The sequence below is a fragment of the Aythya marila genome (assembly GCF_965140915.1).
Source record: "Aythya marila genome assembly, chromosome: 1".
In the NCBI taxonomy this organism is placed as follows: domain Eukaryota; kingdom Metazoa; phylum Chordata; class Aves; order Anseriformes; family Anatidae; genus Aythya; species Aythya marila.
In genome coordinates, this window is record NC_139042.1 from 103125541 (window position 1) to 103197629 (window position 72089).

The 72089-nt window shown below is 39.1% G+C and overlaps 1 protein-coding gene across 5 annotated transcripts; it reads left to right on the plus strand.

Moving 5' to 3' along the window:
* The first annotated feature begins 17442 nt into the window (after positions 1 to 17442).
* Positions 17443 to 44043, plus strand: BACH1 (BTB domain and CNC homolog 1). 5 transcript variants are annotated; one of them, XM_082760278.1, is made up of 6 exons: positions 17443 to 17566; positions 27600 to 27761; positions 28323 to 28620; positions 32460 to 33851; positions 35470 to 35676; positions 40514 to 44043. In XM_082760278.1, exons 3-6 carry the CDS (start codon positions 28381 to 28383, stop codon positions 40973 to 40975), a joined length of 2301 nt encoding a protein of 766 aa, XP_082616404.1. In that variant the 5' UTR covers positions 17443 to 17566; positions 27600 to 27761; positions 28323 to 28380; the 3' UTR covers positions 40976 to 44043. The 5 variants fall into 5 exon arrangements, with proteins under 5 accessions (XP_082616404.1, XP_082616405.1, XP_082616403.1 ...); XM_082760279.1 differs by lacking the exon at positions 27600 to 27761 and having other exon boundaries at positions 17443 to 17576; XM_082760277.1 differs by lacking the exon at positions 27600 to 27761.
* The last annotated feature ends 28046 nt before the right edge of the window (positions 44044 to 72089 follow it).

Genomic DNA, 72089 nt, shown 5'->3' on the forward strand with positions numbered 1-72089 from the left:
GCATGATCTTAAGCATTTGGAGCTTTTTGTCTGATGACACACTTTCCTATTGCAAGAGTAAGAATTACTTAATCAGTGTCTGAAGTAAGCAGAGGATTTATGAAACACACCATCTTCAGCTAGTCTCAGCCTTACTGGAGCATATTGAGGATTTTTATTCAAAAACAATAAGTAAAAACTTTCAACCCCATTTAATTAGCCATGCTTTTATAAATACCATTTTCGTTACAAGAGTCAATACCAACTGAAGGACAAGGTTAGAAGAGGAGGACTAGTCCACAGTGGGCCCAGATTGCTCACTACACAATTTAAGTCAAGTTCTCAAAATTAACTAGTGTTTAGGTAAGCAGCATGCAGCAGTCTTTCAGGGCTTCATTATCAGGAACTGGGCAATAGGACTTCTCAAATGTCAGATTTCTTTAAATAAATCAAAATTGACACATCACAGCAAGCCAGACTTCACCTTTGACAATTAAGGCTGTATTAAGACCTCTGCTAACATCTGACAAAGCTTTGTACAGCAGAGATAGCGCCCCAGTTCAAAAACGATGTGAACAATTCATATTGTATGTTATCTAAGGCTGGTGTTATTCTGGGAATGCAGTCAATAGCAAGGAGTAGGCATTTATCCAGAGCATAAGTGCCTCCTGTAGCAATCTTTTTCTTTTCCACTGACTGTATAGGGACCTCGGAGTCCAGTCACCCACCAGCTGGGTCTCCAAGGGGCTCTTATTGCATCTTGACCCCGTATGAAAGAACCATTCATTCACTTAAAACTTGGCTCTCACCACTTAAGACTTCTGGGAATATTGTTGAGAATGAGACTTTTGGTACTCTGAGTCATGCTACGTGGACGTAAAAAGTACCTAAAACTCAGATTCTGAGTAGCCTCAGTGCCTAATTATTTTGTCTTCACTTGAAAACCCCCTCTCAGAAACCAGACACTTGCAAAAGAAGCTATTCTGCTAGCCCCACAGTGTCAGGTATGTCATGGCTACAAACTGAGCTCACGCAAAAGGGAGCTTGAAATTCTTCTGGCTTGTCTCTGCAGCTATAGTCATTGATCTCTTGAATTTAGTGGGTCTGACATAAAGCCCTGTTGTGTGCCATGTACACTGCATCCATTTGGTGTGACTCCTTCCTTGTGGAGCCACCTCCAAGTTTTACAGGGGAAGGGAGGGCCAAAGGAGCTGCTCTACTTCTTGCCTGGCTCATTCCAGCTGCTGCTCTTCATGCGACTGGCAAAAGGCAGAGAAGCACCATCAGGTAGTAAAGAAGCAGCCAAAAAGTCTTCAGACCTGTAGATCAGATGCGCCTGCATCTCCGTAGAGGCTCTAGAGCACTCTGAGAGGAGATAAAGCAGATGAGACAATGGAAACTGTACTGTTATAAAGTAGTTTTAAAAAATAACACTCTGTTGCTGTAAGGAAGGTATGAGATACAAATGGACTATTGAGAGCAGGAGTTGGTATGGACAACTATATACTCAAGAAGAAGCTGAGCATTTTCAAGGTTCATCCTGAAGATTTTTTTAAGTGGAACAAGATTAACTAACAAGATTAATTAGTACTTATGTAGTCTGTGAAAGAAAAAGAAGAAAAAAAAAGAGATAGATGGGTAGATGTTGCCTCTGTAATGCTCCTGGTCTGAAGCCTATAAAAAGTGGAAATCCTGGAAGCAGACAGCTGGCAAGTGGTATCAGACACTGCTTTTTTAACATACTGAAAGAAGAAATTTCTAGCTGATTTGAGATAAGAAATACAGGAAATATTACCTAAGGCCTTTACTCATCTGCACTCTTTGACCTTCTGAGGGTTTTGATGACAGTTTAAAAATAGACTTTTTATTGTGTCTTATTAGAGTAATAAAGCTCTGGAAAGAAGGCCAATTTTCACTGCAAGCCTTGTGGCAGTGTATGTGGGTCTTCTGGGGCTGCCTTGGAAAGCCCTCCGGGACTGCTTCCTTCATGTGTGGAGGACACGGGGAGAACAGCATGCAGTGATGTCTTAACACCTCACCCTAGGTCTGTGGGACCTAAAAGCCCAGGATATACCTCACCTTGCCCCCTCCTACAGCCCACTTTGTCCATTCACTCTCAACAGCTGATGTGCTGATCTGGATTGCTCTTTTTTCAGTTCCTATTCCAGATTATTCCTTCCTAGATCTCATTATGAAATTTCTTTAAAGCTGGGCTACGCATTCTGTGAATTCAGCTCCAATTTTGTCCTTCCTTCTGCCTATTTCTGGAAAGTCTGTGTGCAATTTATCCACGTATTGGTGGTATGAATTAGCAAACTGTTTGAATTAAATGAATGAATGTTAAACCGTACTGGTGTTTGTAAGCATTCTTGTAAGCATTCTTGTGACTTCTATCACCTGTTCATTTTGCTAGAAGTCTGTCCCTTGTTTCCTTTTGAGAACTGAACCAATTCACTGTATTTTTTGTTAGAAATGCTCCAACTTGCTGTCAGATGGCTTTTTTTACAAGACTTTCTTCCTCTCTTTAGAAAAACTAATTTGATGTCCAGACCAAAACTGTTAGAAAACCAGAACTTATTTGTAGCAACATAATAAGAGGCGATTAACTTTTTTGGTTGGTGGCTTTTCCCGATTGTAAGAGTCTAGTTCTTTTATGAATATACTAGCATTTATATATGTATATATGCTAGTTGCACAACTAGTGTTATGACATACGTTAGCTGTTTTATGAATAATTCTGCTCTCCAAATTAAAGTGCTTCCCTTCAAGACTCGTCGATTTCTTTTTCCTCATTGCTCTTTTGAGCCCTTTCTGTACTTCTTTATTCCTTTGAAACAACAGCAACAACCTTTATCCCAAGTTTGTTCTTATTTCTCTCTCATTGCCTGTCAGGTAGCATGGCTGCTTCGGCACTGATAGTCAAAGGCACCTTTCCTACCTGGAACCCATTTTCCTAGAAGTTTGCTTCCTGCCCTTATCTGAAAACATAAATGTCTTGCTTTAACAGAAGTTGTTTGCCATGCTCCAGTAAAATCCTAACACAAACACATGGCTGCAGTTACTAACGTGTATCTTACATATTGAAATCATATTGAAAATACATTAAAAACACAGTCCTAATATGCAAAATACTTTAGCAGTTTCTATTAGCAAGATGTCTTTAAATTCAGCAGGCAGCAAGACAAGTTTTCTCAGCACTTCTGATTTGTTTTCCAGAAGGTTTGTTGGTTAACTAATTCTACTTAATTCTATCAATGATTAAATTTTATGCTTTCATTATAAGGGTTTCCCAGGGCATTATCTACCTAAACAACTTTTTTTTTTTTTTTTTTTCCTAATGGATGAAGCTTTGTTTTTAATATATGTATCCCATAATACTCAACTATGGTGGTTGTCTAGCCAATAAATGAAGTACATCTCATTCCCAGAAGTTAGTTAGCATATTTGGCAATGTGTCTTATATTGCTGTTTGAAACCTCAACAGCATCTGAACAAGCTCAGTTTAGTGCAAGCTAATTTTCACATTTTTAATGGCCTGCTGCCTATTTTAATAACCCATCAATTGCTCGCTTAAAGCACTGCACATGGATTAAAACAGAATTATTGGGATGTGTTCAGAGAGAAGCTGCTGGAACACAAAGAGGCTGATGTCTTGAGAACTAATGAAAAGAGGATTTCCTGAAAACTGGTGAGGGCACAGTTTTGTTATCCATGACTCTAGTAATTTTTGCCAAAGCCATTCTAAAAGCACTCAGAAGAAAGAATTGAGAAACTTTGGCAGCTTCCAGGCAGCGTCCCCATTGGCTATGTGGGAGCTGGAGGTCCAGGCAGGGACGAGGCACCACCTTACTCAGGTGCTTGAAAAGTGCAGCCAGAGGCACTGAGAGGATGCCCCGGTCAAACAGGGATGCTGGGAGCAAACAGAGCCACGTTCAGGAGGTGAAGCAAGGAGCATTTGGCTTGGTTCAACATTTTGGATGCAAGTGGACTTGAGTTTTCAATACCTAGGTATATTTACATACCTTGATATACCCAGCTGTATTTCCAAACATTTCCCACACTCCAGTATCTGCAATTGCAAGCTCATGATTGCTGTTTTAGCTGCTACACCAAATGCAGTGTGTTTAAAGCACGTTAGCTATTTGCTTTGCGAAGCTGCCTCTGTCCCCTCATTCTCCAGTTAATATTTTACATCTTTGAGCCCTCCAGGAGAAACACTAAAGAGCAATGCTTGCAAACAGAACACAGTTCTTTCATTTTTAGCATTATGCTTTGCCTGCCAGGGAGCCCCACTGCAGGCCTCACGTGGTGAAGATGCAATCCTTCTTGATGAAGAGATGCATCATCTTTATCACTGTGTGTGTCTGGCCACCTGGCACGGGGCAAGCTGATGTGTAACCCCGGGAGGGTTATGCCCCAGCACACATCAACATGCACATGTCCTGCTAGGGGTTGCCCTGCCCCTGTAAATCCCAGCGGTCCGCAGCAGTGGGTGGCTGCTCTGCAGAACTCGCTATGAAACTTTATGCAAGAGTGTAACACACAATGTCATTTAAGGAATGCTATCACAAATCAGATGAATCATTTAATTTAAGCATTGTTCTAAATTTAATACTGAAAATACCAAGGTACAACTTAGAAAGTAGCTCCCAAGGTAGCTTTCTCTATTCTTAGAAGCATCGGCCGTGAAAAAACTTGGCAGAAGCTGCATTCAAACAACTGCAGCACTCTAGTTTTGTTTCAAAACCAGAAAGTACCTAGAAAATACAACAGACTCTTCAGTCAGCAGTTTTTTGTGCTGCATCATTTCCACTGCAATTGGCAAATAACGAAAAAAACAAGCAAGCTGCTCACGTCCGGACAGAAACGAGGCCTCTGTGGCACTGTACAACTGAGAACTTTTAAAACAAAACCTACAGAGCAGTGTGCAGCTGAGAAGTTTCTCGCGATTTAGAAGTAGTTATCTGTCAGTATTTCTTGCTCTATGAATCAGTAAGTATGGATAACAGGGACAGGCAACTCTGTGTTAATAGAAATGTGAAGCTTAGTCCTTCTGCCCTAACCAATACAGCTGCCAACAGCACAAAAGCAGTTCTACACTTCTGGTTGGTACAAGGACGGACACTAATCCAAATAAACACAGTTATGCTGGCACACGACCTCTCTCCATTTGCACAATTAGAGACAGAGCTGCTGCAAACACAAACAGTATTTTATGTATATATCAGTTTATATTTTAGCTGATCTGAAGTAACTTTGGCAGGCAGGTTTAGAAGCCTTATGTAGGGACCTGCTGGGAAAAAAGCAGTCTTTCAAAGACTGTAAAATTGGTCAATATTGATTATTGCACAAGAGCATTTTCTCAAAACATCTAGGTCAGTGTCTGGAAGTTTTCTTCCCATTCTGCTGCATCAATTCAGTCTTCTAAAGTACAATGTCCTGCCAGTGAAATTGCCAGGCAGTACTGAAATAACACAAATGAAAATGATGGAGAAAAAACAACAACAAAAAAACTCTTACATTTCTTGATATGTAACGTAGCAGTATATGTTTCAAACAGATTTTTAAAGGCTTGCTCATTCAGAGTCTACTCATCTGCCTAATGACATGGACTCTGTTAAATGTCTTATCAGATGTGCAGGACTCTATGTGCACTATATTCTGTTTTGCTCTCTTGGGATTATTTCACATACCACCCTAAACTTGAGCAATTTTTCATAAACAGTCACACATGCTATACCTTCCAATCCCAAAGCCTATGTCCTTACCAAGAGTGGCACTTCATCTGTCATCCTGAATGCTCCTGTTTCATTTATTACTTTGTTCCAGAAACATTTTTAAAAATACTCCTGAACTGTTCATTCTTACCTACACCCGACAGTCTAATATTAAAGCAACAGCAACTACCGTGCATTTACATGCAACTTCTGCATGTGCTTATTAAGTTCACAGAAAAAAATATCTGGAGTGTATTCTACTTTGCCTGAAAAAATGCTTGTTTTTGTTACTTAAACTATTATGTTTAGATTTCTCCTCCAAGCACTTTCTCAGCTCTGTAGCTTCTGCTCCACTTCTCTGGATGAAAGGAAAGTGCAGTATGATATAGCCCACGGTGTCATACAGTGATCGCTGAACAACGCTGTTGCTGAGTGCCTCATTCAGCACGTCCTCCCCATTTTCTGAGAGCTCGGATGAGACGCGACAGGTGGTGTCATTTTTTACGAGGCAGTGATTCAGGAGCATTTCCCTGGAACCTTAGCATTGTGTTCCTTCTTAGAAGGACTTAGCGCGAGGTAATTACAATGATTTCTGATTTGCAATATTTGTCATGGAGTGTAAGGCATTTGCATTTTCTTAGGTGAGAACTTGCTTTCATGTGGCGGGAGTGCTTGCAAACAAGCACCAGGAGCCGCAGGCTCCTATCTTATCAGTACCAAACACTGCTCTGCTCTGCCGGGGCTGCACATGGAGATTCAAGCAGCTTGACTGTGACTTGCAAAACTCATCTGAACCCCAGGATCCCAAATTTTTCCAGGTGATTCCTCAGCAGAGGGAGGTGAATAGTAGGTACTACACACCCCAGAGAACATGGCTCCTGCGAACAACACACAGACCTCAACCTGAGCCTGGGTGTCTTGAGAGGTCGGTCAACAGGAGGCTGCTTTGCCAGGTGCTCCCTCTGGAAAGCCCAGCAGTAGCAGCAGGCTTGGTAAAAACAGGTAGAGAAGGTATGGCTACAGAGTTGCTATAAGCTGTCACAGCCCTTAGAAAGGCTGTATGAGTCATGACATTCATTGGAGTACCACAGACAAGAGTCTTGCAGAAAGCCCTAGTACAGTCAGCTACATCGCCTCTCAGATAATATAGCCAGAATTTGCTAGACAGACAAAAAGATCAGGATTTTGTGTAGAAGAAAAAAAAAAATTACTGTGGTGTATGAAACAATATCAGAAAATCTCCTAAGCTAAATGACAAACAGAAAACGCCATACAAGGAAATTTAAGGTTGTGTTTACAATCCTCCTTGTCAGGAAGTAAGTCTATGCAAATAAAAACCTGCAGGAATTTGATTTTCTCCTGCCTATCTGGTCGAATGGCAACTTCTTCCCTCCGTCCTTTTCCTTACCCCTCCAAATGCCTGTGGACTCTTCAGGGGACTGAAGACCCTATGTGAGGGGGGTCCTCTCCTTAGACAGGAGATGGGGGCTTGTTTCAGGAAAGACACAACATATACAAAAGAACCCACCACCAACATACTCATGTGCTGCTTTTCACAACCGTGCCCAAGCCTCAGATACAGTTGTACAGCTTGGATTTTGAAGAAGGCCCAAGGCATATGGGAATGGTAGGCTGCCGTGTGGTCTGGGATGTCTAAATAAGAATTCACTGACTTTTTCAGGTGTTTTTGCAGAGTGTTTTGAAAACTGGCTGGGACAGTGTCCAGACTCAACCCAACGCCCAAGATCTGCACTGTCATGAAGTGCAACATTTACACACTCAGCTGAGAAAAAGCGTGTCTGAAAAAGTGCTGTAATCATTAGAAAGTAGCAGGAACAGCACCGGGGGTTTTTGCTGAGTAGATATTTCAGCTTAGCCAGTGACCAGGCAGCGTATTTCAGCCCCTACTTTAATGCTTCATCCCAGACAAGAAGAGACCTGGGCGGGAATCTCCTCAACATACACAAATACCCAAAGAGAGGGTGCAGAGAGGACAGAGCCAGGCTCTTTTCTGTGGTGCCCAGTGCCAGGACAAGAGGCCGTGGGCACAAATTGGAGCACAGGAGGCTCCATCTGAATCTCAGGCAGCATTTCTGTGCTGTGTGGGTGACCGAGCACTGGCACAGGTCACCCAGAGAGGCTGTTGAGTCTCCTCTCCATAGAGATACACAAAAGCTGCCTTGGACATGGCCCTGGGCAGCCTGCTCGTGGTGTCCCTGCTTGAGCAGGGACCAGAGGTTAGACCAGATGACCTCCAGAGGTCCCTTCCAGTCTCAGCCATGCTGTGATTCTGTGAAGGAAAAGGGGAAAAGAAGCAGTGTGGTCCCAAGACAAATTATTTTTGAAAGTGCGTTCAAGAAGCGCCTACTTTCCAGTGTGAGAAATCCAGCCCCAAAGTGTTTCTGGAAAAAGTTGTGGATCACCAGCTTTCCAAGGAAGGGAGAGGAAAAGCAGAAACAACAGGAAACTATCAAGCAGATTACTGTATCCTAGGCAATACCTCAAAAGACAAAAGACTAACGCAGAGCTGAGTTATCAGGAAGTGACACTACATAATCAATCCCATCATTTCTATAACCAGTTCCAGGTTTGCAAGTACACTTTCCAATCTAAACCTGCTGTTTTCAGCAACCTTCATCCTCCAACAGGAGACGACCGCTACTTTGTGCACCATCTAATATTTGTGCACCATCTGACATTCTAGTTTTGGAGAAGAGACTCCATCCCAGCCAGACCCAACACAGAGACTTGCAGGTACAATTCTCTCTGTATATATATCTTCTTTTTTTTTCTTTTTTTTTTTTTTTCTTTTTTTTTCCCTCCACATGTTGATGGTGATGCCTCTTTCTGTATCTTTTATGCATTGGGTTACCTTTTGCTGCATGTAGCTGTTCTGGACCCTTTGTGACTTTTACAGAATTAACTAAGCTAGACATAAAATTAAAAGCAGAGTTAAAATTGGCCTCCTTTTCCTTTCAGTATGAGTTGTTCACTTGAACCATGACTCATCATGGCTTGCCGTCACACCCAAGCAAACGATGAACGGACTGGCCAATCGGTGGGGAACAGGAGGAAATCCAGATAGGCACGGCAGATGGGCTAAGACTGGCTGCCTCCTCTTGCTGGATCGCCGCAGTGACATACATGTTTGTAATCACTCCAGCTTCTCGACTGAGGCTCCAGCTTGGTAATCAGTAGCAGAAACTGAACAGCTTCTGTTGTGGGGCATTTAATTTGCAGTTCTAAACAGAAGCAGGCTCTGAATCAATTTTTCTTCTGTTATGACAAACGGGAAAGCACACAACCTCAGAAAAATAAATCCTTTTTTTTTTTTTTTTTTTTTTTTTTTCAGAAAGCTGTAGTAACAGTACAGTTAACATGCTGAACAGTCAAACTCTTTTTCCTGGCAAGTCATTCTAGGATCAATATAGAAGCCGTAGGTTACAACAAGAACCTTATGTTGTGAAATTAAAACCTAGCCAACTATTTGAATGTATGGTATTCTTTCCTAATTTTGGTATGCTTTCCAGTCTTAGCCAAGTCTTCAAATGCATCACTCACTTTTGCAATCATCCTCTGTAACAAAAGCAAGCTGGGTGATCATAATGAAGAACTTATTTAAGCAAAACTGTACTTAGGTACCTAAAAAGCATATGTTATACCATACTGCACAAGATCATATGCTTCCAAGTCTTTTTGCCAGTTAGACATCTCCAAAAGCAAATGCAATTTCATTGTTTGCTGTTCTGCTCCTGATATATGTATGATAGCCTTCAGATAGCCTAAGTATAAGTCCTTCAGAAGTCTTCCATCAAATAATTTTAAAATTAATCCTTCTTTAGGCATTAGACTCAAAAGGCAAATATGTTCAGATAGACTGGAATGACAATTCATTTTCATATTTTCTTTCAGAGTCCTTGAAATGTTTCTGTCTGATGCCAGAAAACTTAGCCTTTTGAATCATTTAACCAGTGTTTTTGTTGTTCATCTGTCTGTCTTGGTTGTGTCTGACCTCTGTAATGATTGTAATAGAAAAAACATTCAGCTTTTCTTTCCTTTCTTCACTATGACTCAACATCCTTCTCCTCTCAGGGGTATGACTACAATTTTTAGGGAATCGGTCCAAAGTTTTAATGTTTCGAGTATGGCAGAGATTTTTGAATCTGCTGTGAGAGAGAAGCCATTTCTTTCCTACCTTCAAGGATCTCACCCACAAGTATTTTTGTTAAGAACACTCAGGGTACCTCCTTCCACAGATACAGCGAATGTTTCACAGGTTTTCCTCTGTGGGAGAGAGTTTGCATTTCTCCAGAAGAGCAGCAAACCAGTGCTCCAGATATCACTGATAATCTAGCACTAATGAACAGACTCCTCAGTTAGAGCAGTTTAGAGTGAGAGCAACAGAAGAACCCCAAGCTTGATACAGATGGGGAGAGTGATCTACCAGCTCTTAGCCCCCCCCTAAAGTAGGAGTGTGTGGAGGGGCCATCAAAGTTGCTAATTTGGGAGACTATCGATAGACTGTACTATGTGCTAAAGGAAGCAGATGGGCTCTTGGGCTGTTTGAGGAAAGGTTGGACGTGGTGCTTAGGGACATGGTTTAGTGGGTGACATTGTTGATAGGGTGATGTATGGACCAGATGATCTTGAAGGTCTCTTCCAACCCTAATGATTCGGTGATTCTATGATTCTTCTTTCCCTAGTACCACTAAGGGTATTTTTTAAGGTGGTGGCTACCTTTCCCAGCACAATCTTTTTATATAAAAGGGAACACATAAGCGACGCAGTGTGTTATGCATTTAGTTTGTGAAGGAGCACCCCACCACGAGTTGTTTCACCAGGTCTCCCTACATCTTCCCAAATACTCAGCACTTCCACGAATCTGTTAGCAAATCCGTATCTGGCTGAAAACAGCTTTTGCTGTTTTCGGGCTTCGTGGTTTTCTGCTGCATTGAACTAATTCATTTAAAATCCACACAGCTGCTATCCCACAGCATTACTTGAGACTGAAAACGCTCATCAAGCTCCGGACAGCATACACTGGCTTTCCCACAAACACTGAAGTTTCCTCCCATGCTTCAAAAGAGCCACTGTGTGATAATGCATGGCCTGGACAGTCTGACTGCAGCAATCTCACCTCACTTCCCAGGCGTTACTGGTCTTTTCACAGATCCCTCAGATCAACCATTTCTGCCAGAAAAAAAAAAAAAAAAATTACAACTTTTACCATTTTGTTCTCCAGGTTTCCAGGAAATAAAAGCCATTTTTTAATGAATAAATCAATTGTTTTCCTCTTTCAAGCAAAGTACCTGGATCGGTCTTTTTAGTTGTCCTGCTGCGTTTCTCATTTGTTGGTCTCTTCATACACCTCCTTCAGCCTATCTAAGCAGACCTCTGGTGTCCCACAAGTAGAAACTTTTAAATATGTTTCCCATCTTTTTTGCCATTGCTTACATGTGGTTTATAACTCCTTTCACAGAATCCTCTCCCTCCTCCCCAAGTCATTCTTTTCAATCAAAACAAAACAACCCCCCCCCCCATTTTTTTTCCCTGTGGAAATATTACTGTTTAGTTTAATGATGCTGTTTTTAAAAACAATATCTGAAAAAGGAAGGAAGGAAGGAAGGAAGGAAGGAAGGAAGGAAGGAAGGAAGGAAGGAAGGAAGGAAGGAAGGAAGGAAGGAAGGAAGGAAGGAAGGAAGGAAGGAAGGAAGGAAGGAGAGAAAGAGAGAAAGAAAGAGAGAAAGAAAGAGAGAAAGAAAGAGAGAAAGAGAGAAAGAGAGAAAGAGAGAAAGAGAGAAAGAGAGAAAGAGAGAAAGAGAGAAAGAAAGAAAGAAAGAAAGAAAGAAAGAAAGAAAGAAAGAAAGAAAGAAAGAAAGAAAAAGAGAGAAAGAGAGAAAGAGAGAAAGAAAGAAAGAAAGAAAGAAAGAAAGAAAGAAAGAAAGAAAAAGAAAGAAAGAAAAAGAGAGAAAGAGAGAAAGAGAGAAAGAGAGAAAGAGAGAAAGAGAGAAAGAGAGAAAGAAAGAAAGAAAGAAAGAAAGAAAGAAAGAAAGAAAGAAAGAAAGAAAGAAAGAAAGAAAGAAAGAAAGAAAAAGAAAGATAGAAAGATAGAAAGAAAGATAGAAAGAAAGAAAGAAAGAAAGAAAGAAAGAAAGAAAGAAAGAAAGAAAGAAAGAAAGAAAGAAAGAAAGAAAGAAAGAAAGAAAGAAAGAAAGAAAAAGAAAGAAAGAAAGAAAGAGAGAGAGAGAAAGAAAGTTAGTTTAAACTGAGAGACTAGTTTTCACTTCAAGGAGCTTTGACAAGATTCTGGACCAAATTAACTTTGAAATAATCACTTTTATAACTGCATTTTTAAAGGACAGTCTAATAGAATAGTATTCACTTTAGATGAAAAACATTTTCCTCTCTCTCTCTCTCTTTTTTTTTTTTTTTATAAAGAGGGAATTTAAAAATATTTTCCTGTGAGTAATAGTATGCTTTCCCAGAATGAACAAAAGACTTTTGTAACCAAGAAAACCATGAAAAATAAGCATGTGTGTTCTTAAGAATGAGAACAGTACCTCACACATACAGCAAAAGACAGTATGGAAATAAATTTGCTTTGCTCCTTCACTTACGTACTTGTAAGAAAATGTAGAAAGTCTTCAAAGGCTTTCTAGAAGAATTTGTTTGAAGACTTTAAAAATAATTTTAAAGTAAGAGGCAGATATTCAGCTTATACATATTGACATAGCACTGTGGTTTAAGTCACTTAAATACATTACATACTACTTAGCTACTTGATAGCTAGATCTGCAGTAAGAAAACACAATCTAAGTGTAGATAAAAAAACAGCTTTTGCGTTTGCAAGTCCACAGGAGGGAGCGGTTTGGTTTTCATTTACCAGAGTGCCAATGGACTGGTCTGCTGCATGATGACGTGGATGTGTGCGCAGCAGGGTCCCCAGGCTCTGGCCCATGAGGGCCAGGTGGCAGCCTCCTGCAGGAGATACTGGAATTGCTGTGCCTGCATCCATTTGTTTTACTGCTTATGACAGCATGGTGAATGCTTCCAGGAAAGCCTGCCCCGATGTAGCGCATTCAATCTATGGATATGAAACTGGTGTGTCTAGGACAAGTCTCTTACACCTGGTTTACTGTATGCTCATTTGGCTTGTGGCCAGAAGTGCCAGATTCATTGCGTATGTCTCATCAGTCTGCTACAGTGTAGGTACGGGCCCAAAGGCAGAAACCCTATTCTGAAAGCATCCTGCTCAGCCAGAAAAAGCAGGGCACAGAAGGAAGGAGATGGGGCCTTGGTGTTTACTTTTCTCAACAACTTTTGCTGATGTTTTTGATATCTTCTGATCCCAGCATCCTGCAGAAAGTGCAGATTCAACTCATCCACAGTCCTCTGAGAGTTATCCACCTAGCCTAACCCAGTTATCTGTGTTCCCACCACAGACATAGGAGTGAGACAGGCATCTCCAAAAGGAGTTTCATCACACCTGTCTCAGACACCTACCATAGGAAGGGGAAAATTACCCTGTGGAGATGCCTATCTGGTTCCATTGACTGCACAGGAGCCTAAATAAGTAGCTTAGACTAGACAGCTAATATTTAGATGGGTAAAGATAGGTGGGTTGAGTCTCACCTTTAGCATTGGAATATGTTGCAATTCAGCTCTGGAGAATTTATTAGCCAAGTTTCTGCTGTATGAAACCAGCTTCAGCATAGGAACTAAGGGCAAGGGCAGAAAAGATCAAACACAGTATTATAGATGTTTCAAATGTGCCTTGGCTTAGGCTGTTCCTGTTTAACACAAAAACTCTAAACTACACCACATTCATATGTCTGGGTCATTATCCTCATGCAGACTAGCTGGAGCTCAGTGAAATCCAGCCACAAATTAGTATGAGCTGAGACCGAGCTGAGACTGGTGCACCCAGTGTGTCTGATGCAGTAAATGACACTCAGAAAAAGATAGCGATATTCACACTTCTTAGGGAAATAAAAGCATATTATATAATGGGACTTAAAATCCCATTGTCTTCAATGTATCAGAAAAAAAAATCTATTGCAGAAAAGGGCATTATTCTTCATTTTCTTCTAATTGCATTCTTTTATTATCATTTCTTCTCATTAATTCTGTAAGCATTTATAATTCCAGTTTAAAAACTGTTTAATCTTTAAAACATTCATTATTCATCTGCAGGAAGATCTACTTCCTTATTTTTCAGCTTAGCTCCCAGATCTCCTTTTTGCTGGTTTTACTTCTCCTTTTTAGGAAAAAAAAATGGACTAACATTTTTTTTATTTTATTTTTTTTTAATTTTTCCCCTCTCCAGTTGTGTCTAATTTCAATGAGGAAAGTACTTACTCAGTTCTTCAGTCTGACTATGAGTGAGAAACAAGCTATTACACCATAATTTCTTTCTCTATTGTGTGGGAAGTCAGCATTGCATCATCCCTAGGACTGAGAACAAGAGATGAAGATCCCTTCTTGGTGGGTGCGGTCCAAGGTTTGGTAGCCAATCTTCAAGCCAAAGTAAGAGTTCTTTTTGTTTTGATTTATTTCTTCTCCCTTCATTCCCTTGCTTCCCCTACAAAAATCTTAAGAGTAAGATCAGAAAAGAAAAAAAAAAAAAGAAAAAGAAAAAGAAAAAAGAAAAACAAACAAACAAACAAACCACCCTAGTGGTATTTTAAATTTTCTGCTTATGCTTAAAAACTGAACTCATTCTCTATTTCTGTAACTCTACTTTTACCATTTAAACATTTTTTTTTTAAGCTGCTTGTTTCACATCTGAGTACTTGGGCATTGGGAATTGTCAACATGGGTAAAGGCAGGAGGTGGTACAAAACATACAGAACATCTATAAAAACTGAGATTTGGAATACGTTATTATTAAAAATGTAAGAACAAGCGTTACCCAAATCTCAAACATAAAGATACTTTTTGGATATCACAACCAAATAGTTGTTCTTAAAGATATTTGCCAATAAATTGCTTATGCTATTTTGTAATGAAACCCTGGTTGTGTTAGTGGAATATATTGGGCAACTAATTAAGAGCTAAAATAACGACTGAAAATAACTGAATGCCCTCTTAAGGAGGTGAAAAGTAGTTATCAAACAGTCAAAGAGGGAAAATTGGTATTAGCCTCTAGCAAAACTGAAAGTCTCAGAATTTTGCTCTATACGCTCTTTGCATGAATGGCAAGGAGAACCACACCCTCCCTTCACCTTGTGTGATTTTGCTAAATCCCACATGAGATCACAAACATTGCATGTCTTCATGTTACAATACAGTTGCATTTAGCAAATTGGGGCCACCACCAAATTCTTGCTTACTCAAAATACAGGAGCTATATAAGCACAGGATTAACAGTTCTGTTACATGTGAAGGGAACTGTTAGAGGAGTTCTTTCTGTTTACAAAGTATTGGATATAACTTGTTCCTTTAGCAGAAATGCATGTGAGCAAACTTGTCAAGAGAAATTCCAGGGGAAAGTAGTGAGTGGAGAGGCAATCCTTCCTCCGATAGGAAGATTTTTCTCAGCTAAAAGGTATTGTTCCTCCTTCACAGAATACTCACAAAGTCAATTTGTAAAACAAACAAACTAAGGCTGTAATTATGTATGTGTACATATATACATTATATTAGCAATTGAATATCCAATTTGCTTTTCAGTCAGCAAGTACTTTCATGTCTTCCGCTCGTGGCCCAGTACCATACTTTGTACTGCTGCAGTTCTCTACCGTCCTTCAGCCATCTCTTTTGACCTGATACCCTCTGCTTCATTAGCTCTGGTGTAACACACGTGCAGCATTTTCATCTTGTCTGTTAGTGTGGACTAACACACGGGTATATAATTCTGTTTGCTCCAGGCCTTTCAGAGAAAGCCTTGCTAGACTAAATCTCATGTACAGACAACATAGTAGGCTGTTTATTCATGTTCTTTTATTTGTTCTGCATAATTGTCAGTTACAAATGACAACTGTTACCCATCCCACATTAAAGACTCTTAAAGAATCCAGGAACTTGTAAAAGTAGAATGAAAGGTGTGTCGCTCTGAAAGATGTTTAAAGTTTATGTGCCTACAGCAGGCATAACAAAAAGCCAAACCAACTTTCACCTGGTGGAAACCTAGACAAGGTGTTAACACCTATCTGAAATGTTGTCAACTGAGGAAAAGACAGCTTTCATTTGGCAGACTTTTCCACCTGAATGCAGAGATTACAAAGTAAGTACGTCAGTTCCTCAGGGGCTGGGGCAATCAGGAACCCTTGAATAAACAACCTGGAACTGCTACTCAGGGTCTGGTTGCAGATCTGCTTTCACAGTGCTTCAGGTTGTTATTTTTATTTTGGGTGGTGTTGAAGATGTCTGACCAAAGAAATGCTAAAAAAACACACCTTTCAAAACGGAGACTGAAGGAACTTAGAGAAATGATCCAAGGAAACATAAGGCCTGCCTGTGAAATACAGCCACTCCTCACCTTAAAAAAAAAAAAAAAAAAAAAAAAAAAAGTCCCATTCAAAAGCTAACAAAAACAACAAAAAAGTCAATAAACCAGCAGGGATTTCCTGTCTGTTATCAGTTTTAATTTGGTATAATGACTATTGAAGAAAGCTATTGAAAAATTCCTTTCTAGGTTGCAGTGGAAATGAAACCGTTTGGTGTAGAAGGGCTCCCCAGTTCACTGGGTGGGGGCTGGCATCAGCTGTAGATCCTTCAGACCTCTGATCTGTGTGATTTCTAGCTGCTTTGTCACTGAAAATAAAGAAGAGTTTCATTATCAACCTGATGGTAACTGAAGAACGAGAGTATTAATACTTGTCGGAGTGAAGTAATATACAAAAATATGTTTTTGACACTGAGGACTTTTCAGTAAGCCTTTTTCCCCACGGTTTCATATGTTTCTGAATTATGCAAGGTCAGTCGCTCTGCGCAGACACGAGGGGAACTCCCTGCCCGCTCATACACACCTATCACTACTGAGCATTACCAGTAAGATTTTCACTCACACCTTCCCCCAAAATTCCCACGAAGGCCAGAAAGAGGTGCAGAGCTTCTGCTGTAGAAGCAGCTTGGGAAAGTTACAGGGCACTTAAATACAGGGTAAGAGCGCGTATTTCATTTTGTTGTTTTTAATGTAGTTTCTATGGAGCATAAATGGAATTCCATAACTCGTTGGTAAAGAAAATTGTTAACTTTATTAGAATTTCGTAACAATGACGTTCCTATTAGTTGGTACTAGTGACAGTGAGGCTTTCACAGCTGCCGTCATTGGTGTTTTTTGTTTTATTCAGGATATGCAGCTTCTGGAAGGACATTACCCTCCGTGGCATCCTTGAACGGACAAGCAGATGGAGCTCACCCCCCTCCCAAGCGGCCAACAGGATTTCCCCCCCATTTTAATGCACAACAGAGGTGAGTTCTTTCTGTGTGACGCCAAGTTCCCCTCAGCAGTGCCTTCAGGCTGATAATTGCTGAGATAACGAGCAGCCTTTGGCTATTTATTGGCAGAGGGAAGCTTTAACCCGCGCCACAGCCGCCTGACGGGGGGGTCCCCTCAGAGCCCGGGGCGCCCGCAACAGACACCGCCTGCGGCGGCGGCGGCGGCCGCGCGCATGCGCCGTGCGCGGGCGGTCGGCGGGGAGCGCGGCGCCCAATGGGCGGGCGGGGTGTGCGCGCGGGGGCGGCCCGTGCTGCCGGGGGTCACCTGACCGCCGCCAAGCCGCCGCAGTCGGGCCGCAGCCGCCGGGGCAGGAGCAGTGGCAGGAGTAAAGCAGGGAAGGAGGGAAGGGTGCGAGCAGGCAGGCGGTGGCCGCGCTGCTGCTCCTGCTGCTGCTGCCCCCGCCGCGGCGGCGGCGGCAGGCGCTGAGGTGAGGCGAGGTGCGCTGCGCGCGCGCGGAGCGGCCGTTGGGTGCCCGTTGGGCGCCCGTTGGGCTGGGGGCGGGGGGGGGCGCGAGGGCAGCACCACTTCAGTGCCGGGGGGAGGTGGGGGGGGTGAGGCTGAGGCGCGCTGACCGCGCTGCGCCCGGGCAGCCGCAACCCCCCTCGGTCCCCCCCCGCCGCCCCGCGCGGTCTGGGTGCCCGGCAGGGGAGGGGGGGGGGGGGGGGGGCGGCAGCGGGCCGTAAACAAGGAGCCGCAGCGCCCGCCCGGAGCCTCTGCGTTGTCGCTGAGATTAAAAGGAGTTCAGAGCGGTGTTGTGGGGGTAGAGGTAGCGCTCTGCGTGCGGCTCCGTCACGCCGTGACTTCTGACAGACGCGTTGATCTGAGGCGCTTTCGGGAAGGTGTGTGGGAAAACGTGCTTAGCTGTAGTAATGACGAGTTGCCGTCTGGAAAGAAATGCCGTAAGTTAGTTACACAGCTCCACAAATCCTTTACAGCCCTATAAACTGAGGGAGCAAACAAATGGGAATCTCCTTACCAAGCAGGAGTGAGTAAAGCTGTTAAGCTATGATGTCGTATTTTGTGGGTCGAGTTTCCCCTTTAAAGGTGACTTGCATGGCATGATTCCTCCTGCGTGTCCTGACACCTGTGAGTAAGCGGCGTGCACGTTTCCAGGTGGTGAGGCCCAAAGGTGGCAGATGTGCAGAGAGAAACAGTTGCTGAAAGCAGAGTATCCATGCTGCATGCCTTTCATAAGGATCATTCTGAGATGATTCTGCTAAATCCCTTAGTATTTGGGCTTCTTTTGGTGTACTTCTAGACTATATCTTAATACAGATGGAATCTACAAGACGTTTAGATGTTGAGCTTAGTGATATGGGTTAGTGGAGGACTGCTAGTATTAGGTCAGAGGTTGGACTTGGTGATCCTGGAGGTCTCTTCCAACCTAGATGATTCTGTGATTCTGTACAAATCCACTTTTGTAGGCTGGATCTGTTTTGTGAGGTGAATGGAGGCACAGTAGGTGAGACGTTTGGGAATTCTGCTTCACTGGCATGTGAAGTAACCAAAATGGATGTTTTAACTTGTATCTGCTGAGTTATTGTCTTATACTCAAAAACATCCAAGACCTTAGTTTAATAGGATCTTAGTACCTTAAGGGTATTTAAGCAATAGCAATTTGATGTTAATGTTAGAATTGTCTGGTATTAGAAGCCATGCTCTTCACCTGATCATTTTGATCAGGTAGCACTACCATTGGACATAGAAAAAAGGTACTGTTGGGGGTAGAATAGAGACATTTTTGTACTTGAGTAGTAATTTGAGTCCCAAATAACTGCCCAGTGGTTTTGGCCCAAGTATTTTTGCCCTGATACTTCTTCCACTCTTCCCCCACCTGATCAGGTGAGAAAAGGTGTTCAGATAAATTTCTCATGTTTCCATTCAGCCATCAACCCAGCTTTCTCCCTGCTCTGGGCAGACTGGTGTGAAGGGAGGGATTGGTAGGCCAGTTGAAGGACTTGTCTCTGAGTGCTGGTGTTTTAATTGCCCCTTTGTGTTTTGCCACTGCAAGTTTCAAGAGGGAGGTTTTAGGAGCTGAAGAAAACTTGGGGGTATTTATAGCATAAGTCCTGTTTGTATGCAGCCCATAGTTAAACAGTGGTAACATGTTGGTTAATGCAAATGTGAGTAGGAACAAAACCGTAAGTGAGCAAAAAATAACTGCTGAAGCAGCCATGAAGTTGTGTGAATTCAGCCAAGTATGCCCAAACTGGGGATAATTTGTGAGGACTTCCTGCAGCTTTCCCTGTCTTCGTTTCAGAAGTTAACAATGGGGTGGTGTTGGGAGGGGGTGCTCACTGTGCTGAAACAAATCATAGGCTGTGTTGCAAAAGTAACTTCATCTCCAGCAGCATGCTATATTTTTCAGTTAAGGACCTTTTTGTGGTGGAGAGAGGTTTTGTTCTTTGGTAATGTGAAGGGAAGTCAGTGTTCTTCAGTGTTTTGCGTAAATGTGAGGTAGCAGGTCAGAGTAAAGCTCAACTGACCTGTCGGCTACTGAAACTTTACAAAGAAGAGGGAAGTGTGTTATGGAAAATTGGCTTTAGAAGCATTAGTGAAACACAAATTCAGTTTAACCATTAGATGTATGCTGAAGAGTGGAAGACCCTAGCATAGGGTCTGCTAAAATGCCTTCAGATTGACTGCGTCTTAAACAACATCCAAGTAGTCTTCAGGATTGTGTTGAGATAGTGTTTGTGAGTGACTTAATTTTAACTGTCAAGATAACATTTGTATTCCAGTCTTGGCCCATTAGCTAATACTTTCATAAGGAATTAAATAGCACTTGCTATTCCCATTACCATTTGAAGTCTGGTACATTCTGTCTTCTAAACAGAAATATATAAATATTGCGAATTCTGATCAAACTTCCATATGCTTTTCTGTTTCCATAGAAGTGTGTCCAAAATTCTTCCTGATTCATGCCTAAAATCTTCTTAAAATTCTGTTTGTTTCATGTGCTGTGAAGAAAGGTTGTGGAAGCAAATCAGAAGAGCTAAAAAGCTAACACCACAAACAATGTTACTTTCAAAAAAGAAATAGTTACTTTGAATTGCCAATATATTTGCTTCTCAGTTCTTTCTGGGTTGTTTCATGCATTAGAACTAATGATGGTTAATTTACTATTTATTGTAAATATTTTGACATTCATACTTATGAATGGATTCTGACTGTTGTTTATACACAATTCATTTAACTGTGGCAAGGAGTAGAATATGTAGATATAAATGCAAAGGTATTTGTCCTTTAAGGCAAGAGTTGACTGTAAGTACTTGTTGAGCAAGCTTTGTTATTCATTTTACCTTTCATCCTAAATGAATATTTTCAGTCAGGGCATAGCCACCTTCCCAAAGTAACTGTTGAATACCAGCAGAGAAGACGGGTTGTAAATGGTGGGATTTTGCTGCAAAAGAGTCTCTGAAATCCCTGCAGTCCTGTTTGTTTCTAGCACTGGAACAAACCAAATCCCACAAAGTGATTTTTCTTTTATTTTTTTTAATGCCTCATACAAAATTTTAGTGGTGTAAGTTAATATTAAACTACAAATCAAAACACTTTTTCTGGCTTTGATATGGACTGCTTTATGTCACCTTCTCAGGGAAAGTGTTCAAACCTTTACTCTGGTGAAAGTTCTGTGTTTTTACAATATCCTAGTCTTCTGTTTGTTTGTTTGTTTTTTTTCTTTAAAATCCAATCCTATGCAGTCTAATGTCTACTAGGATTCTCAATTCTCTTTCATTTTTTCCTCTCTGAGTTCTTATACAGATGGCAGATATTTTAAAAAAGTGAATCTCTAGGCTTAAAACCTGGAAAACAAATGGTGACTGTGAGACTTGTCAGTGGCCTGACTTTCCATGAGTCTTTAATTCTCACTTGTGACTTGACAAGAGTCCAAATGCTGTGGTAAGAATTACGCAGAAATGCAGCCTAATCATTTTTAAAAGCTCATTTTGTAATTAAGCTGTGAACAATACCATCCAGGTGTTTAGACTAATAAAGAATAGCTTAGAGTTTTAATTATGAATGTGCTAATCATCTGAAGAGGAGACCTACTTTCTTTGTAGGAGAAAGCATTGTTTTTATGAACAATGCCAATTGCAGTAATCAAAAGTTTTTTTTGAATCACTTTGTTCTTTTTAAAGTATTGTCTGGCTGATGATGGAGAAGCAGTAAACATGAACACTAAAATGCTTGTTCATCCCTTGTCAGCATAACGTGAATCAGCAGCTATTAACCGCTGTAGGCACTCATCTGTAACATAACTTCATTTCCTTAAAAGGCGAGGAAGTTGGGGGCAAGGACAGCTACAAAGCCTTAGAAAAAAGCATTTGCCATGCATTTCAAATAAGCAGTCTCTTACCCAAGCAATCTCGTTTTAGCAGTAGTAAACAATAGTTGTCCCTTTGTGCTTTACATTTGTGGATGAGAGTTTTATTTTTGTAGAATGAAATAAATGTGTCTAAGGGAACTGAGAGGGAGATAAGTGACATGCTTAAAGTTACTTGATACATCAGCATCGGAGGCAGGAATAGCACTCGGGTTTTGCTTTTCAAGTTATTTTCTTGTCTATAATACCTTTTCCCAATTGCTCAGGTACTTAAGGGGTTCTAAGAGTACAGATAAGTTATGAGCATTGTCATTGCTGAGCAGATGTTTACTGGCTGCTGCATGAGAAATTAATCTTGCCAGTTTGGTTTGATGATGATCACAGCAGAAAGTGCATCTGGATGTCCAAGTTAGGTGGTGGATTCAGGAGAGGTGACCTGCCTGAGCTTTGGAGCTGCTGAGGATGAACTGCACTCACTGCTTCCTTGTATTTCAGGAACTCTACCTGTGAAATACTGGAAATTACTGTGATTACTACTGGAGATTGATATGCAGCATGCCTTAGGAGGATGGCTGTTCACTAAGTAAAGAATAAGGAACAGGTTTTTGTTTACTTTTTCAGTAAATTGAGTAACTCTTGGGTTGGATAATTTACAGGAAATGTATTGTAGCGGAAGGTCTGGGGGGGGGCGGAAAAACAAAACAAAACCCTGTGGTTGTAGACAGACTGGTGGTAGAGCAACATAACTGAGTCTAGGAATAGAAGATTAGCTCCTTTCAGGAATTTCTGAGATGGAGTTATTGACTGATGGAAAATAAGATGCTGTTGCTCTTGAGGAGAAAGCATCAACTTGATAGGTTGTAACTTGTATGGCTTTTTTTTTTCCTTGGCTCTTGCTAGTACCGTTACTATCTTTGTAGAGCCTAAGACCTACGAACCACATGTCAGTTTGAGCTGGTTTATTACCCCTCTTGCTATTGAGTGTATTACAGTTGATGGTAGCAAAGTACAGTCCTATGTTTTATTTGACAGCCTTTCACAGGTGATCATTAAGCTAGGATGCTCACTAGATTTGAAATGCAGGTGCCTGTGGATTCCCATTATCTTGCTGAGAATTAGATACTGGAGTTTCTTTTCTGGGTCTTCAGATTTGCCCCACAGAGTTTAGATTGTCAGTTTGGCAAATCAGCCACCTCTGTCCTGAAAGTGGAAGCCTCCTGGGTAGGAAAAGCTAGACCATTATTGGTTTCCATGGATTTGTATGCTCTGATTTAGTATTTTTAAGGACACTTGAAACACTCAACTCAGAATGTCCAAAAAGTATTTTAGTAAACATGTACACAAATCATAGGTGTATCCTTCTGTCATTTCTGCTTTTACTTGCATTAATTTCCATTCTCAAATATCTACCTCAGTTCTAAGTGCCATTTTAGTATGTTTTGGCTGTTTTCCCTGTAGGAGTCTGAGAGCCTATGGAGCTGACTTCTATGACTCATTCATTTTTTCTGGTTGTGAGTTTTCTTCTAATGCTGCCAGAGGATCTTTCCAGCTTCAGCTGGTCTCACATGCAAAAACATTTGCTTTAGCTGTAAAGTATGCCCCTTTGTATGCTGAAATCTCTCACCTTTTTCTTTTTAGTGTTTATGGTGGTTGAAAGCAAACTGAAGGGTGCTGAATTTATTCATCAGTGTGAAAGCTGTCATGCTGTTGTTTTAAGTTACTTAGTAGTGAAGTTCTTGGCAGCTGTTGTAGGCAGGCGGGGACATTTCCAGCTGTTGTTTTTGTCTTCTCTGGTTAGAAAGAATGATGGAAGTATACAGTAAACAACTACAAGCATACAGAACTGGTGTTATTTAATTGTTTTTGAGTCAATAAAAAGCTTTGTGGTAAGCTATATGACTTTGGGGGGATTTTCTGACATAGATGCAAAATGCAGGCTATTCTGTTTAAAGCTTTAGAGTCTGAAGAAGTTCTTAAATAGTATGTTTCATTTATTTTGTCAGTTCAGTTGATTTTTATGATCCTGTATGTTTGGCATTCATTATAAATAAAATATTTTGGACAGAGCATGGAAGTTCTAGAAGTTCTCAGTAGGAAGGATGGATTATTTTTTTGGTAGTTCAGCAAGCATCTGGATGAGCATTGAGGCTATGACTTGAGGTAATTGCTGCTGATGTTAAAACTCGCAATGAGCTGATGGGTGACATTTTATTGTTTTAAGGTTTCATATGCTTTCTTAACATCCACATCTTAGTGCTGTTGCTTTCGGTTAGAAATAGCACTTTCCCTTTGGAATAGGATTTCTGTTTATCTTTGTGCAACTGTAAAGGGCTTGATCATTGGGGAATATCGTCAAGCTTGGGCTGAACTATGTGAGAAAAGCAGGTGCTCCTTTTGAGTGTACATAAACTGTGTTTTGCTACCCTTTGTGTAGTGGGAAAGTTTCTCCTTAGCATTAAGTACTTCAGCTTCATTGACAACTTGATGCTTCAGAGCTTCTTTCACCTCTGGCATAAGGCTCTTCTGCCAACCACAGGATGTTCATTTGCATGTGGGCTTCTACCTTTTGTAGTGGTGCTGCTGAGCGTGAAAGTTACAGTTAATTTACCTTGGGCCAGATTCCTGCATGTGGAGGAGAATTGTATCATGTGCGCTGTTACAAGGTTTTATCCGGGTAATATGTTTCCACTCTTACCCTATCTATTCCAAGATAATATTATCTATTATGTTCCTTCTGTAACTTAGTAACTGCAGTTCCTTATAGCTCGACATTGACTCGACCAGGGTGATCATCATCTTTGGAACATATGCAACTCAAGTCAAATGGGGACAACTTAAGGTTTTCCTGAAGATCAACTCTGAAGTGACTCTTCACTTCCCTCCCTACCAGTACCTGCTCTAGAGGATTACTTAACCTGGTTTATTCTGCCATCAACAAGGAGTTAAGAAGTAACTTTTACCAATTGTAATCTATCAGATGAGCATACCTGAAGTCTGGTTTAACTTTACTTAAAGTACCTTACACTTTCTATACTATGCAATTACCTCCATGTTAGTAATATAAATTAATGAATAACTTCAATCATGAGGAAAATGGGTCCCGGTGAGATCTCTTGTTCCGGGTAAATCTGGACAGGCATCTTGCTCTAATCTCTAGACTGTATTCCAAGAAATTTCTTTCTTTACTTAACATTGTTGACAGTGCTAATTCCCATTAAGATAACAAGTATTTTGTATGTCCTTTTGTATTTCATATGTCCTTTGAAAATAAATGCATATATATTAAGTCAATTAAAGCAGAGATGTGTAAATCTCCTGAAGACAGTAATTTTACAGGTACCTATTATTCATGATTTTTTCTGTTGAGCCCTATCGTGGAAGGGATGAAAGAAATCAGTATAACTTCGCTATGAAGCAGAATAGGGTTTTATAGCCAGTATTTAAGAGAATAATTTTGCCCTTAAGCAGAATGTTCTTGATCACAGTGGCTGCCCGATAAAGAATGGCAGCTTTACAGTCACATGCTTCACTGTGTTTTCAAAGTAGAGCTCGATTCATTCAGCTGCAAGTGTTTCTCCAGGTAACTCTTATACTAGCACTCATGTTAGTTTCTTTCCTCTCCCCTCAAGCCTCTGAGGTTTTTAGGTGCCCAGAATTTCATGAGAGGAATTTAAGGAATGCCTTTGTACTGACAGTACTAATTTTTCTTCCACTGACAGAGGATTCGTACTTAGTGACATATTGTTTCTTCTTTAATCCTTTCAACCTGTAGTATAAGGAGTACTTTAATTTTTTTTTTTAAGATCTCTTTGGATTCCCCTTATTTTTGATGGTGACTGCTCTATCAAATACCTTAAGCAGTGTTCTTACCTGTTTCTGTTTCTTAGCTTCTTTTGCATACAGCAAAATGTTTGTTAGGTTATACTGACTGAGTGAACAGGGGTTTTAGATACAGCCATAGGCTGACTTGTAGTATTTCTACAAGCTATCTGTGCCTGCCTCTAGTTTTCTTTCCTTAAGTGTTCACTTGAAAATAAAGATAGCATGGTAAAATAGGAGATTGATAACTTTCAAGGAAGTAGTTTATCACTGTTTTGAGTGTCCTGTTTCCTTTTTTTTTTTTTAATTATTTGCATCTGAATTGTAGGGGGGGGGGGGAAGAGGGGAATCCAACAGGTGTTTGTTGAAGAGATGCAAGCGCCACACCTGTACTGGGGCAGGGAAGGGCTGTGAAGGTCTGTGCCAGGGGAACAGTTGCAGATTGAGCTTGCAAATTACACACCTCCTTAAAGTGCTATCTAATTGCCTTCTCTGCTTCAAACCTCTTACTTACCCCCTTTGGCCATCTGTAAGTAGTATTAATGGAAATAATTTGTGGGTGCTCCAGAAGAATAGTTAGAGTAGGAAGAACCCAAAACAATTTAAAAAAGATTTTTTTTTTTTTTTCCCAATTGGAGACAAGAATACCGAGTTTCTGCTAGCATTGTGTTTGTGGATGTGTATATAATGATACTTTTATGGCCAACAGTATTCTGAACATAGAGTGGAAAATCTAGTTGGCTGTCATGACGTGCTATAATGAATGTGTGGCCTTGCCTTTATTACACAACTGGAAAACAGAATTAAGACACAGATTTGACCTTTGTTAGTACTTCTCTTAAGTATGACAGATTTCATACAGTGCTTACATTTTTCCTTTCCTGTTTTGATACTTTGTTTTCATGAGCATTGTCAGTCTTCTGGTTGTTTTCCTTTTGATTTCTCTTTGCAATATATGAAGGTTATTAGATTTTTACAAAGAAGACATTTAGTGCTTTGGGATTTGTTTTTTGCTTTTTAAAGGTTCTCTTAAATTTTGAAATGCTTAATGAAATGCCACATCTTGTATTTTGGATATTTCATACTTGTCTCCTGTTTAAAAAAAGTGGGGGCTTGAGGCTTAATCCTTCTTGGAATCTTCACGTTAGGAAGTAAAATATTCTATTACCTGAAAAATACTAAATCAGGTTATACTCAAAATGCTTTCACCCTTGAAGAAACAGAATGTGGTGTTCCCATGTAGAAACTTTCTTTTTTTTTTTTTTTTTTGGCAGCAACAACATTGGAAATTCATTAATTCATTATCAGTGCTTTAAGTAGGCTGCACGGGGTTTTGAAAGCACATTGTATGCCGTGTAGAGATGAAATGGAATGGGTTCAGCTGTCTTCCATGCATATATATTCTACTGTTCTTCTTAACCTTCCATGCTATGAAAGTGCAATGAACTTCAGATTTTCACAAAACAAAATTTTGTTTTTTTAAGCAAACACCCTACAATGGACTTACTTTCTTGGTCAAGTCATGACCCATAGTTTTGTTAGTGAGGTTGAGTGTGCAGTACTCCATTAGGGAGTGGAAGGTGTGAATCATGTTGACACTCTGCTTTACTGGAGTCTGGATGTTTCAAAGATCACTAAAAATGCCTGTATCCTATGAAAATAACAGGAGTTGTGAGTAACTAGAAGTATAGCTTAGCAGGGTAGCTGTTGTTTTTTTGCCCTCTTCTATCCCTGACTTGTGAAAGCTTCCCATATCTGAAAACTGAGGATTCATATTGGCTACAATTTTATTGTTGGGAGCTGGCACATCATAACAAACTCCATTGAGCAATACAATGGTTGGGTAGTTTTGTGTCAGTTGCTGTCTGCAGTTACAGTAACCCTTGTGTAGAGCAGTTCAGAGTAATGGAAGTGCTTAGTTTGTTAATGTATCGCTATTCTTAGTGACACACTTTCCTTGTAGATCACTAGCTAGTTCCAAATCCAACTTCTTAGCTTCTCGATCAAGCTTTAGGTGTGAAGATGCTTTCTATTATGCCTTTTTTTTTTCTCTCTTCTTGAAATAAGGCTCAATCCAAAGAAAGTAGGAAGTTAGAAATGCAGTGTAAAGATTGGCCTTGGAAACAGTGTTAAACTTTGCACTCTGTAGGAGGGCTGACTTTTCCTAGCTCTTTATTTCTCAAACACCAGGAGTTCAGGAATAGCTTCAGGACTCTTAAGAGTTTATTTCTGAGACCTCGATGTTATATCATGTAGTGTTATTATCCAATTAATACTGTTATTTCAAAACTTTGTTCTGTCACACCATTGCCAGGTGATCTGAATCAGTGTTCCATTAAGAAAGAAAACTCTTGACAAGCATGATCCAAATAGCAATGAGCAGAAGGGCAGGAGGAAGGCTGCATTGGAGAATTACTGAAAGTGAAAAATAAGAGAACTAATGTGCTTAAAAAGTGAAGTATTTGCTAGAGAGAAGGTAAAAGCTTTTTTTTCTTTACTGAAAAAAAAGGAAGAATTGTTAGAAGATTTGTTTTATCTTCTTTAAAAAGTAGTTTACTCTGTACAGGATGAATCAATAAACAAATAGTTTAGTAGCATCTTGGTTTGATTTTTGCTTATCAGATTTGGGTTATATTTCTCTTTACATTTCCATAGTGTTGGAGTTACTAGCTCCGTAACTAAAAATTAATGCTTAAGTAATTTCTAGGCGTTACAGTAAAGTTATTAATGACTTGCTGAGGAAAAACTGGAAAAACTGAGGAAAAACTCTATATCACTGAAGTCAAGGGAAAATGTGTTTTTTGGTCTGTTCGACTATTAAACCAATACTGAAGATGTACATACCAAGGTTTGGATATGTTAAATGCTCATAATCATGTATTTGTGATATCATGAATGAAATATTAGGTGTTAAACTTATTCTTAGAATTAGAACAGGTGATGCATGTTTAACGGTTTCCTTTTTATGTTCTAGTATCATCAGTATGTTCCTGCTGGATATGATTTTCATGTACACTACTTCTTTTTCTTTCTCCAGATTGGAAGAATAGAAGCATGCTTTCCACTGAGACTTACACCAACACTTGTGATACAGAATGTCTCTAAGTGAGAAGAATAGTGTGGTTTTTGCATATGAGTCTTCAGTACATAGTACCAATGTACTTCTCAGTCTTGATGATCAGAGAAAGCAAGATATTCTTTGTGATGTTACTATTTTAGTGGAAGACCAACGCTTTCGGGCTCACAAAGCTGTGCTAGCAGCTTGCAGTAGTTACTTCCTTTCGAGAATTGTGGGCCAGTTGGATGCTGATCTTATCATCACTTTACCAGAGGAGGTGAGTGTCACTTGCTTCTGTATTTTACCTGTCTGTTCTTCTGATCCATTTTGTTCAAATCTGTTTTACAGTAGGCTGGTGCTAAACTGAGATTAGAAATTAAGGGAAGAGAACTGAAGAGGAAGGAATTTTGGAGTTATAAAGCTGCCATTGATTTGAGGTAAAGGCTAGGCAGATCAGAGGGTATATCACAGACTGACAATAAGTACTGTGCTGGGGAACATGTAGAGTAGAGCTGTTCAATTAAGTGTATATTACTTTTAAAATTGTGTACCAGATTCAAAGCATATGAGCTTGTCAAAAACAGCTGTTTAACATAGACCTCAATTGTTGAAGAAGCACTGCAGAAGTAGTCATCCTATACAACAAGGGAATACTTCTGGAGTAGTAAACAACAAATGAATGGTATTACTATTTCAAGCTTTACACCAGCATCATCGAGGTTTTGTTTAAGAAGGTTTGAATAATACAACCATGCTTATATTCCTTGCTTGCAGCTTACCATTGTTGTTTTCCTTTTGTTCAATTCCCCATCTTTTTTTTTGCATGCATAATTAGCAGCTCGATCTTTTTTTCTACTGTATTTTTATACTTTTAAGACTGAGAAAATGTATTGCAACTACTTGCTTTCTCTTTCCAGTTGAAATCCACACTCTTAAATCAGATTGAATTCAAAGGCATGCAGTGGAAATGAGCCAGAACCTGTCATCCATAGGCAAGAAAATTGATTATTAGATACCTGAAGCATCCAAGACATTTAAAGTTTTCAGTTGGTATTTAGTTAAAAGCATTCAAGACACTTAAAGATTTCAGATGCCATTTACTTAATAGCATTCAAGGCACTTAAAGATTTCAGATGGTATTTATTTAAGAGGCATGAGGCAAACAAATGATTGGATTTTATATTAACCACTGTGCTTGTAAATGAAAAGTCAAGAGCCTCCAAGTGCTCTGTGCCAAGAAGCAGCAGTAAGCTTAAGAGTTAGTTGGTGCGTGATCAATGGTTTTCTGGGAGGTGGCTTTTGATAATCAGCCTGGTGAGGGGGATAGAAATAACATGCCAGTTGTCAGCAAGTCAACTGAAATTATTAAAGTAGGAGGCAAGGTGCATGCCAATGAATATTTGTAGTGACGCAACACTAGTGACTTGTTCACGTAAGAGTGAATTGAGTGCTAAACGTAATGCATCAATATATGCACAGTAAGCCTGTATCTCATTAAAATAATCCTTTTACTATAAGATTCTGTATCCAGAATCTTCCTGATCTGATAACAAAAAGGAAAACCAAAAGGGGTCAGATGGTCTCTTTAAAGAGTTTCCATGATCTTTGCTATTCTCTGATCAATGACTTTGTTACAAACCTATACCATATCATAATATCACTACATTACTTTTACTCAACTTCTTTACTATGTCTGTGCGTTCTTTTTTCCCCTTTTTATTCTTGATAGCTTACTATGTTGGTAGCCTGAATATCTTCCCTATTAAAAGAAAAGTAATGAAAAGAGCTGATAAGGGAGTTAGGGTGATGGGGACACAGTGATCATTTGGAATAAAAGAGAAGAATTAGTGACATGACAAACTTTTGAAATGGTGAAAAATAGGATATTAGAAGAATAAGAAATGTACATCAAAGTTGGAGAGGGGGAACAGTCTGTTGTAAAGCGCTGGTGTTCCCATGGACCTGTGAACTCAACTTGAGTTAAAAGGGAACCAGAGTTTGTAAACAAAATGAAAGAATTTAATAATCCTGATACCATGAGTGAGATGAGTCCTCATAAGTCTACAGTTTAAGAGCATCGTTTAGCATTACTGATGTAAGAAGCAAAAATACTAGTGATTAAGAGATAAGATTCACTTAGATCTCATCATCTACTTGATAAGTTGCTGAATCTGAAAATGTTTTTGAGCTTGTCTTCTGGGAACTGCTGAATACTTTGAAATGAGTCAGTTTATGAAGCTGCATATATGAGAGAGACAAATACTAATCACGTGGTTTGGTTAAAAAATTCTTAACCCTTTTAATCATCCAAAGTATTTGAAATTTAAAATGAAAGACACCAGTCCACAATCTGAAATGCCAATATATTTTTGGCTTTAGATTTGTTCATATACATTATATTGTCAAAACAAACTACTGTCATGTTGCTGTCTGTTCTTTCTGCTGTTGTTTTCCTACCAATGTTTTTACTAAGAATTCAAATTTGAGCCAAAAATGCAAATGAAATCTAATGGCTTCTGTAAGACCTGATTTTTAGGATCAGTCAGTCCAAGAGTCATTCTAGTCTATTTTGTTCGAGGATAGACATCTAGATATGTCTAAGAGAAAGTATAAGGGGTATAGTGTTTTTTCTCTTATATTTATTGCTAAAAAATGAAATCTGCCTTATGTAGGAAAAACAGTTCTGAAATATTGTACTTGTTTTGTTTGGTTATGTGCATAAGTGCAATTTGTTTGTAAACCTACTACAATGATTTGTTGGCTGTACTAGGTTTGAATAATTCTTGAAAACATATGGATGAACTGTCTTTTCCCTGCCCATATTGTTAGGGATGAATTAATGTGATGGCGTAATCAGTATTCTTGTCTCCAGAGAATACTTGAAACACTATTTTAAGAATTCTTTACAACAAGGTCACAAGATTTTATTTCAGAATGTTCTTTTGCTGAACTGTCTCTGTGCAGATCCCTTCAGCTGCCTTTCATGTGGTATTTGTTTTTTTTTTTTTAAAAAGGAACTCAACTGATTCCTAAATCAAATTGTATTGTATAGTAAACTGTCTTGCTGGCAGAAGAATTCAGTATAGTTTATGCATTAATATGGCACTTTATTCAGCATAAAGCCCTGTTCTTTTAAAATTAAGCCCACGCTCTGGTACCTTTCTTGAGTTTGAGTAGTAATAATGAACATATTGCTTCATCTTCTCTTTGCAGAGAGGCTAGTTGAGGTATCACGTAACTTGTAATATGATGGTCTGTTTACACTTTCCTGCATGATTCCTTAGTAACTTTTTCTTGTGTAGAACTTGTGATGATACAGTTCTGCTCATCTTTGAGTTCCCTTTTAGGTACCTGTTCTGCAGTAGAAACTGAGGTGATAATGATGGAACTGTTCCAGTAAACCTATGTACTCCAAAGAGGCTTTAAAATGAGAATAACTGCTGTTGTGTAGGGTTTTAGGTACCATTCTTTACATCCACGGGAAGAAGAAAGGAATAGAGTGGATACAGTAACAAATAAGTGGTCAAATTCCATTATTTCAAAAACTTTGATATCAGCGATGCATTAAGCTGAGCCAATAGCAGTAATTGGTCTTCAAATAAATGATTAATGCCAGCAGCATCTTGATCTTATTGTAGGGTAATTCATGCGTAACTTCAGTTTGAAAGATATTTTTGTAAAATTGGAGTTCAGTTACTGGTTTTCAGCGTACAGCAATATTTTTCACTATTTAAAAGATTTATCACAGCAGAGAAGAAAATTGCCATAAAATATACAGAATAAAAATGTATCAGAAGGTTTGTTTTACAATGAGTGTGGCCAGATTTCCTCTGTGGAACAACCCTGTTGCTTTTCTCTTGTTCTCTATCTTGATGACATGGTTTACACACTGGTAAATGTGAGTTCTGCATGTTTAAACCCATTTACAACACTGGTGCTGCAACTGGAAACTTGGCAACTGAATTGCCCAGTGTACTGGAATTGGAAATACAGAGCCTTGTTCTCTTTCATACTATATTTCCTGGTCGAGAGGAAGCGAGTGAGAGTTGGTCATGGTTTCATTGTGAAGGAAGTTGGCCTTACTAATATTCTTTTTTTTTTTTTTTTTTTAAATAGGTAACACTTAAAGGATTTAGTCCCTTGCTTCAGTTTGCATACACAGCTAAACTTATTTTAAATAAAGACAATGTGTCTGAAGTTTGCAAGTGTGCTGAATTCTTGGGCGTACACAACATTGAAGAGTCCTGCTTCCAGTTTCTCAAATTCAAATTTTTGGACTGTAAATCGGATAAGCAGGAATGTCCTAGGAAGAAATGTTGTACGCAACATTGTAAGAAAGCAAACCCTAAAATTGGCAATGTGGATGATGGAGACCTAGAAATAGATGATGAAGCAGAAGAACTTATAGAAAAAGAATATATTCAAACATGTCACACAAAGCTCTGTAAAGATGAAGAAAATCCTAAAACATCACCTGCTCTCCAAGATAATACCAATCAAATGGGTGATCCATCACATTTAGAAAAGGGTAACATCTCCAGCTCATCTTCCCAATGTCCAAAGTATAGGAAATTCCAGAAAGCTTTTGGAAATGACAAGGTTCATACTACAGAGTCCAATTCCAGTATTAAAGACACTCAGGTGCCATCGATTGCAACTTTTCTCGAGAAGGAAATATCTGATAATGATGGCACACGAAAAGCTCAGGAGTGTGTACCTATGCAGCTGGTCTCAAAATGTGAAGAGACTCAGGTAAAAATGGAAGAAGGGGAGGAAGATGCTGAGGAAAAGGAAGAGTTGAAGAGGGATTCTGTGACTCAGAGTGTGTCATGTCCTGTGGAGAAAATCGATGTTGCTGCTTTCCCTCAAAACACTGCTGCACCTCATGGACTTAATTCTGTGTCTTTTTTGCATACATGTGAGCAATATGGTAACTTGAATTTCAGTGGTGTACAAAACAACACGGTCTTAGCTGAAAAAACTGCAACAAGTACTGGAGTTGGGAATGACAAAACTGAAGGTCAAGATGATGCACCTTTGAAGGTTGATTTGTGCACTAGAGAAGCCATTAACATTACGTCAGCTGGTGATCGAAGCAGTGTGGAGAGAGAGATAGCAGAACATCTAGCAAAAGGGTTCTGGAGTGATATTTACAGTACAGAGCCCTGCCAAATCCATTTACAGTCTGCAGTTCTGAAAGAATGCTCAGAGCCTGTATATTCGGGGAAGAAATCAGAGTGTCCATGGCTGGGTATCAGGATCAGTGAAAGCCCTGAACCTTGCTCTCAACGAACTTTTACAACATTGAATTCTGTCAACTGCCCCTTCATAAGTAACCTTAGTACCGAAGGATGCTCCAACAGCTCTGAAATAAGCAGTGGAGATTATGTTCAGGGACAACAGCAAGAACAGTGTCCCTATAACTATGTGATAAGTTTAGGAGAGGATTCGGAAACTGACACCGAGGGAGACAGTGAATCCTGTTCAGCAAGAGAACAAGAATGTGAGGTAAGAACATCCTTGTGTATTCTTCGCTTCCAAGTCTTTTAAGTCCCTATTCAGAAGCCCGAGTCCTGTTATTTTGTTGTGGTTGCTTGTTCTAAAAACTTGGGAAATTAAACTTAAAATTACCATTTGAAGATCTATGTGGGAAGTCACTGTTGATTCAGGGAGACTTAAGAGTTTTGTTGGGTATTGAAGTGCCAGATGCTTAGGTATTCGATCTCTTCAGATATTTCTGTGGAACAACTTGATCAAAAGGTGTTAGGAGTATTTTAAACCACAGCATATGGATTCTTTTTTTTTTTTTTTCCTACTTCAGTTAAACATAACTAAATTTCATGGTCTGTTTTCTAGAAGCTTAAAACACTCCTGTTTTTGTTTTGAAGTGAGAAGGCAAAATGAAAATTGAATTTCCAAGTTGCCTACAGTAGCTGTGTATTTAAAACTACTTTAATAGCATCACCTTCTCCAGAACTTTGGCTATACTTGTTCCCTTGAAATGCAGAAACTATTTGATGCTGCTTTCCTACATGTCACTGCTTTGGTAGCATTGTAGACAGATGCTGTAAGTAGTCAAATCTCAAAAAGATTTACTGTGTAAATAGAATGACTTCTGTCACAGTTCCTAGAATTGTAGAATTGCAATGCAACTCCGTATGGTGGGACCTTACTGAGACTTAAAATAAGTGAAAGCTGCCATTTCTGTAGAAGGTTGTCAGGCCATAAAGGGCCAGATTTGGCTTAAAAACATTCCTCATCTTTATATTAAAAAGAAGAAAATGGCATCATAGCTTAAGGTAATACTTTGCCCGTTTGTTTGTCTATTAACCAGTGATAGCCAAACACAAGAAGGGTGGTAGTTTTTTTATTTGCTTTTTAAACAAATTCCAGAACTTTAACCACTGCAAGGTAACATTTTACTGTTTAATGTACTCAAATAGAGGGATTAAAATAGTGTCTTTAGTTGGGTGCTTAATAAAACCTGACACTTCTTTTGTAAAGATGGCTTTCGGTATTTATGAGGACTGTATGATCTGCATGTTTCTGATACCTGCTTCCGTAGCCCAGGTGTACATACTACCTACATAGACTGACTTAGTAGCAACAGCATGATTCTTCTCCAGCATTAAGAATTATAAAACAAATACTAACTGCCAGTAACTTCTCTACTTTAAGTGCCTGTTTCATACTAACTCTTCCTACAGTGAAGTATAAAAATAGATACAGAACACACTCTTAGTGGCAGGTTAGAGGAAACTTCAGACTGCATAACAATTCTTGACACCTATTTTATGCACCACCTAACCATAACTTAGTTTTACAATGTATCACCTAAGTGATTTGCTGTACACAGGGATCAATTTTTGGTTTTACTCTCAACGTTCTTTTGAAGATCTAGTGTAAATGTGCTCAGTTATTTCTCCCATTCTTGAGCTCATCCCTTTGAAACCCCTGGATTTTATCCACCTCATCTGATGGCTATATTACTTTGCTCTTGCTTCTGAGATTAAGGAAGGAAGATAAGTGTTGTGATAATGCTTATAATTGTAAGACTTGAATTGACCTGTTGGAGTATGTGGAAACCAGTTTCACCTTTGACTTACAACTGTATCTTACATTCTAGGTAAAACTGCCATTTAATGCACAAAGGATTATCTCACTTTCCAGAAATGACTTCCAGTCATTTCTGAAAATGCATAAATTAACTCCTGAACAGTTGGACTGTATTCATGATATCCGAAGGCGAAGTAAAAATAGAATCGCAGCACAGCGATGTCGTAAGAGGAAACTTGACTGCATACAGAATCTTGAATCTGAAATCGAAAAACTGGTATGTATAAATACTCATTAGTAATATTAATTTGAGTCTTTCTTTAAATGTCATCTTTGGATATGTGCCAGCAGCTTGAGGTGGCTTATTTTATCCACTTAAGACAAAATAAAGCTCAGAGAACTTTCAGTCTTAAAACAGATGACTTCTTAATAACAGTTTTAAATTTTTCTTTGCCTACTCTAAAATGCATGCTTTTCCTCTGTTTTTCTGTGGTAAAATTTTATCACAGCATAATCCTTTGTGAAGGCTGTTTCAGAACTGCCATCAGTATTGAGCTTAATTACACAGAATGATTCCCACACTGTCATCTCATTCTGCTCAGTGTTCTACCTCTCTGTACTTTCTTGCTTTGTGCTTTTTTTCTTCAACTCGTTATATGGCTCATGGTCAAGTTTACTGTTACAGTATTGTTGGTAATGTCCTTGTAACATACCAGCACAGGCTGGGAAACCATTTCTTGAGTCTTGAATCTTAAAAGCGAGACATGTGCAGAAAGGCAGAAGACAGAGCAGAATGCAGGAAGTTGCTTGCAGTTTTATCAGTTTTATCAAGATCGTAGCTGAGGAATTAATGCATCCAAATTTCTCTACAGGCATCTGTTTACATATTTGCTACTCCTTTAAAGTGACAAATGCGTAGCTTCAGACAGCTGTGCGTGATCTGAAGTTCTTCTGGCAGGAAAGTTGTTGTGAATGGCTTTTTTCTACTGTTTGTTTCTGACCCTCTCATCTCAGTTTTGTTGTTGATTACACGAGATGAACTAAAAAGTTAGGTTTACTGTACTTTTAATTTGTGTCTGGTGATTAAGATTTTGTGCTCCATGTAGGTGAATGTAGTATCTGCATCAGGAGCATATGTAGTCACGTAAGCACGTTTTTTTCCTTCTGACCTTGAAGTGAAAAAGAAAATAAAACTAGAGCAAAGGACCACAGGCTAGAAACTTATTTTCTAGAAATGCTTTGTCTTTCACAATTTTTTTTTCTGCAGCAAATGCGAGACTTTGAGGGAAGGCTGAGAGTGCCATACAACCCTGATGAGTTGACAGAGCAAGTCCATTCAGTGTGCTGAATGAAGATATTCAAGTAGGGAGGGAAATCAGGTGGTTGTGCTAATAAAAACAAATTATATTACTCAGGCTAAGCAAGGAGCTGTTTCTGACATTTCAGAACTTTGTTTCTGTCATCTTATGCGATTTCTGTTTGTTTTGTAACTTCGTCAACATTGTGCAACAGTTTGGGGAGAAAAATTTAAAGACATGATTCATCTGCAAGATTAGACCTGTAGTTGACTAAACGATAATTATAGTGTAATATCCTTTTTTTCTGTGGACCTACATTAGAACAGAATGAACGTCTGCTGTTTGACAGATTGCTGTGCGAGCGCTAGACAATGAGCATTGAGAATTGTGAGGTGAGGCCTGAGTTCTGAATTGTGCTCTAGGCACAAATGTTTCCTGTCACTTTTTTTTTTCCCCGAGTGGGTAAGTTTCTTTAGAACTTGTTGAGAAGATGATGTTTGGAGCTGTTGAGAGTGTTAGGGTAGCTGATGTTGTGCTCTGTCAAACTTGTGGAAGTTGTGCACAAATACAGAAACTGAGAGACTTGTCTAGGCATAAGTTTTGGGTGGCTGGAAGAAGAGACATCTGAAAAGTGTTGTGTGGTACACACCCAGCTTGCTTTGTGCATGGGGACTCCTGCCTCCTTTCTGCTTTTCCAGGCCAATCTTGGGTCTCAGAAGCTGCTCTTCCCACGGTATTCTCTGTGATGTGGCTCTGAGAGAGGATAATGAGGTATAGCTATACTTGGAAAACTTTGGACAGGTAGATAATACTGTGTGCTGTTAGGAAATATTATTTGGCAAAACTACCCATACTGGTTTCCAGTATATGCAGCATGTTGTCTTGTATGGATGTCTGAGTTGTTGCTTATCAGGTTTTTGTTTTTCTCAGATTAAAACGTAATATTTGTGGTGTATTCTTGAGAAACCCCTTTATCTGGGGCAGACATTAACCCCTTGCATTAGTAGAGGCTGGAGACTGGCTGGGGAGTAGCTTTGCTGAAAGGGCCCTGGGGGAGTGTTCTGGGCATGAGCATGAGTCAACAGCTGAGCATGAGTCAACAGCTTGTCCAGGCTGAAAAAAGGCTGTCAGCATCCTGGGTTGTATTAACAGGAGCACAGCCAGTGGTTTGAGGGCAGTGATTGCGCTCCTATACTTAACACTCATAAGACTGAATCCAGAATACGGTGCCCAGTTTCGCCACCGCCCTCCCTGTGCTAGAAGGACCTCGACAAATGAATAAGGTTAGGAGTGGGGTCCCCAGGGCATTCAAGGCTGAAGTACTCGTGTGAGGAGAGGCAGATGAAATGGGGCTGCTTCTGCTCGGGGAGAGATGGTTGTGGGGAGAGATAATAGCCACCTGCCCACATCTGGGGGGAAGTCATCAAGATGATGTAGCTGTTGGGAATGGGAGTACTCCTGCCTCCTAGCAGGTAGTGTTATTTACAGCACAGGAGCTGGAGACACTGTCATAAAGAGAAATAGGTTTCAACTGGATATATGGAAACCCATTTACCAATGGGGATGGGCAGGCAATGGAGGAGGTTACCCATAGAGGTTGTGTGGGCTCTGTCGTAGGAGGTTTTCATGACTTTTCATGACACCACTGGACAAACCCCTGAGCAGACTGATCTTACTCAGAGGTGACTTTGTGCTCAGTGGGAGGCTGGACTACAGACCTCCCGAGGTACCTTCCCATCCAAGTGATTCTGCAAATCTGAAAGTCTTATGTTAAGCTCCACTTACATGCAAACAAAAGTAGTACTGTGTTGAATCGAACTGCTCTCTGAGAGAACTGGATTTAGTCATTTCTCTTGACCAGCTCTGTACAGAAGACCATCTTTGACCCTGGGTCTGGCAGGGGTGGAGTTAAATTCCCCACAGCAGCCCATGGAGTGTTGTGTTCTGCAGCTGCAGCTAGAACAGCCCTGATATCGCACCAGTGTTTGGTCTATTGCTGAGCAGGCTTGGCACAGCATCAAAACTCTCCTCCCTTTTTTCTTTTTCCTTTAAACGATCCTTATCTCAACCTGCAAGCCTTTGTTTGCAGTCATATTTTCTCCTCCCCATACCTCTTCCTTTGACGATGTCAGTTGGTCATTGGTGTGAAACCATGACAGATCCTCCTCGTATAGTCCATGCAATCTTTGCTGATTGACCTTTGAGGTGAGCCTTTGTGTTCCTGTTTTTCACTCCTGTTCTGTATGTGCGAATACACATGGGCCTCTCGGGAAAGGTTGGCTTCATAGAAACAGTTCTTTCAGAACACCTGTATGCATATCCACCTACCTTGTACTTTCTGACACCAGTTTTAGACTGTGGGAACTTGTGAGGGGGGGCAGAGTAAAGGACAGCTGGCCTCAAGAAACACTACTTCCTTGGAGATCCCATGGCTCAGGAGGAGGATGTGTCACTGTGTGACAGGCCATAGCTGTGATCTGAAATGCAACTGAGATCTTGTTATATATACTATAGCAAGGAGAAATGCATGACCTAAATAGGTTCTTCACCAGCAGTGAGAGTTCTTAATTTGATGATTATTCTGACTTCCTAGTTAGCATTACTTTGCAGTACTAATATAATGCAGCTAAAATTGAAATGCATTAACTTTTTAACAACTTAAGTTCTCCACCCACATCTTACACTGGGAAAAAATATTTCTCAGTGTTGAAGTTTGTGTTAAGCAACAGTTCAGATTATTTCATCAGTCCATGCTGCACAGCTGAGTGACTCTGCATACCCAAAATGTACGCTTCAGATTAGGAGATCTGGCAAAGCTGCACTCTTTCTAATCACTTTCAGCAAAAGAGGCTGGCAAAAACTGCTTCCCTTGCAAAGTGCTGCTTAACACTAGTGAATTCTTTCAAAACGAAATTGTGGAGGTTGCAGTATGAGTTTCTCCTGCAAGAAGGAATGTGAGAAGAAATAAGAGTAATATTTCTAAGAATGAATTGATGTAACCCATAGTGATTTATTTCTCAAAAGCTATTTAAAACTTCGTGCAGAAACTGAAATGTGTGTCTTCAAAACTCTGCCTTTTTAAATTAACTATAGAACTAAAAATGTTTCTTCTTTCAGCTACTTCATTTGGGTCTTATTTCCTGTCCTTTGTTTCCTCATTTTCTTTTCCTCTAGACATTGCTTGTTTACATCATTAGGCTAGCCCCTTAGTTTTCCATGTCCTTGCGTCTTCAACCAGTTGTACCAGAAGTCTCAGGAAAGATTATGGTGTTGAAGTAAAATAAATCTTCCTATTCTACTTCAGAAACAATTCTGAAGTCCATTGTTTGTTCTGTGGTGGGCTTAGTACTTCCTGAGTATTGAATTTATTTTCATCTAACAGAGTAGTATCAATACTGAAAATGTGATGTCTGTTTTTTTTACGCTTAAATTTTCAATGTAAAATATCCATGGAAACTGTTCTGCTTATTGTTTGTTTGACCTAACAGGGCTGGTAACAGTGTAGATATGTTATCCTGTAGAACTAGTGTTTTGGGAATATTTACAGTAAGTGGAACTAGGTTTCATTTAATTAGTAAGTGTTATTCTTTTTAGCTGTCAGCATTAGTTTTGAAGAACTTTGTTTTGAAAAGACACTTCTAATAGCTGAGTTAATGCTTCAAGATGGGTAGGATTGTTCTTTTAGTAGGCATTTGGTTGTGTTATTGTTGATCTTACAGTCTGCTGAAACAGCAGGAATTTGGCAATGTTATTTACAGATTTGTTTTATTTTTTGTGTGTTAAAATGTATGCTAAAAAGCTATTTCTTCTTTGCAGCAAAATGAGAAAGAAAACTTGTTGAAGGAGAGAAATCACATTCTGTCAACTCTGGGTGAGACAAAGCAGAATTTGACTGGACTTTGCCAGCAGGTGTGTAAGGAAGCAGCCTTGAGTCATGAGCAAATACAAATACTTGCGAAATATTCTTCCTCAGATTGTCCGCTTTCATTTTTATTCCCGGAGAGAGAACGAACAGCGCCATCTGATAGCGAGCTCGCAATACCAATGGGTCTAGAACTAGCAGATGGCCTTTCAGGTGTTACGTCTACAAACGAGCAGAGTTCCTGTTATCAGTGTGTGAAAGGTGTGTGTGATGCACCATATGATCAAGTACAAGAACTGCATCCAGCTTCTGTAAGAACACTGGAGAAAACTTCACTCGTGGAACAGAGTGGACAGAGTGGTGCTATCACAGACTTCTGTCAGCAAATGACTGACAAATGCACTACAGATGAGTAAATCTATTTTCTTCCTATTGCCAGCCTCTCAACGTTGTGATTTAAAGCAAGATTGAGCATTATCCTAAAGTAATTTACAAAGTGAAAGTTAAGAGGAAGCTTTCTTTTAAAACTACATTGGCAATTATATACATGGTCATTATATTACTTGGCAAGCTTTGGGTTTGCTCTGTGTAGTTCGAGTGTAATTTGTACGTGTTAGCCTTGGAGCTTTTTCTGTGTGGTGATGGCAAGGAATGTTCCAGTAAGTTGTTTGAAAGTATAAACTTTGTGCACAGATGTTCGTTTGTGAGGAAGCTTTCATTCAGGTATCAAGTAGCCTTCACTCTGGTTTATGTCACAGTACCTAATGCCACTCTACATCTCAAGATTCCTAACGTGTTTATGCACAATGACTTCTGTACATGGAGTACTTATCTGTTTAAGATGTCTTTTTTCTTCTGGCAGACAAACTTTAAGAAGCGTGTATAGCTTTATAAATGTTTGTTTTGTAGATGGGTTAGGATAACATGACATTATGAGGAGATTCTGCCAAATACTCTCTGGAACAGCTAACTGCTTCCTGCTGTTCACATCCCTGTACCAGAGCCACCTTTTATTGAATATTTGCCTTTGTCTTAGCTTTCCCATGTGTAGTTAAGATGGGAACAGCGGAGATGCTGCAGTATACTGCTCTTCCTCTGTTTATTTTTTGTGAGAGAAATAACGTACTGGAAGGGCAGAAGCTTGAAACTGGTAGAGTTCCTTGCTTATACAGTGTGCATTGGATCCTCTGGCATCTGAATCCCAGGTGCTTGTTAAAATTCATTGATGTACAGTAACTTACTATCCTAGCACCTTTTGAGCTTGCTGCTGTTAGTAATGAGATGGAATTGAAGTATTGTGGAAGTTTAAGGACAAGTGGCTTTGTTTTTAATTATGGTATTGAGGCACCAAATTCTTCAGAACTTCAGTGCCTAATTGCATTTTAAGTAATCTCTAAGTCTATAATCTCTTAAGTCTAATTGCCCTCTGATCACTGGGACCAGTAAAGATCTATTTCAGAATTTTAATCTTCAGGATAATTTTATGGCTAAACCTGTAGTGCATTTTCAATGGCTTGTGTTATAAGTATAGATGTATAAAAAGTATAATAAGGAGAAGAGCTAGAGAGATTTCTTTTATTTACTTTATGAAGGAGAAATTCAGCCACTAAAATAAGAGAAATGGCAAGTAATCCCCCCCCTTTTTTAAGAAGACTTTTACTTGGAAGTAGATGCATATTGTATACTGATGATTGCTTTGTTATTTAGATGTTGTTCTTACACCAGAACTAAGTATTGAACCTCACCACAGAAAACTTTGTTTTTGCTGGTTTACAAAACATGAAGAATCTTGTACAAGCCAGTGGAATTCTTCATTTCCTACCTCAGAGTGTATATTAGCTGTTTGTGTCTTCGTGTGCATGTACAGTAGGCAGCGACTAGAGCAAAGGACTATTGTAAATACTACTTCGTGTTTTGTTTTTTTTTCTTGCAGTGAGACAAAACTTGCTAACGAAACTGTTTGGCAAGGATCTTTTTTTAATTCTCTTCCTCTTAGCAGGTAACATAGCATTAATAAATAAAGACTATTAGGCCACTTATTTAAAACAAAATTGACAGACTTCAACAGTACTTCTTGTAACCAGCACCTAATACAAGTGACTACACTACCTCACTTATGTGATTGAAAGTTAATTCAAATCTCTAGTGATATCCTTGGATTTTCATCATATATCATATTTTAAGGGGAAAAATTATGTTAATGGAATATAGCTTGTATAAATCAGTGCTTGCAGTAACTGAAGTTCAGAAATAAATACTTGCAGACAAATATTGCAGACATCATGAGAGTTCTTCTGCTTTGGAAACATTTTCAGATAATCAAATTGAAATTCTTTTAAATGACTAGGATTTATATACGTTGATCCTGTATATGTATTACTCATGAAGCTCTCTGTGTCTGTTCTCCAGCATCTGTATATTCCTGATTAATTTAATCCTGCCTCCCTCGTGTACTGCCATCACGGGCAGTATATTATCTTAAGTGTCCATTTTAATTAGTAAGCAAGCCAACAGAAGAGTAAAAATTAAAGTCCCAAACCCTCTACTGTCTATCACTTTTTAAAGTTGTTGATATTTGAAACGACATGGATAATGACATTAAAGCATTGTCCTATAATACATGTACTCTAAAATAGAATTTCTTGGGTTAAATATGTTTTGTTATAAACTGATGGAGCAAGTATATAGAGAGTGGCTGGCTGGGAACTTAATATATATCCAGTGGCCCATACCCCGACTCACCTGGCTGTGAATGAAACAAAGTCTGTGACAACCAGGTCCAGAGGCTGGAATATCCACCAAGAAGAGTTGTGCTCCACTGCCATGGTCTGATCAGCCATGTCTGAATTCCATCTAGCAAATGTTGCAGGGCTTCCAGTGCAGAAGTTACAGCTGTCGTTTCATGTTGGGTTCAGATAAAATTTGTGTCATGTATTTAAATCTATTATGAACTTGTTGAAGTTTGAGGGTAGGTTTTTGCCTAACCAGCTGCATCTAAATAATTTTTAAAATATTTATTTAATACAGTAGACATACAAGTTGCATGTTGACTTCTATAGGCTATATCATCAACTTGCAAAAGTTAAGAATGAATGACAATTTTATGATACCGAATTCTCAGGTAAATGTTTTGGAGTTTTTCCAGTAAAGAAATAGTCAATTTTGAAATTGTACAATACTTTGTTAAAGCATGTTTTAAAATACTTTGGACAGAATATCTAAAAGCCATAAGAGTATGGTGGCATACAGATTGTAAAATAAACAGATAATTACAACAGTTGATTTTGTATCTTTCATAATTCAATATTTTCTAAGACTACAATAAAAACCACTATCCTTTCTACAATGGCTTTTCTTTTTTTGTACAAATCTTTTGCGGTGACAATGTTTATTGGTGTATTATTAACTTCTGTAGTACTATTAAAACACTTCTGAAAGTAGTAGCAAAATAATTTATATGGTCTATAAATTCCTGAATAGTACACACAGTAGCAAACATTACTAAGTTGGAATAAATTTCCTGTAAGTTCATTTGATGTTTGTGTCCTGTTCTGTTTGAGTGGGTTTTCTTCTCCGGGGAACTTTGAGTCTCTGATTTGGAAAGAGAGAAAAGAGCTAAATAGCTGGTTAATAGGATGCTGTATAGGTTTGGTTCAAGAAAAAGTACAAATGACTGTGTGTATAGTCCAGATGAGTGCATGAGATAGAGGTGGAAGCATCTTTGCAACTGTAGATAAGGTAGGTCCTATTAAGTAATTAGGATTGCAGAAGAGCTTTCCTTTGAGAAACTACATTTATCTGTATCTCCCTCTGTACCTCCTAAACAGTTAACTGTAATACGGGATCTGACCTTTCAGTACTGTGACTCACCTTATTCAGAAAGCTTTTCTTTAGAAGTTTTTGTAACGTGCATTTGGCACTTCAGTCTGACGTTGTTTGATCCTACAGCAGATGCGTCATTAAAAGTGAAAGCAGTCATTTTAGGAGGGAAAAGCTGGAAAGTAAGATGATGGATTAGAAGGCTTAACTTGCTGCTTATAATGGGTAGGGCAGAAAACTGTTTTTTTCAAGGTAGTTTTGTCCTTGAAATTCATTGTCACTTGGATTTAGTCTGTAGGTGTTTCATATGTTTCTTGACTTTAAGAGTCAAGTTGTTATCTTTCACAAAAAAGTTACCATGGTTCCTCTTTGAGGAAACTAAAATCTCAGTGCAAGGCTCTGTGATGTTTAAAACTCCTCTTAATATTCAGAAAGAAACAACAACTGCAATGAAAGCTAAAGGGTACATACACCAGAGATCAGGACTGTACATTTAGTTCTGCCTCTGGATCTTCTTTTTGGGAAGTAAGAAATGAGGAACTGCTGATAACTGGTACTCTAGAACTTCGGTTTATATCTGAGTATGACGGCAAGTCAAATTAGTAAGAAATTTGTTTGAAGCAGCAAAAATTCTACCAGTGTTGAAATAGTGAAAGCATACCCACTCTAACTAGCAGTTTTGGTACAAATTTTAATCTTGTTCTGATGAAGGTTTCAGTATAAACAAAGTTTGCCAAAGTGAATTTTAGCCCTTTTTGACACAGAAATAGAAGCTGGACAAGCTGGACCATTATGGCAGTCTGCTCTTACATTGTTTGCACATTGATTTCCTCTTGATTTCATTTGTTTCCAAAAAAAAAAAATAATGCACACAGTTGGGATTCACTAACATGCATCATGGAGATTTTTAATACCAGACTTGCTGTCAGTTGAATTTCTGCGGACAGGACTTAAGGGAGAAGGGGAGAATGAACCCTTTTTACAAAGGGGTTTAAGCATAGTACTTAAACGTGCATTATACTCTTGTGGCCTCTTAAATTTGTATACACTATACAAACTTTTTATTACTTTTTAATCTTTTTGATTTGCATATGATAATCTGACACCATGTGGATGCAAATCTTGCTAACAGAACAATGTTTTTTTTTTTTTTTTTTTTTCCAGTTCCAGATAAGTGGTGTGGGGCAGGGAAAGCATTGTTCACCTCAGATTGAAGCTTTAGAAATGAGCAGCGTGTTTAAACAAACATTTCTGGGGATGTTTGTGTATGAAGGTCCGGGTAATGGCATTTATTGCTGAGAAATGTTTTTCCAGGTCATGTTCAAAAACAAATAAGTGTTTGTTTTTCTGTTGAGCCAAGAAAGATTCAGGTAAAATTTGTGATGCCAGAACCCATGTTTTTTTTCTGGTTAAGAGAAGGTGAGTTTCAGAAAGGTCAGGTTGACTTTTCTAACCCTTCCTCACTGTTTCAAAGAAAAGTGGAAGAAATAAAACCATTTACAATAATGCTTATTCAGTATATGGTACAGTTTTCTAAGGATGCTGTTTAAAACATGGATGCATATTTTTAAAAAAAAAAAATAAAAGTTTTAATACCTACCAGGTTTTGCAGGCAGGCACTATCCAAAGAGAATGGTTAAGAGATGTGAGATAACCTAAAAATATGATCTGCAAAGCACAAGATAAACTAAAAATCTCACTTTAGTTCTGGGACGGTGTTTCAGCTTGCTACCTACAAAACTTCTAGGACTTCTAGGAGGATTTCTAGGCTTCCTGTGCTCTGAGAAGGTATGGTATGACTGCAGGAGGGTAAAAATAGCTTTAGACTGTGAATGAAGATGAATTTGTTTTGTGGAGGGTTATATTAGGGTTACTTCTATAATATATTGCTAATGTTGATTCGTATATGTTCTTATTACAAGCTAGTGTACTGAGTAGTAAATATATAGTAAATGTTTATGTACATATAAAAAATTTCCTGAACTCATCAGAAATGCTAATACCTGTTAGCTGGACTGATGCATGTCTTGGAGTACCCAGAGTTGTTTGGGCTACATGATCTGTACAGTAACTTGTGGAAGGAACGTGTGACATCCATTTCCTTCCTGTATTGGGATCTCCCATTGGGGAGGAAATGGGGATGTGGGGCGCCTCACACAAAACTTCATTCTGGCAATGTCAGGCAGAGCAAACTGTGTGGTTGGTATTCACTAGGAAACATTAAGGTTGTTTATAATGTTTAGTAGAAGCTGAATGGTTGATTGTAGATGGTCTAAAACTCCAGTTATCATCAGATAAGAGTATTCTTTGTGTGCACGTAGTGGCTTCTTCCCTTTTCAGTTCATGAGAAGCATTTTCTGAGCACTATAGCTGGTGAAAAACTTCCAGCTTTCTATGTATCCACAGACATAGAAAGAATGAGGATACAGATAGAAAAATATTAACAAGCTCTTATAAGTTTTGATAGTAATTTAATACTTGCATATTTTTGCTTACAAAATTCACTTAGTGATTTGATTGTGTTACAAAAGTAGATCAAAATGAACATACTTGTAATGCCTAGAGAGAACATCAGAAAATGTCATCTGCTTCTTGAATTTCAGTCACTCAAATTAGGATCTTTGTGTTTTTCTTATTTTATAATAAAAATAAATACAAAAATCAAAGGAAATAAAGTCTAGAAGTGTCAGATTCTGGAAGACAAGTTGGTAATTTACAGGATTTCCACATCCACAAGATTTTCATTATTTTCTTAACAAGAAAAGTTTTTTTATTTTGTTTTCATAGAAATATATTAAATACTTTTTTTAAAAAATAGCTTTATGCAAAAGTATATAATTGTATGAAGAGCCATCCTGAGAACAGTAAGACTCGTGTCCAAATAATTTGGAAAATGAAGAATTCAGCATCTTTTTTCTAAGCTGCTAATACCTACTTTGAAAGTGCTAGTAGGTGATCTCACACTTGTAATCAAGATTGCCAAATCTGTATTTCGTACAATTGAATGATTTTTGTGTTTCTGTACAGTTACTTTTTGATGTAGTCCAAGATAAGACTCCTCAAGGATGTCTTTCTGATGCCTTTAATAAGGTCACAAGTTTTGCTCAATGGGCTAGAACATAAGCACAAAAACGACTGCATCTTGATCACACATTTCATGAGAAGCTCAGTTGATTTTTATTTTATAAATGCTACTTAATCCAGTTGTTTATATTATAAATTGAACTGTGCGGCCTGTTTTCTTTTTTAAACTGTAGATGGCAGCATAATACTGCTTACTGTGTGCATCACTAGGTGTATCAGTGAGGGTGAAAAGTTTGTTGGTTAAAAAAAATCTACTGGAAGAGTGAATTTAGATTTTTAAAAAAAAAACAAACACCACCAACAAAAACTTACATTATGAACCTCAATATCTAGCACTTCATCCTGTAAACTATGCTTACTACTCATTCATTTCAGGAGATCAGTGATGCGAATGCAGCTTACTGGTTCTTGATATATTCAGATGTGAATTCCAACAGTATCTATTTTGCTTCCAACTTTTTATTCCTCAAGTGTATAGTATCTCATTGGCTTGATTTCAAGATAGAACAATAGTAAAAAAAATTAATAAAACATTTCCTAAGGCTTTCCTCTTTGTGAATTTAAGTGGGAGAGTACATTCCAGTTTGCCTTGGGGCCTGGCCGAACCAGTGTGCTAGTACCTTTTTAGTGCTATTATTACTGCTGCTGGTACGAAGGACTTTATATTACTCATTTTCTAAGAAAGGAAAGGTCTTTAAATTGTGCTAGCATTAGGTCTTCTAAATATAAACAGGGACAGATGTAGATTTTGGTTTAAAAATGAAGATATAGCTTTCAAATTGTCAAACTATCACTGATAGTATCAGGCTGTGGTCTAAGAAACTACAATCTTGCCACTTCATGTATACTGTGCAGTAAGAGGAGGTAATTCCCACAAGGCTGAGGATGTTTGTTCCCTCTTCCAACCTTCCTGGTGGACTGCCTTCTTCCTGGACTATCTTCTTTGATGCTGCTGAAGAAGACAAATATGCTTTCCAACAGCCTGAAGGGTACCAGGTGATAAGTGTTTGGTCTGAACACACAGAACAATCCACTCTTTGGAAGAAAAGATTTGGCTGACACAGGATTTACATAGCACAAGCTGTAGCTCTCAGCTGATGCTGTCTAACACATGCCTGTGAAGGAGAAAGAATTAGCTGAGATAAAATAGATGCCTGCATTTAGTTCTGTTGAGAAACTGTAGTGTCCTACATGCTGATGTCAGATGATGCCAGATCAAGCCTTAGGGTGTATGTAAAAGAAAAAAGAATTTGCAAAATGGTATTTCAATTATAGGCTAAAACTTTATGTAATTCTTAATTGTGTAGCTAGATAAAACACTTAATGCACAAATCCTAGCAGTTAACTTCTCAAATTTCTCATTATTCCTCATCAGCTTAAAAAATAAAAAGATAGATCCACATGTATGTGGCAAAATTTTCTACATTGGCAAAACTCTACATTGAAAATAAAATTATCTTATTATGTAAATCTTACAGAGATAGTCATAAAAGTGCCTTTAGGGATATTTGCTTGAAAAATGACAAACTTAACCAGAAAACAGCTTTTTGTTGTAACAATGTGATGACAAAGACTTTTCTAATGTATTGGAGTGCAAATGTTAAAAGCAAAAATGTACAGATGTCTTAAAATGAAAATCCCCATTTTTCAAGCTGGTACATTCCCTTTTGTTTTGCAGTTATGAAAAATTTCCAAATATTTCAAGTGGTTTTGATAGTGATAGAAAATGACCTGCATATAATTGCCATCTCAAAAGTACTTAAAATAAGTAAATAAATAAAAAAATCCTTTGTCTGAGCTGTCAAACATTATTTCTGCCCTATCTTAAAATCAAATGGTTGTTTCAGCTTTATTTTTTTAACACTGTAGTCCAGTGTTACAGGCTTACAATGAAGCATTGAAGAAACTAAGCAATAAAACACAGCAGCACTAATCCTTCTTTACTCTTTTCCTCTTATGGTGATCTGAAGATCTAGCATCTGATCCTAGAAATATTCTTTGACTGGATTACATTATGGAGTTCTTAATAAGGGGAAAAAGTAAACCGAGGGGAGGAAGACTCGGTGCTCCAACTGAGGCACTTGGCCTGCAGTCATTCCAATGGTTTTTGGAGATGTTCTTATGGCTGAAGTCTTGTTTGCATGCTCACAAATTTAGGAAATCTGTCAATCAAACTGTTATGCCAAGCAGCCAGCAGCTGTGTGTTGTTGGATGCTTTGCTTTGTTTCCTGAAGGAGCTGTGATTTGAGGCTAGGGGCTTAGACATCCAACAGCTGCTGTTTGGGGTTGGCAGTCTGGTGCTACAACTTTCTCATGTGTGAATTCCTCCAGTGAAAATACCACAGAGAAACGTGATCTGCCATACAGTTGCAGGAGGAATTGCATTGAAGAAAGTTTTTCTTAGCAGTCTTCTATAGATGGCTTATTGCTTGAAAATACCCATCCTAGTGCTGAATGCACTACAGTCATGTACGTTGTTTATATCTCAAGAATTACTGGATTTTTCTGCCATTATAGAGCAAGTTGCAGCCATGGGAGACACAGTCACTCCAACAGCTACTTTCATAAATGCTTGAAAAAAATATTTTAAGTCAATTCATAAACAATGTTAGTTTTAACTTTCCCTTTAAATCTCAAGTCAGACTGAGCAATACTGATGAATAAATTTGTTTGTCAGCACCACCCCATCCTGTATGTTCAGAATTGCTGACTGGTTACTGACAGAAGTCAGCCAGAACAGAAATCTTGCTTCAGTGTCATTAGCTAGCTAACGAAGGAAAAAAAGTCATTTGCACAAGGCTTCCTGTTTTTAATAGTGTCCTCTTTGTCTTTCCCTTCCTCCCAGCTTGTGACTTGTAAAATATAGGAATTGTAATTCTGCATGTGCTGTGGGGCCATCACACTGCATTATCACCAGTCAAGTCCATGAAATAATAGGGCCCAGGACTCTGTTTTCCTCACTGTTCATTTGAAAGTGATTTATGATTTGGCTATTTCAAGAATCAGAAAAATATTGTGTAAGACTTGAGAGAAGTCGTGCTGTTGCTGATTTTCTTCCTCTAACTTCTATCCCCTCCAGAAGCTACTGTGTGCTGTTCAGATAGGAAGTAAAGCACATGAAAATGTGATGTAAGATTAGTCATGACTCTTCCCACACAGTTTTTAAAATGAAGGTTTAATCGTTGTAGGTTTTTACAACTGTAACCCAAAGCTGTAAATTAGCCCTTATTTTTACAAAATGCCGCTATCAAACTAAGTGCCTGTGTGTTACATAGCATTACTCCTACTGTCTTCAACATTAGCCCCAAGAAGTCAGCGATCTAAATGAGTAAACTGCTGTGAGAGGGGGAATAGCAAGTATAGCTCAAGAGCTACACCTTCTTTCAATAGGGATCCCCACCCTTCAGCTCCTTAGTGGCAAGGATTGCAGGTGATCTGAAATTGCCCACAGCAATCAATGCTGGCTTTCCTAAATTCATGGACTATTTTATAGTCTATCTGTGTGTCAAGGCCAGGTCTGCTCTGTAATGACAGTTGTGGTCATCTCTTATCTGGTCCTCCAGTGCATGTGATGCGAGAGTTTTAGCTCTGTTTTGTAGGAGGATGCCAGCATGGAAATCACAAGGCCAGGAAGTTTCTTTAGCTCTGCTCTGAAGTTGAGACTGTCTCATGGCTATGTGCTGTAAGGTATCTGCAACATTGGCAAATCTGGCAGGGGGCTACAAAAATGTAAGTTATAACAAGGCTTTGTAATGAAATTGCAAAAGTAGTATTGAGACAAATTGAAGTATTTTGCTAACTGACAAGGATTTCTGTTCTCGAGATGTACTGAATGAGCTGAGGCTAGCTTAAAAAACTCAGTGGATATTCTTTCCAATTCTGTGTTCTGAGAATGAAGAAGCTCAGGGGAATGGGGACCACTGCAATAGTGGTAATTGCAATAAACAGTTTCATTGCCGCACAGAAATATTCCTATCTGGCTAGATAAACTCCAAGGCAAAGCGAAGTATCACAAAGTATCAGTGACTGTGATTAATTTTGCTACTGTCATTGCTGACACTGGTAGAGGAATTGGTTTGCCTAAAAATAGGTGATTAGTGCTATTTCAGGTGTGTGGATCTCCTATAAGTTATCTGTTAGGCTTGTGTGATGTCTTGTATGCTTAATGGTGCTTTCTTTTATACTTGAAGTAGATGTGTGATCAAAAGAAAGGTTTTTATAACAGTGGATGTCAAGCCACACATTGGACATTGTAATGGAAAGTCACTAGTCAACCAAAATTGGGAAAGATAACTTTAAATGATGATACTGAGAGCTTTGGCAGCTCTCCAGCCTGTGGTATAACTTTGCTGGCAGCGAAGTACCACATAGCTGTTTGCTCACACTCCCCCCAACAGTGCGATGGGGGAGAGAATGAGGGGGGGAAAAAAAAGTAAAATCTTGTAGGTTGACGTAAAGACAGTTTATTAGGACAGAAAATAAAGAAAAATAATGATAATAGTAATAATAATGTCTACAAAAGAAGTGAAGTACAATACAATTGCTCACCACCTGCTGATTGATGCCCATCCCATCCCTGAGCAATGGTCTCCACACCCTGGCCAGTCACCCCATATTAATTGGTCATTATAACGTCATATGGTATGGAATATCAATATCTGTCCCCTCCCAGCTCCTGCTGCACCTCCAGCCTCCTCACTGGCAGGGTGATATGAGAAGCTGAAAAGTCCTTGGCTTAATGTAAGCACTGTTCAGCAACAGCTACAGCATTGGTGTGTTATTAGTATTCTAATACTAAATCCAAAACACAGCACCATAGCAGCTACTAGGAGGAAAGTCAGCTCTATCCTAGCCAAAACCAGGATGCAACTTCATTTAGGGAAGAAGTTTGAAAAGTGAATATAATTCAGTGAATATATAGTTTAAGGGTTTGGTAGTGGTTTTTCACAGAAGGCTTTTCATTCCAGGAATCAGAGTGACTTAAGCGATGGGAACTTCCCAGTTTAGGTGCATGACTCAAGAAAGCATTTTAAAGCACTGGATGATAAAGCACCTTTTACAATTTAAGAAAAAGACAGTATCTAACCAAGCAAAATTGGGAATTATAATACTTGTGAAAAGGATAGGCAGGAAACAATATTGTAGTCTGTAAATAAAGAAGAAGAATCAAAGCATGTTTATGAAGGGAAATAACCCTTAATTCAGAAGAAAAAAAGGGAATAAAAAAAAGAGGGGAGGGAGGGAGTCTACAAATTACTAAAAGCAAGTAGTTCTTCCTGTGTTGTATGATCTTCCATGGACTATTTTGGTGTTGCATTTAAAAGGTTATTTTAATGCTGTCTTTAAGATGAGACTTCTTGCAGGTCAATCCAGGAGATGAAGGTCTCAGTAGCTACTGGATGGTGTCTTCTGCAGTGTTTTCATCCAAGTGTACATCCACAGGTATGATGTTACTATCATATCATATAATATCATATGTTACTATGTTAGTATCAGTGTTACTACACTGATAGTTCAGCATCAGACAAAGTGGAAATGTTAGGTATGTCTAGACAGCCCACGGACATCTGTGTTAGCTGGATGAGGTGAATGGACAGGAAGTCTGCTGAGCTTATGGTCACCCTGAGTCCTTCAAGAGCAGGCCTTCTTGGCACAAGTGTGAAGATGTTAAAAAAAAAAAAAAAAATCTGAAAAAATCTTAAGGAGATATTTTAGTTAAAGCTTTATACATGATAACAACCTTTGGTGTCAAATATTTTGACAATTTTTGGTATTAGATAATGAAATAAAACTTAATGTGAAGAACAGATTACATCTTCTTGTTTTATATTTCTTGTATGTTCTACACTGAAATAAAATCAAACAAACAAAAAAGTCTTGTTCCAGTTGAGGATTTTGGATAGCAACTTAATGCAAAATTATTTTTAATGTTACTTTTCGTATACATTTCAAAAGTTAGTAAATAGATTTTAACAATGGTATCACAGAACAAGTAAATATTAACTTCATTGTATGGCTTAGTAGTAGGCTGATTGAGTAGTTGAGGCTGCTGTAGTGTCTAGGCAGTGTTTATAGGTATATGTATCCAATATACCTAAATGATTGCCAGCTGAGTCTAGATGCTGTGATGAAGCTCTAAGTTGCATCCCTTGCCATCTACATCTACAACCTATTTGGTTGAACTTGAGCATAGCAAGACTGCGGGGAGCAAGGGGAGCAATACCACAGTTCAGTTCTTAACTTCCTTCTATACATTGTTAGCTATGTGTAATATCATCTGGAGGAAAAGACAAAATTATACGAAAACAAACAACACAAAAACAACAATTATGATTTGATGTTTCAGCACAGTCTTTCAGATAAGAAACAGGTGGAAGGAAGTAAACCTCAAGCAGTTGTTCAAAATGGATAAGTACAGGATTGGAGGCTAACTATAAATATCACTGAAAAACTAATTCAAATTGTTATTTGCAGGGAATAAAGGATTAAAAGGGAATAAATCTGGCTTCTCACTCATTCCTCCCTCCTCTTTTGCAAAGGAACCTAATTAGTAAAACAAGATCCTCAAGAGGGAATGCCAGGGGTAATGTAGAAGTGTAGATGACAGCCAGGAAGAATCACTGGCTATTGAAAATGTTTGTAATAGCAGAACTTGAATACAAGAGAATGTCTTGCTTCAGAAATCAGGTGAAAGGACCCTGCTAACTCTGACTGTGGAGGGAGGATGGGGATGGCTAGTAATACGCTGGTTTCCTGTTGGGTGGGCACCTTCATGTTCTCCAGAAAGTTCCAGTTGGCTGGTCCGTTTTGCTGCAGAACACTGTAGCAATTGCATGTGTTTGCATCAATTTGTGTTTGTACAGCAACTGATTTTTTTATATAATAGTACTTTGTGCGAGGATAATGGTGCTGAGAAAACGTACTAAAATTTGGCATGATAAGCTATACTTTTCATCTGAATTCATGAAGAAAAAAAAAATAAGAAAATAATGGTGTTCAAACAGCTAATAAATGCATACTTTTCATACTAGCTATTATTTGGTCCTATTTCTGACTGATCACATGGTGATTTACTGACTTCACTGATAATGCTCTCAGAAATCACAAGAAAGATGTGAAAACACTTAAATATCTACAGACCACTTCAACTTCTTCATTTCTGACGTAGTCAAACAGCAACTGTAACTTCCACAAAGCCAAAGGACCAACTTCTGTTTCACCGAATTCCTTTTCCGTTTCAAGAGAAAACTTGAGGATTGGAGATCTTCCTTTTTATTCACACCAGTTTTTCTTGTTCCCTTCAAAGACCATGAGTAATAAAACAGTAGCAGCAGCAAAAAAAAGTTTCTTCCATTTTTGATGACAATGACAAAACTCTTGCTAAATTTAGGGATTATTAGGGGCAGCTGCATATGGTTTTTATTAGGGAAGGTGATGAAGAAAGATCTTATCTATGTTGGTAAGGGCTGTTTCTAAAAAGTTTCTTAATCTTCAGCTATCTTCCCAAAGGAAGGAGGAAGATCTTGTCATAATCCTTGGATTATGTGAATATCCTTTATGCTTACAAATGCACTGCATAAAAATTATGGTGTCAGAAGCCTTACATGAAGCATTTCTTTTATTTACTAAGGATTTTTTTTCCTGGTCTGTATCAAAAACACCTTTTCCCTTTTGAATTTCCTCCTCCTTTAAATAAAACTCCAAATATTTCTGTTATTCTATCCATCTGTATGTGCTCTTTAAGGAAAAAGGTTGAAATTAAGAAAAATTTAATTCTAGCTCACTGTCATCAAACTAAGTTGAAGATAGTTCAAAACTCTTATTGAGCTTCAGGGAATGACTTTTCCTTGGACTTTTCCTCTCTTTAAGGAATTTGAATAATTCAGGAACTGATAAACTGGGATAGCCATCGCTAACAATGATGTAAAGTGCTTCCAGAACTATGATGAAAAGTGCAATGGATTTAAAATGTGAAATCAAGATTGTTGTTCTCCTAATATGGCTGACTAAGATTTTCATGACATTAAATGACTTCAGTTCAGCTATGTGCAGAGAAAATCAACTGCTGTTTTGTGAGGCAGCTCAGATGCTTGGAGATTTCTATACAAGACAAGGAACTTAACGCAGGAGGAATAAATGAAGCTCACAAAAGAGCTATTCTAGATTTCTTCTGCAATTAGCAATGCCATGTATGCACTTGCTTTTGAACTAATTAAATCATTTATACTCTAATGATCCTTTTCTTGCTGAGTTCAAGGCAAGACCCCTGAGTGGGGCTGTCTCACCAGGGTGAAGTGAGATGAATTAGTATATTGGTCACAGGGAAAAACAGCCTGGTGGCCTGGGTGCTAGCCTGGGTCCCATAAGGATGTATGTCCAGTTTTTGTATTGAAGCATTTTGTTGTGTGCACGTGGAAATGGGAAACAAAGTTTCACCAAATCACCTCTTCAGACAAAATCACCTCTTCAAACACTCTGATAGTGGAGGCTGCGGACATGCTACAGGCAGCTAGAGACACCCATGGAGGAGGTGTTGCAACGTGCCATGTCTACTGAAGTCCTCCTCTCTGTTGGCAACCCTAAGTTCCCAAAATGAGGTGCCTGTGACTGGAGCTGCTTAAGGAATCTTGACCCACTTCACCATGATCTCCTTCAAGTACTAAATAGGTTTAAACAGAAACAGGCTTGGTGAATAAAAACGCCTAAATGTCTTGAAGGAGTTGTATGCATTTCTTGTTTGGAAAAAACTACCCCTTCCCCAAAGAATTTGCAATAAAACTAGATGTGCTTGGTAGAATTGTCCTAAAATTCTTTTTGTAAGTGGAAAAAAAAAATCTAGGTTTGTACATAGTATTTTGCTGACTCACGTTCTCCAGTATTGTGCATTATTAAATCTCAGTAAGTAATCACTCCTGGAAATGTCTCAGGTGTTCTAGGGGCAAAGGGACTTTGAAGGTAGCTCTCTCTCTTCATGGAGGGACTTGGGTAAAACAGAATTATTTTCCTATCATATTAACAACAATTTAGAAGAAACACATCACAGGCTCTGATGGATTTTAATTCTTCACTGAAAGGAGAGAGGGGTTCAGATTTTTCTTTGCTGGAGAGTATTTTTGTCTTTTTTTTTTTTTTTTTTTTTTTTTTTTTTCTCTCCTGGGACCTTCTTATAGGTTTGAAATGGCTCTCACTTGCTGTGACAGTGAGCATGAGAAGGGGAAGCAAACAGCTGTCCACCAGAGGCAGGTCAGAGGCCTCTAATCTTCCATTTTCTACATACAAGATTAAAGATCTGCTTTGAGTTTTGATTAAGAATGCAAAGTTAAAAGATTAAATACCAGCAAGCCAAATTAAAGAGGTTTAAGTCAATCTCAGAACTCATCAAAGTACCAAATTTTTAAGCTGTCATTACAACACAGGATTAGTGCAAAGCTTCCCAGAACCCTGATTTGATGTCCTTCAGTCAACAATGTTATTCTCCCTGCAGTTTGTGCTCTTGGCATAAAACCAGCTATTGTCTTGTAGTTAGAGCTCATCTCACCTAGATCCCTCTTTGACTTTTTCTGTTTTTCTACCTGTGGCCCAGTTAATCTAAGAACCCTATTTTTTTGTGACTTGTGGTTTAGCAATGCACTGTTCCATACTATGCGTTGTCACAAAATGCATTCACTCTCAGTAAATTTGACTGTTTTAAAAAAAAGTCTTAGTCACTTGGGTAATTATAAACTATTCCTATGAGTCCTAAGGAGTAAATACTTTCTGCATCCTCTGTATATCTCAGACAACTGATTCTAAAAATAAAGTAAGAGGGGAAAATCTAATGAGTTCCTAGAATGAAATGAGTCTAGCATGGTGATCATCAGCTACCTGAGAATTGGTTTTAACAGGCTGTAATCGATGTTCTGACCTTTATGAAACCATGAATCATTTCAGCTGAAATTTGTGAAAACATAGGACAGTGAGAACGGAAAACTGGAGAATGATTAGATCCAGGAATCTGCTAATGCAAATAACTGCTTCGGTAATAAATTTTACAAGCTGTCATAAATGTTATTTAAAGCTCAGACTGTAATGCATTAAAGTGAATGTTCCTCTGGTTTTCAATATAGTAATTTGGTTCCTTTCCATATTTTATTTATAGAGTTTGGGATGTCTCAGCTACATTAACATTAAGCTTTCCAGGATTATAACCACAGAAGATAACTTACTAATGTTACCAAGCACCACACTAATTAAATCTTTAATTTGAAGTTATTCCCCCAGTAAGATTGTGTGCCAAGTGAAATATTCCAAAATTTTAATCTAAAGACTTATTTTTTATTTTTTATTTTTTTTGGTAACAATTAAGAACAATAATTCAGCTTATTGAACACAGACACACATTTTAACATGTCTGTGCAGAATCACATCTTATCCAAAATACCAAACTCACATGCTAAACTGTCTTTTTTTTTTTTTTAAACAACAACAACAATATGAAATTAATATTTGTGTTCTTTATTGAACTGTAGTATCTGCAGCTCTATATTCATGAGAGATCTTCATGGTCTGTTCTGACTCTTGCAGTCATTTCTGAGAGATCTTCATGGTCTGTTCTGATTCTTGCAGTCATTTCTGAGAACTGACTTGATGGGAAGGACCTTACAAATTACCGATGTATAGTACATGGGACTGTAGTAAGCACATAGTATCTTTCAGAAAATTCTTCAGGATCATGGAAGACAAGGGATAAATTCTTGACCTTTCAAAAATGTTTTTTCTTGTAATGTTTTCTCACTCACTTTTTTGAAACTACCTACTATCTAATGTGTTTTGGGTATACTACATAAAGTCCGAAAAAGCATTTAGTCAGCAAATAAAATTCAAATTAGCTAGGTTTTCTGAAAGAACTACATGTGCGTGTTTTGATTAAAGGCAGAAACAAAAACAAAAACAAAAACAAACAAAACAAAACAAAACCAAAAGAAAAAAAAAAAAAGAAGAAACACAAGTGCCAAAGAACAAGGAGGACCATGAAGAAGGAAATAAAGGTACTTCTCATGAAGCTCTTAGCATCCTACTCCTGGCAGATTTACAGTTATTTTATACCTGAATTTCACTAGGTCCTGTTTTCATTTGCTAGTATTCAGGTTGCAGACAGAAATGAAAACATGAGAGTATGATTTCCAACCCATAGCAATCATGAAAATAAGGACTTCACAAAAAACACTGTCTTCAGAAAATGGTATTGGCAAATTCACTTTAGGAGTAAGCAGATAACAGATTAGGTAGAGTTTGAGTAAACTTGTTCATGAGTTGGTAAAGCTGGGATGCAGTTGACTTCTACGATATTGTGCAAATTAGTTCCTGCAGTTTAATGGATTTCTTTTTCAATATTTATAGTGTAGAAACAGTCATGCTGTCTGTACACAGGTTCACCTGGCTCTGTAGGCACTTTGTGAGAGTGGCTAATGCACTTTGGACAAATACAGTGATATTCTTCATCTGGCATTTCCTCCTGGTGATCCACAGGTTATGATTATGGGCTTCTTGAGCCCAAGATTGCATTGGATTTTTCTCTTTAATGGCCTAGTGGCTTTTTTTTTTTTTTTTTTTTTTTGAGAAAATGTACATTTCACATGCTGGCGAGTGACACATTTTAAGTATGCAAAAAACCTCATTCTGATTATTTTGTTTTTATGTTTTTTACCTGACCAATTCTTTTGATGCTTTAGGTATTTGTATTATGAAAAACAATGAATAACAATTCTATTTGCATTTTCCTTACTGTGCAGAATTTCTCACAGCACTGACCTGTTACCTCTTTTTTCCATGATGAGTAATTCTCTAAAGCCTTGTTCTGTTTTTCTCTTCGTCTTTGTCTTTCTCTCTTAAGTTCTGCTATATCCATTTTTAGATATAGTGAGCGGAACTGAATGCCTTGTTTAAGAGACATATTTATATACTGGTAAAGAATGTTTTCTGTTTTATTCTCTATTCCTAATCTTTGCTAATCTTTTTTTTTTTTTTTTTTTTTTTTTTTTTTTTTTTGACCATAAGTGATCTATTTCCAAAAAACTTATTCACTATGGCTCTTGATTTTTTTGTTTCTTATTCATACACAGTTAGTTTAAAAACCATTAGTGTGCATGTCTAAATAAGGTTGTTTTTCCCTATATGGATCACTGTGCTTTAACAACGTTTAATTTAATCTGCCTATTTTACCATCCAGCTGCTCAGTCTCCTCCTGCAACTCTTCACAGTGCATTTATTCTTTTACTGTGCTGGATTATTACCATCAGCAATCTTTATTGTATAGTTCACTTTTTTTTTCACATAATTTATGACCATGTTCTACACAGAGATCATTACTGGACCCATGTGGTAGCTTCCTCTATAGGTTGAAGGCTAATCATTTATTCTTGCCTTTTATTTCCCATCTCTTAACCATATTAATCCATAACAGGACCTATATTTCACAAAGAGCTTTGTTCAGGTAGTATTATACAAGCCTGTTTTAGAAACCATAATATGGTTCACTCATGACCACATGCTTGGTGATCCCTTCAGGGAACTTTAATAGGTTTATGACTTCCCTCCCGTGGTCATATTAACCCTTCTCATCGTAACACTAATGTGTCTTTTAACTCTTCCCCTGTTATAATCTTAATCAGTCTGGTCTCTACAGGCAGCAGAATTACTAAACAGCTGCTCCATAGATCCTCTCATAGCTCTTTTCAGAAGTTGGTATCACCTTCCTTGTCTCTGACTGCTCATGTCATACTACCACACCTAACTACTTCTAGAATTAATATTTGAGATACTACAGAATTAATGAATGAAAACCATTTGGTCCTCATAAATTATTACTATATGTTTTATTTATTTGTTCTACATTTATTCTACTGATGCTTCTATTTATCAGATTCTCCAGTTGATTGTATAAGTAGGTGCCAAAACAGGCAACTCCATGTTCTTCCCCATGGTAGAAATAGAAGTAAAGCATTGATTTAGCATTTCTGCTATGGCTTTAAATTTCTTGTGTGTATTTATTTTTCTTGCATCTATTTCATTTTCAGGTTTGTAGTGGGTTTACGTGGCAAGGTTTTGGTAGCAAGGGGCCATAGGGGTGGTTTCTGTGAGAAAGATCTAGAAGCTGCCCCATGTTTGGGAAGGGCCCCATTGTTTTCCAGAGCTGAACCAATAAGCGATGTTGTTTTATGCCTCTGTGAGAGCATATTTAAGACAGGGAAAAAAACGCTGCGCCACACAGCAGCCGGGAGAGTGAAGGGAGTGAGAAACAGCCTTGCAGGTGCCAAGGTCAGTGTAGAAGGAGGGGGAGAGGTGCTCCAGGCACCAGAGCAGAAGTCCCCTGCGGCCTGTGGTGAGGACCATGGTGAAGCAGGATGTCCCCCTGCAGCCCATGGAGTACCACAGTGGAGCAGGGTTCCACACTGCAGCCCGTGGAGGAGACCACGGTGGAGCAGGTGGCCCTGCACCGACGGAGGCTGCCGCCTGTGGAAGACCCCTGCCGGAGCAGATTCTGGGCCAGACCTGTAGCCCGTGGAAAGGAGACCACGCAGGAGCAGGTGACCTGGCAGGAGCTGCTGCCCGCAGGGGAGCCAGGTTGGAGCAGTTTTCTCCTGAGGGATGGACCCCATGGTACGGACCCATATCTGGAGCAGTTCTGGAAGAGCTGCTGCCTGTGGGAAGCCCACGCCAGATCAGTTCATCAAGGACTGTATCCTGTGGGTGGGACCCCACAGCACAGGGGACGAGAGTGACCGAGAAGGAGCAGCAGAGAAGAAGCGCTGTAGACTGACCATAACCCCCATTCCCCCGTTCCCCTGCGCCGCTCGGGGGGAGGAGGTGGAAGAGGGTGGATGGGGGGGGAAGGTGCTTTTGTTTTTTTTTCCTTTGTTTCTCACTTCTCTAGCTTGTTAGTAATGAGCAATAAATCTTACTATCTTCTTATGATGAGTCTGTTTTGCGCGTTACAATAATTATTGCGTGATTTTCTCGTCCTTATCTCAACCCTTGAGCCCTTTTCACGTATTTTCTCCCCATTCCTCTTTGAGGAGGGGGAGTGAGAGAGCGGCTGTGGTGGAGCTCAGCTGCCCACTCGAGCGGAACCACGACAAGGTTCTACAGACTGGTTGATTTTCTACGTCTGAGAAATTTGAAGAAAGTTCAAAAGACTTGTCTGCAGTATATTTTTAATATGGCTTTATCTTTAGCTAGCGTTAATGCACTTTTCTATTTTCCTTGTTTGGACATGGCTTCTACTTCTGGACAGATGCCTTTTTGCTATTAATAGCTTTCTTTATTCTCCTGCTTGACCACACCAGTATTTTCAGCAATCACTTGAGAGTCATTTTTAGTACAAAGTATGCTCTAAGTCTCTGCTATACTGTCTTCATATACTCTCAAATCACCTGCAAGGATTTTGGTAATTTAGGTGCTGATTTTAGTGTTATATTTGTGTGACATATTGTTTCTAATACATTATTTCCTTTATCAGGCCTGTGTGGTTTCAGTATGAACAGGTAAAAAATTTACATAGCAATTGAAACAAACAGATGAGCAAAGATCAGCAAATTAGTCTGTGTGAGGTTAAACTCCGAACTTTTGGCAAAACCACAATAATGTTGTTATTTGGGTTGGGCCCTGCCTGTTCCCAGCAACACACACGTTCAATGAACTCTGACACTGTGGTCCTGCTGGGTGCTGAAGAAATGCCTGTGAGCCTGACAGAGCAACAGATGGACCCCAGTCACACTGACCCACTGAAGGAGGGGCCGCCCTCTAAAAGGGCTTCTTTTCAGTTTAGTTTAGTTCAGAGGCTCTCTTTTTCTGCTTATGCTTCAGCTGAGGTGGCTCATCTCCCATCTGGAGGGTTGGGACAGCATCTTCAGAGGATGTCCCTAAGGCCTACCACCACTGACAGGCTTCTGCCCTGGCCTGGTCTGGTGAAAATGATGTTCTCAAGGCCTTGCTAAGAATGTGTCATAACATCAGAGGGTGTTACAATTTTTAAACTGTCCAGGACATGGGCTGTTTCTACACAGTTTTTCATATGTGTGAGAAATTCAGTGGTTAGAAATAAGAATGGAAAATGGAATAATCCACGGAAAGTAATCTGTCCGTGGCTCATAGTCTATGCTTCCTGAGCTGAGGAATCACGATTCAGAACAAGCAAGAGTTTCTGAAATCTTCTCTGGTTTAGTTATGTAAAATCTTTACTGTATTGATAGGAAGAGACTGAGGATTCCTGCAGCTTCTTGGGAGATTGGAGAGGAATGAGGGGATGTTGCTGCTTAGCTGTATTGGTTTTCCTTGAAAAATCAATGTTACCACTGTGACAAGGACATTCAATTTAATCATCTGAAAATTAAGGCAAATAGTTGAGGGGCCCCAGAGAATACAAACTGCAATTAAGAGCTAATTGACAGAGAATAGCATAGATTGACCCATTATCCCTGAGCCTTGCTTGTGAGGATCAGAAGTGGGAATAGCTCCTGCATGAGGAGTTGGTGAGGAGGTCCAGAGGTGATGTGGGAGATGTGGCCCTGCAGGGTTGTGACCAGAAGGGGAGGACAGGGGGGGACCAACAGCTCAACATCTCTGTGGACCATTAAATGAAGCTATCAGGAGCCTGGTTCAAACCAAACAAGAGGTGGGGTTTCACTTAGTGGATGGCTTGGACTTCATGCAGAAAGACATGTTTAGGTGCTAAAATATTACATAGGTTGAACAGGCATGTGGAGAAAAATACTGCAGCAAATCTGGGAGGTACTGCTGCAGAAAAACACAAGAAAAGAAGTTGCATGTGTCATGTTCAGTGCGTAGGTATGTCACCAAGCGACACAAGTCAAGACTGGAACTGCTGTGTGATAAAATGAGGCATGGACAACATTTCAGATGGAGAAGCTATAAACTAGTGTGCAGTTCTCTGCTACAAAAAGAGAGATTTATCTAAGCTTTACCTAAGATGTTTACATAAGCTTTACTTAAGCTTTACCAAAGCTTTAAAATCATCTTTTTTTTTTTTTTTTTTTTTTTTTTTTTTTAAGGAACTGTTTTTAAATATGAAGTTTGAATTTAAGAATAAAGTAAATTAATTAATCTGAATAACAAGAAATGTAGGATCATGATTACCATGTCTATTCAGAAATCACTATAATTATAGTAAGAGAGCTATATTACTATATAGCTCTCTTCACTCATGCATCTTGATACTTCTGATAGTAATAATCATGTTATTTTGAAATCCATATGTGCAAGCATTATAAGCTACATTGGATTGTCACTAAACTGCAGCTAAGATGAATACAAAGAAACAAAAGTTACAGCTTACAGTTCTACAGAATAAGCTGTATAAGTTCTACAGAATAAGTGGATGTCACAATACTCTCTGACCAGATTCTTTCAGATATTCCACATGAGGAAGGTTTAATATATCTACTTATCATCAAATGTTACTTATTACCAAATGTATTTAATATCAAATAACTTATTTGGTTTATTTGGTGTTACATGGGATTTGATTTAGCAGAGTGATACAGAAATATACCAAAATCACAAGCATAACATAACAACTGCAGTATACAGTTGAATTGCAATACAGATGTAATTCCCATCACCAGACTCTGTATGTTCACCATCACTGCGCTGGGTGTCCCCAGTCACTGACAAGGCACATGTGGGTTGAGATCAGCTCAAATGGTTGCTTTCTTCAAAATGTGTTTTATTTTTTGGCTGGTATAATACATTATGCTGGGCTGAGCCACATGGGCACTCCCCCCACATGGTGATCCGGCTGGCTCAGGAAGACATTGCTCTTTGTTAACTGTCTCTGAAACGTGATGACTCACTGGTGCAGCTGTCTTATCAAAAACCAAGGTTACCCTCCAGTTGCAAGAAAGTGTAACTTTTTTTTTAGGATATATTTTTCCCTGAGCTTATTGCTTTTGTTGTTGTCGTTTCCCTTTGAGCTCTCCTCCACTGTGGGAAGTGCTGGTGGGGCTCAGTAGGGCTCTCAAGTGATGAAAGAAAAGGCATTGAGTTGTATTTTGGAAAAATCAACTTACTGGTGTAGTTCCTTTTAGCATATTTTTAATATTAGAAAAATGTAATAACGTTAAGCTTTTAGTTACATTTCATTGTTTTAACAATTGTGTGATACATACAATATATTGTATTGCATTGTGTTAGTTCTTGTGAGTGCATTAGAGCCCTCAATCTTATTGGGCACTAGAGGTCTCTTATTTACACTTTTTCAAAAGACTACAGTTCATTTGTATGCTGAATACAGTGCTCATCACATCGCACTTGCTTGCTACTTTATTATTAGAGGTACATCGTGTGCTGCAGACCAAAAAATATTAGCACCAATTAAAAGTCCTAGTTATTGAATATTGTTCTTTCCTATACAAGCAGCAGCACAGCTTCACTAGAAGAAGCAAAGCATAAAAATCTCCTATTTGTCTTAAGGAAAAAGAGAGAGAGAGTTAAAAGACAAGGCAGTTTTTGTTATTTACTATGCTTTTGGGAATGGGGAGTCTAAAGTTCTCCTTAACTGGCAACAGAGTGTTGAGAATTTGAGCCTAGATAGACTTTTTTAGGTAATTGACTATGTAGCTATTCTTTCTGGTACATTGATAGCAAAAGAATAATTGAAGAATTTATCCGTAAAAGCATACATTTTGTCTCATAAATATGCCTCCATTTAATTTTTTGTGCATGAAAGATCTAGAGCACTCAAAATGCAGTAATACAAAGGAGAAACACACACTTGTAATAAATCCTCAGGCATTTGAAGTATATATTTGCTATGACTTTTATCATGCATTTGACATTTTCCTTCTGCCCAGCAACAGTTTGTTATAGCCTTTACTGCAAGAAAGATTGTCAGTGGGAGGTTATCAGATGCTAGAAGTGCTACTGCTGGAAGACGTCATCTGTAGATATTGCTTACATTTCTTCTCTTTATCTGTATTTTCCTCCTCTGTTCACCCCAGGGGAAGATAGAAAATGGATTAAAATTGATTGAGCTAATGAGTTTTGGAAAAAGTGCTGAAATATACATTTTCCATAAAACCACAAATGAAATGCATGCTGGCTGCAGTCTGCAGAGGGACTCTGAAAATAGAAATGCTCAGATGCAAATTTTTCCTGATTATCACAGGATAAAATTCTTGCATCTAGTCAGTGGCTCCTTCCATTGTGAAGCCCAATAACTTCTTGCAAGCATTAAGGACTGAAGCAGCAGTTTAAATTGTCACTTAAGTGATTATTTCTCTTTTATAAAGGAAGCATCTGAGGCACAAAAAAAACAAGTCCCTTGCTCCCATGCAGGGAGTCTTTGGCAAAAGTAGGGTTATGATCTAAGTCCCTCGTCATAAAGAGATCCCAGTTAAGGTTTCTCATTTCTAACAGCTTTGACTGACTCACCAAGCATCTGTGCTGAAAACCTTCTTGAAGTCCAGTGTCCAGCAGCAGCTCAGTCCAACCCAAGAGCACATCCTCCACCTGTGAGGGTTTCTAAGACCCATGGAAAGGCCTGAACAGGCTGCTCTGATCCCAGAGCTGGCCCTGACTTGGGCAAGGGCTTGGACTGGAGATATCCCAGGTTTACCTGCCACCCAAATTATCTGCAGCACTCTGAGAGCTTTTCTGAGCACCATGGATGGCAGTGGAGGCTGCTCCTGCACCTGGCTGTGGTGGGGACAGAGTTGGCTTGGTGCTGCAGGCACACTGTGTCAGTCTGTGCCTGCCCGTCTGCACCTCTGCTCTTCTCTCTGGCTCCAAGATTTGAGGCAAGGTCAAAAGGAAAAAAACAGAAAAGAGAAAAAAAGAAAAAAGGAAAAAGAAAAGGTGAAAGAAAGAGAAAGAGAAAGAGAAAAAGAAAAAGAAAAAGAAAAAGAAAAAGAAAAAGAAAAAGAAAAAGAAAAAGAAAAAGAAAAAGAAAAAGAAAAAGAAAAAGAAAAAGAAAAAGAAAAAGAAAAAGAAAAAGAAAAAGGGGGAAAAAAAAGAAAAGAAAAAGAAGAAAAAAGAAAAAAAAGAAAAATGATTCCTAAAGCATTTTATCTCAAGTGCAGTTGTCCTTCAACTGATAGTCATAGCCCATGGCAGGGCAACCTGGGATGATTTTCCAGCACTGGGCTATATTTGCCCTCTGTCTCTATTTATTGGTCTATAAAAGACTGATAAATTATACTTGCCTGCATTAGAAGTGAAGAGTTATTATTAAATTGCTATATAATGTATCTCTAATGAGATATTTAAAAAGAAGGGCAGAGATAAGCTCAACATAAATGCAGGGTAGGAGTGTTTACTCCATCCCACAAATATTTGTGTTTTTGCCTGTCTACATCAAAGCCAGCTTACACTGGGAAAATGAGAGCTACCAGCACAGCAACCCTGAGCCTGGGGCTTCGCAGGTAGCCTGGTGGTGCCACCTCAGATCCTGCTGGGACAGGATCCCTGCAGACAGCCCAGTGCCGAAGGCATCTGGACCATGGGCGCTCAACCACATCAGAAAGGAGACCAGGCTGATGGCACTGCAGGATGGCTGGATGCTGAGGTGCACATGCAGGTGTCCCTACCAGTGTCTGGGGACAAGTTTGAACATGAATGTAAATCACAAGTTCCTGAGCGAGGCTGAGCACTCCTCTCAGGCTGCTGGCCACTGTGAGGTAGGGCAGAAGTGGGTTGAAGGACCAGGATGCCCATCCTGCAGCACATGGAAACAATTCAATGGGATATCAACACTGATTAGACCCTTTTCTCTTTCCTTAAAATTACGGATGTGGCAAATCTCTGCCTGGCACCCTGCGTGAAAGATAACTGATCAATAAGCCAAGGCTGCATGCTGGGATGCTGATGTTATCCGCTATTTGTACTACTCGGAGCGCTGACTTCAGAGGCTTGCGTTCTTGATTCGCTGAGTTGGTAGCTGCATTACAAGTCTCTTCACGTTTTTCCAGTTAAACTAAATGACTATTATTTCCTCCTCCTCCCTCCCCCACCCGGCTGTTGTTGTTTAATTAACCATAACATGCTGCTCTTCAGTGGGTGTTTGTTTATAGCTAGATAAATGTCAGTAATATGCTGTAGTGTAAAGTCTTTTAACTGGGAATAGTCAATTTTTTTAACAACTACTTCTAATGTAAATAGGAAAAGTTGCTTAAAATCTATTTTTCTGATGCCTTTTCTTAATATTTTAATTTTTTTTAAAAAAGAAATGTGTAGCTCAAATTGGATGTGAAACTTTAATCCCAAACTGAAACCATATGTGACAAGAAAAGAAGATTATGTGGATTTCTTGTAGCATTTTATCAAGAGGTTTAGTTCCCTAGAAATTCAGATTACATCTGCATTTCTCAGCTTTTTATTTTCCCTCTTTTACTTACTTTTTAAGCCTCTGAGAAGACATAGGCAAAACAAGCTCATGCCCAGCAAGACAGAGAATACAGACATAGGCTGATTACTTTGATTTCCGATACCTGTGTTCAGTTCCCCCAAAGTAAGTTAAATATCTTGAATAACAAATAATTTACTTTGCTAAAAGTGCCACTGGAGCATATCCAAAAGCTGGTCTCTAAGTGTTTTGTAGTCATTTCTCCAAAACCATCTTTATTTCAATAGTCTTTTATGTAAGAAACACCTGAATTCACTTTGTGTGTGTGGAATGCCGTAGATAGTTGATAGACATTTGGGACACAAGGTATTCTAGCATATGCCCTTTCCTGGTCAGGAGTAACAGGACAATGGAAGAGGTTTAGGGCTCCCCTCCCACTAGATTGCAGAGACCTGGGACACAGATCCTGAGGGTGCAGCTTAGTCCAATGTTCAGAATACAAATATTCCTGCTTAAAGAAAAGCATATTTAAAAAAAAAAAAAAAAAAAAAAAAAAAAAAAGATTTTTTTTTTTTTTGAAAAGGAAGAAAAGGAAAAGAAAAAAAAATAAGAGTGAGAAACAGAGAGGAAGGTTGGAAACAATGGCAAAGACAGAATGGGATTATAATGGTCAAGGACACTGAACTACATTTTACCCTACGGTAAATCAATAGACTTCTCCAGGCTGCCCAAAGTGCTGCTGGCAGTCTTTCTCCATCACACACACTGCGCCTGTCTCCTGTGGCTCCCTGTTTGTGGCCAGGTCGAAAGGCAGGCTGAAAGCAGTCCTTGCCTGAAAAGCACCTCCAGAGGCAGCAGATTTGTCAGTCTGAATCCCAAGCTACATCATTTTACTCACAGTAACGGCAGTGACCAGTTGGAAATCAACCGGGGTGCAAGCACACATCGAGGGGGGCTGCTCTGCAGAGAATATGGCCCAGATGTGGCTGGACTGGGGGGTCTCTGCCTGCAGCCTGGCAGTGGGGCATCTCAACTCCACATCATGTGGGCTGTGTGCCTGAGAGCATGGCCAGGACAGGGCTGCAGCCAGACAAACCTCACGGTGATTGTTCTGATCCTGAGCTGTGTTGGCAGGGTTGGTAGCTAGGTCGCAGATGAAGCATCTCCAAGTGCAGGGCTTTGCAATGTTCCTTTTTTTCTCAACTTGTTAAAAAATTGAATTTTCTACTGTGAGTTTGTTCCTGTTTAGGAATGAAGGCAATCGCTACATCTCCTTATAAGCTTTCAGCCTGTTTTTTTTTTTTTTTTTTGTTTTTTTTTTTTTTTTTTTTTTTTTCTGTCTTACTAGGCAGTATTGAAGAACTGAGGAATATGGGCACCAAAATCAATTCGTCCAAACAAGACATCTCTAATTGTTCTGTAGTGCTTATCCAGGCTCATTCCCTCTCATGGAAACATGCTGAGGGCATTTCTGCCTTGCTGAATAGCCACAGAGCAGCACCCTGTGACAACATTGCCATGGGGTGTTATGCTATGGGGCCAGGTTGTCTCAGAGTTGGTTCAGGGACCTGCCATCCTATATCAAACTATGGGGTCTGGATCAGCTTCTGGCTGCCTAAAAAGCTGCTGTATTTTGTGGATATTTTGTATGTTGCATAAACATAACACTGTTCTACTAGTTGTAGATTAAATCTGGAAGATTTATTGTCTGCATTGTCTCCCCGAATCCCTATGCTGAGATTAGATATTTTAATCTTTTTTTTGGTCCCCAGTCCCCATTTTATCAACAGAAGTCATAGACGTTCACCTTGGGGGAGACATTCTTTTTCTTAAAACCATAAAGTTTAAATGGGGAAAAGAATACAGAACAGCAAAAACAAGCTATCATTGCTATCAGATGTCACAGGAAGAAAGCATGACTTGCCCAGTGTCACTTGGAAAACATGTGGTGTAGCTTGCTGTTCCATCCAAATCTATCATGTGATTTTCAGCTTTTCACAATACCCCTTTTCTTTGCCTGTTTTGTTTGTTTGTTTGTTTGTTTGTTGTTTGTTTGTTTTACTTGGTGGCAATCTGTATGTTTTGAAACCGGAGAGGAAAAGTATATTCATGATTTATTTTGCAATAGTATAGAGTGTAAATACAAGCTATTGCCTTCATGTACATTTATATTTATTGGCTGTGTGAAGTTTAACATGTCCCAGATTATAGCTGTAAGAGCCACTGAGAATGATCTTGGTCCTAAAAAAGTGTGAAAAGTAGAAAGGCAAGAGCTGGCAGCCAACACGCAAGGATTTCCATTGGGAAATACACTCTGTTTTCTATCACTTACTTCTATTGAAACTATCTCAGGCCAGAAAGAGTTGTTTTTCCAACATAATAATTTCTAGTCATTTTTGTTTTCATTGCATGAAAAAGCTCTGTTGAGACTAGGGAAATACCAGCAAACCCCACCGACAGCATTGCCCGAGCCTGGCTAAAGTAGTCCCAAGTAAGAGGGAAGCCGCCTCCGCTGCTCTTCTCAGAAGCGCTGGCCGATTGCTCTGCTCTGACCACCTGGGGTCACTTCCATGAGTAACATACAGGCCAGAACCTGAGCTTCCTGCCGATTTTGTTGTTTTTAGGTTAAGGAATGTTTTCTCTCTGCTAGCTATCATAGAATCATAGAAACATAGAATATCCTGAGTTAGAAGGGACCAATAAGGATCATTGAGTCTAACTCCTGGCACCACACAGGTCTACACAAAAGTTTAGACCATGTGACTAAGTGCACAGTCCAAATGCTTCTTAAACTCTGACAGGGTTGGTGCAGTGACTGCTTCCCTGGGGAGCCTGTTCCAGTGTGCGGCAGCCCTCTAGGTGAAGAACCTCTTCCTGATGTTTAGCCTAAACCTCCCCTGCCTCAGCTTGACACCATTCCCGTGGGTCTTATCACTGGTGACTGAAGAGAATAGATTGGTACCTGCCCCTCCACTCCCCATCATGAGGAAGATGTAGACTGCGACGAGGTCTCCCCTCAGCCACCTCTTTTCCAGGCTGAACAGGCCAGGTGACCTCAGCTGCTCCTCATATGTCTTCCCCTCTAGGCCCTTCACCATCTTTGTAGCCCTTCTCTGGACACTCTCCAACAATTTAATGTCCTTCTTGTACTGTGGTGCCCAGAACTGCACACAGTACTCGAGGTGAGGCCACACCAGTGCAGAGCAGAGCAGCACAATTACTTCCCTCGACCAACTAGCAATGCCATGTTTGATGCACCCCAGGGTACAGTTGGCCCTCCTTGCTGCCAAGGCATACTGCTGGCTCATGCTCTATCAACAGAGCATGGGCTGATGAGTCTGAAGGCCATGCTGTACACCAGCTGTGCAACTTTCTAGCAAAAAGAATGCTCCACGTTGCAGGAGATGACATGCTACTACCATCCATGCTGCTGCTCGCCAACATAAAGCTGCAAGAAAGATGGGGAAGAAAAAAGTTGTTCTCATTGCAGGATAACAAAATCTGCCTCTCCCTCTTTTGTTGTTGTTGTTGTTGTTGTTTGTGTAATAATTTAAGGCTGGGCAAAGGCATTTTACAAGGTGTTTGCCATAGGGTTGGGGTATACCTGCAATCGGCCCTTCTGTACCACTGATGAATCAGGAGTGACTGTGCAAAGATAGTTGAGAATGAACAGACAAGCTGTGAGAGAACATCATCATGGGGACATGTTGTGGCAGAAGCTTCTGAAGATGATGACCCCCAGAAGAAGCAGAGGGTGAAGGCAAGGGTCTGGTCAGGGCGTCTGCCCTGCAATGAATGGTTTGTAGCCTCATGCTCTTCTTCATTGCAATGAATGGTTTGTAGCCTCATGCTCTGCTTCGTTCTTCTGTTTTCCGCCTGAAAAAAAAAGGGGAAGACCAACCTGCATTTCATGGGAGCACTATGGCTGCAGCCATTTTGTGTCTTAAGTTCCTCTGTCCCACCACATCCCAAAGCAAAGGAGGAAAAAAAAAAAAAAAAAAAAAAAGTGAGTGCTCTCACTTCCAGTGTTGTGTGTGTGTGGTTTTTTTTTTCTTTTTTTTTTTTCTTACCAAAATAAGACTTTCATATGTATGAAGCAAAATATTTTGTGTCCCTTTACAAAAATCAACTCAGATACCTTTTTAAAGTCATCTTATAAACAAAGCAAAAAATAATTTGGAAGATGTCTAAATGACTTTGCTTCTTGAAATTCCCTTTCCTACACTAGCCAAAGTTAAAGAAATATTCATTTGAATCCAAAATGCATTTTTGATGACCAAACTCCACAC

Coding starts and splice junctions, on each gene's coding strand:
- BACH1 (XM_082760279.1), top strand. CDS start 28,381: ATGTCTCTAAGTGAGAAGAATAGTGTGGTTTTTGCATATGAGTCTTCA. Junction 33,852..35,469: donor CAAGAGAACAAGAATGTGAG/GTAAGAACATCC, acceptor CTTACATTCTAG/GTAAAACTGCCATTTAATGC. Junction 35,677..40,513: donor AATCTGAAATCGAAAAACTG/GTATGTATAAAT, acceptor TCTTCTTTGCAG/CAAAATGAGAAAGAAAACTT.